The sequence below is a fragment of the Onychomys torridus genome, chromosome 11, assembly GCF_903995425.1.
Source record: "Onychomys torridus chromosome 11, mOncTor1.1, whole genome shotgun sequence".
In the NCBI taxonomy this organism is placed as follows: domain Eukaryota; kingdom Metazoa; phylum Chordata; class Mammalia; order Rodentia; family Cricetidae; genus Onychomys; species Onychomys torridus.
Window position 1 is genome coordinate 23,434,267 of NC_050453.1, and position 68,055 is coordinate 23,502,321.

Below are 68,055 nucleotides of genomic sequence, written 5' to 3' on the forward strand. Positions count from 1 at the left end.
ATTCTTCCCTGAATATTTACTGCAGAAAAAAAAGTTTGTTTGTTTGTTTTTTAAGAATCAGTGATGCTGAGCACAGCGGCACCTGACTCTATGCCCCGCACTGAAGAAGAGGGGGCAAACTATCAGGAGTTCAAGGTCATCCTCAGCCACAAGACTAAGACTAAAAAGCTAGAATAGTGGCTCACACCTGTCATCCCAGAACCGAAAAGAGGCCACGGCAGGAGGGTCACCCTGAGTTCCATACCCTCTTGGACTTAGTGATTTCCGGATCAGTCTCATAAACAAACAACCTCCTACAATATTCCGATCATAATAATGAGAGGTGAGGAGTCACTTGGTGATAGGGTGTCATGCCTAAAGTTCAACCCTAAGCACTGGAAATAAACAAGCACGGAGTTCCTAAGTTTGCCTATTTACTTTCACAAATCTGTGGGACACTTTTCCGTGTTATTAAACAATCCTTAAAAACAATACTTGGTTTTATTTTAGGTAAGTCTTACCTCACTAAAACTCACAGTCCTTCTGTCTCAGCCATCCCAATGCTGAGAGTTCGGTCATGTGCCACCCATGCCAGGCTCAAAAGATTTTCAATGGGCGTTTTAAACCCCCGTCCTTGCTGCACAGCAGGCAGGCAGGGCTCTGTCACTGAACTGTATCCCCAGCCTTTAAAGACAAGATGCTGTTTTCAGCTTTTTTGTTTCGTATGTATGTGATGGAGCTGAGAACGGAATCCATTCCCTCATGCATGCTAGACGCGTGTTCTACTGTGGGCTCTGCCACACTTTGGTTTTAATTTTTTTCCCTGTGTAAGCCTGGCTGGCCTGGCACTCGCTATGCAGACCAGATAGGCCTCAAATTCAATGATTTCCCCTGCCTCTGCCTCCCCCTACCAGTGCTGGAATTAAAAGCGCACACACGAAGCCAAAGTCCCACTTTGAAATTGGACCAGTCTGGACACTTGTAAGTCTGGCTTTCGCTCTGCCCCCTGGTGGTGGCCCAAAGCCTAGCGGCAACGGGGACAAATTCGAGGCACTTCCGGAAACCGAGGGCGGCCACACGGGGACATTTGCATACCCACAATGCACTGCACACAAGTAGGTACGTCATCTAAAATAGCAGTTGCTGTTTTATTATTTTTTATTCATTATAGCTTCTTAATTGACAGATGTCAAGAATTTATTTTAGACGTGTGAAACCGGCGCCGTCTTTACGGGAGAATAGTTACCATTGGTGTTCTAGGAGGTACAGTCGGCCGAAAACTGTATGCCTGGGACACCTTGACATACTCTGGTTTCTCTTCAGATCGTATAAATCTTTCGCCTTTTACTAAAGATTTCCGTGGAGAGGAACAATTCTGAGTCTTAAACCAATTTTTTGAGGCCTTGCATTAGCAAGGCTAATAACACTGTTAGAAAAGTAGAGTGATTATTGAGGTTTATCTGGGGTACTACATATTCTTCAAGAGGTCCTTATTGGTGGGGATATTTTATGTCTCAGTTTTTCAAAAGTTAACAGCTTTAACTAGACTTCACCAAGGGCAGTTCTTCAATATGAAGGTAAATTTGAAATCCAAGCGCCCCAGCAGCTAAGGAGCGCTTGTTCCCTGCAATTTCATAGCAGCCAACTTGGCACTATACAGGCGCCACCTTCTGGTTTCCACCGGCGGCACAGATGTGCACGCAAAACAAAAAAAGAAAAGGAAAGAAAGAAACCCAGGATACAATCCCCAGCGCGCGCAACATAAAGTGGCCAGAAGGTCTAGGGCAGGGACCCCAAAAGCCAGAAATGCCCATGGTCTGCTTGGAAGTTTTCTTTCCCATGGTATTACCAGAGCCCTCCCACATCGATCAGTAATCAAGAAACTGGCTTGTCTAAGGGCCAACCTTGTCGAAGAATTTTCTCAATTGGCGTTTCTCTTCCCAGGTTGACTCCATCGTGTGACGAGTTGACAAGAACATCACAGGACAACATGTACCACACAATGCCTTATTTTGGGGGATCCCCAGCTGGTCTGATGAATTTGTACGATCAATGCCTTCTCGTGACTGTAAACTACCACAGTACTGTCATCTGTTTCTAGATTGTTCTCCAGCAATAAAAACTTTAACGAGAGTCAAAATTCTGCAGTTCTTCCGTCATATAAAACGCTTCTAAAGCCTAAAGAAATAAGGACTGCATGATAAGCAACAAAAAAAGTTACTTCATGCATGTTTCCATTAAGCACATTTATTATTAACTATGCTTATTATTAATATCAATGCCACCTTGATTGGTTGCTATGTTATCTGTGACAAAAACTGGGGAATCCTAATTGTTCTAAATTATTAAATATGCCTTGAAAATTCAGGAAACAAAGCCCATTTCTTTGCTCCAAAACAAAAATTGCCATGAGAGTCCATTCACCTCCCGGTTCTGTATATTTCCCTTGCTGCCTGGTTGGCTTTGGAAGACAAATATTCACTTCTGCTTCAGGCTAAGTGTATGAGCTCTGAATGGTTACTCTGCCTCCCAGAGATCACTATTCTCTAAGGGCAAGTAGACAAGAGTGATTTGACAAGAACCAAAGGAAAATGCCAGGCTCACCTACAAGGATACACCAGGGAACCAGGAACTGGACAGCAGGAGTCCTTAGTCATCCCAGGAATGCTTGCCAGTCTTCCTGAAGACAATCTTAGTGCATCAGATAGATTCGTTTTCCATTTTTATACTAAGTTGAAAGAGAGTTTTCTTAGCCAAAGAACCTTAAAATCTGTTCTGTCCACAGAGCTCAGTGGAGCTTGTTAGTGCCTGGCCCTTATTAAGGACTAAAGCACTCAAGGGAAGCACCCACCCCTAGGGTAATAAGCAAAGGAAGAGCCATTAGGAGCGTCTGAGCAGGAATGCATGCATGGACTCAGAATAAGGCCAAGAAGCAACACCGAGTGAGTAACAGACAGTAACAGAGATGTGGTTAGGAAAGCAAACCTTTTCCTGTCCTTGGGGAAGCTCTGTATCCTGCATTGTAAAGTGGGCATAGTAACACGACCCACAGGCCTACGCTGAGGTTCAAACAGGGCAATTTGAGTAACACTTTGTAACATGGCACAAACTATCCTTACCACCAAATTCTTTGAAGTTGCTCCATGGTTAAGAGCACTTGCTGCTCTTGCAGAGGACTGGAGCTCAGTTCCCAGCGCCTACTTCAGGTCCCTGTTACTCCGGCTCCAAGGGAGTTTCTGGTCTCTAAGAGCATCCGCATACACGTTCACATAAAAAGACATGCACAAATTAAAATAAAACAAGTATTTTATAAATAATAAATAAACTAATCCGGCATCGTATTGACTCATCCTGAAATTCTTCTCTGATTTCCCTGAGTGGCAGTCCTGACAACAAGGACCCCTCAGGTGCCGGCAAGAGTTCAGGCACTGTCTCCTGCAGCTCACACCAGGGGACGCTGATGGCTGTAAGTTTTCATAATGATACATAACCCAAAAATGTTCCCACAACCATTTACTGTTTACAGCAGATAAAGTCTCACTTGAGAGGCGAGGATCCAGCTCAGTACTAGAATGCCAGCATAGTATGCACAAGTCCCTCAGTTCAACACCAGAAGAGGGGAAAAACAATATTTGAGTATTATTTGAAAGGATCCTTTTATATACCCTCTGTGTCCATTCTTGGCAAACGCCTTCAGGCATCACACTCACCCCAGAGGGTGGTATTTTATTGGCTGCACCAAGGAGCACCACTCCCAGAAATAGCAGGAAAAGATGAGCCTTGTCTGCGAGCTCCATGGTGCAAAGGTTTGAAAGCACCGGTCTAGCAGGACTTCAGAAAAGGCGGTATGAATGGACACAAATAAGAGTGTGTGAACGAACAGAAGAACAAAACCAGCGTGCCTGCTTTGCCTCTTAGTAATTACAATCGCCAGCCTAGGACTTGATTTTCAAGCTGTAAAGAAAGAGCAATGTTTGTCTTACCAGATTATGTGGATTAATAATTGATGACGAAGTGAAAGTTTAGTGTAAGATTACACAAATCGAATCACTGCCACCTTTGGCATAAAGAGTTCTGTGATCATCTATCTAGCTGACTGATCCCTCTCTCCTCAAATTCACCCCACACTTTGTTACATATTTACCATATACCCTGCTCTCATCGGCAAGCTAATTTTCAAATACCCCTTTCATTTCTTTCCAAATCACTCTTCACATTAAAACCCTGGGACAGGGTCAGACATAGTGGCACATGTCTTTAATCTCAGCACTTGGGAGGCAGAGGCAGGTGGATCTTTGTGAGTTCAAGGCCAGCTTGAATTTATACGTAATGAGACTCTGTCTTGAAAAAAAAAAAACCAAAATAATAATAATAATAATAAAATGAAAACTTTGAGACAGCTTCATTTTGCCTACTTAGCCACAAGAACCTTAAATTACCTGGTTAAAATGTTTCTCTATTCTCTATGCTTGGTCCTAGTGGAATCCGAAATCAACGCAGTAGGTGAACCAGGCTCTAAGCTTCTGGGACAAGACTGTTATAAGTTGAAGTTTCCATAAAGAAATCATACCTCAGTTAAGACTCTCCAAGGTTGATTGGCTTACTAGAACTTCCTGTTTATGGAGAGTTGGAATGCTGCAGATCCAGAGCCAAACCATCTTTGGCCCTGTCAACAGACCCTCATTGCCCACATTTGAGTGTAACCTACCATCTTTCAGCTATCAGAGACAGAAAAAAAAAAGAAAGAAAGAAAGAAAGAAAGCTTTAGAATATATGAATTTAGCAAACCAATAGATTCCACAAACCTAAAAACTAAGAACCAGATATCAACTAATAACTGAACTAGTAACTGAACTTTATAAACATACAAATAAAATCACATTTCAATACAAATAAAATATCACTATATTTCCCCTTTTCTATTTTAATAAAAAGGAAAAAAGTTATAACTAATATAAGAAAAACTATATACAAAAGTACAATAACTATATACCATATATACAAGCAATAAATACCTAAACAATGTCTAGTCCATTTGCATTTGACAAATTCAGAGAAAATAATTCCATTATCTATCCTATTTTGGTAAGTCCAAAATGTACCTGATTCATTTTCTATCCTAAATTATATTACTAACGGAACTGTCTTATAAGGTCTTTCAAATTTATACACTTACACCTCTAGGGAGTTTCTCTTTTGAAATTCTTAACAAGGAAAACTATAACTATAACTAACTGATCTTCAACTCCCTCAGAGACCCAAGAAGGAAATAATACTACCTAATAAAAAATAAAAACTCTAGTAACTAGAACAACCAGTAACTGAATCTCTTGCTGCCTGGGGTTCCCACCAACGTGTTTGAAAAGTGCCTTGATTCATGGCTTTCTTTTGTTTCTCGACTATAAAAATTTCATGAACCATAAAAACTTTATGAAACTACTTCCATGTTCGAACATGTTATTCAGGGCAACCTGAATCCACGTTCCTAGACCATGGTGCTTTGTATTTGGCTCAAGAAAACCTTTGAGGGGAAAGCTGTACTGTGTGCGCCGACACCAGATCAGGCCAGGAAGTTTACCCAGAGAAGACGGAAGCTGGGCACAGATGGGTAAAGTCAAAGAAAGAGGAAGCCAGACATCAGAGCAACGCCAGAGCCTGGGCTGCCGCGGGGAGGGGGGGGGGGGTGGGGGAGTGGAGGCGGGTAAGAACGGAAGCCACCTGTTGTAATAGGGATGGACTGTTAAATAGAGCTGCCCATACAAACTCAAAACCCCCAATGACTTAATACAACAGCGCTTTAATGCCTGCTAATGCAAAGCCACTGGAGGTGTGCCTGATTGACTCTGCAGGGCAACCGTCTCCCAAGGAGCAGCTTGGTAATTTCACTCTGAGGTCGTCGGGACTGCAAAAGAGATAGGCCTACAAAGGCCGTACAGATCCACAAGATAGTGCAGACCTCTCGTCGCTTCCATCTGGAAATGAAATACATCCATTTTGCTAGAAATCTATTATTCAAAACTAGTCAGTTATCAAGTGCCACCTCACCTTTGACCCCACTCTTGGAATTAGGGTTCACCTAATGTGGGAGTAGAATCCAAGGATGTCACCCACAATCTCTCCCCTCCTTCTGTGTAAGCCAGCACTCCTCTCATCAAGAAGTGGATGTACTGTCCCTCACCTTTAATCCCAGCACTCAGGCAGGCGAGCAGATCTCTAGTTCAAGGCCACCCTGGTTTATATAGTGAGTCAGGACAACCAAAGCTATATAGTGAGCCCTGTCTCAAAAACAAATGAAAACTTAGGTTCTAATCCCAGTACCCACAGAGTGGCTCACAACCACCAGTAAATCCAGTTCCAGGGGGATCAATGACCTCGTCTGACCTTCAAGGGCTCCTCCACGCATATGGTGCACATACATACTCCCAGGTATACACACACATATACACACATAAAATAAATGCATAAATATCTTTTTTAAAAGATGTAGTAAAGTGAAATGATGAGGAGCCATTGCTTTTGATTGAGTCCCTTGTGGGGCCCAAAAGAGGTCAGACCAGACCTGTTTCATCAGACTGAAAAGTTAAGGAAGCAGAATGAGCTCAAACACAGCCATTTTCCTTACAAACAAGAGATTCTGGTCTCCTGAGTCACCACAGTGAGGAAGTACCTTCTTCTTTAATCCTTACAGAAAAAAACAAAAACAAAAAAAAACAACAACAAAAAAAAAACCCCTGTAACCTCACATTACCAAGCACAAAATCCCCAAGCCTGTATTGTTCTGTCTCCTTGTCCCATCCAACAGGAGCTGTCATTCTGTCCTGTAAAACAATGATTACCACCATTCACTAGTTCCTAACAAAAACCAATTAGAGCCAGGTGGTGGTGTCACACACCTAGAATCCCAGCACTCGGGAGGCAGAGGCAGGCGAGTTCGAGGCCAGCCTGGTCTACAGAGCTAGTCCAGGACAGGCTCCAAAGCTAAAGAGAACCCTGTCTTGAAAAAACCAAAAAATTAAAAAACAAAAAACAAACAAACAAAAAAACAATGAGAGCTTTTCTGTCCCTTCCAGGATTATAGATCCCATTAGCGCTGGATAGCCCAGAGCTGTGCACCTGCTAAATGCACGTTTCTACCACTGAGCCACACTCCCAGCCTTGGAAATTGCTCTGTAAACAGGATAGACGCTACCCATTTAATAAAGGAGGTCACATCAAGAAGGAAATTTCCATCTACAAGTGTCTCCCGTCTGCACCAGGAAGAGGAGGGTAACTTCAGACTCTCATCCCCAGAGACTTAAATATGCAAAACAAACTTTACTGTTACTCACCTGGTTCTCTTGCCATCACCTCCTCTGTTTCTCCCAAAGGCAGTATTTTAAAAACCTGAACTCAAAGCCTCCTGTGTGAAACTTACTCATTTTTCCGGCTGTTTGCCATGTATACATCAAATATAAACTACAGCTCCCTCTTCCTCCATGGTTTTTGTCTTCTAAGGCTTTGGTTACCTGTGTTAAGCTGCAATCCAAAAATATGAAGTGAAAAACTTCTAGAAACTTAAAAGGAATTATATTTCAAGTACCATGCAGTTCTGAGTAGCATAATGAACCTCACACTGCCCTGCTGGTCTGTTCAAGGGCCTGGAGCATCATGTTGACTGTCAGGGCATCTGTGGTGTTGACATGGAGACACGACAATGTATAGACATGCATAGAATCCAATATTACTGTTTTCCAAAGCACAGACATCTGCTCATGTGGAAAGCCAATGCTTAGGAGGCAAGAGCTAGCAGGTAAATCAGGTTTATTCAAGGACTGACACACAGAGAAGATGGAGGAGACTAGCATCCCCCAAAAAAGACCATCTCAGGAAACCCAGGTATAGGAAAGGGATTTTGATATAGGGAAGGAAAGGAGATAAGTGGGGCATGGGCAGAAGACCCTATGCTAAGTAGTATCTTCAACCAGGTGCTGATAGCCACACATGCTTTGAGTCCCAGCACTCAGAGGTAGATCTCTGTGAGTTTGAGGCCAGCCTGGTCTACAGAGCAAGTTCCAGGACAGCCAGGGCTACACAGAGAAACCTTGTCTCAAAAAAAAAAAAAAAGCAAACAAACAAACAAAAAAGTAGTATCTTCAGTCATCTATGGTATCAATTTTTATTTTATTTTCTTCCATTTTTTTACTTCTATACGGAGCATCATAATTGACCTCAACTTCCTGGAACGTTTTTCTGTCCTATAACTCTTTTTGTTTTCTTTTTAGATTTATTTATGTGTGTGGGTGTTTTGCCTGAGTATGTGCACCATGGAGGCCAGAAGAGGATGTCAGATGCCCTGGAACTGGAGTTACAGACAGTTGTGAGCTGCCATGTGGGTGCTGGTAATCAAACTCTTGTCCTTTGGAAGAGTATCTGAGGCATGTCGCCAGCCCCTGGCCAGCTTCTACATCAACATATTCTCCCTGAGCTTAAGAGAGCATCCATGTGGGGGTCTCCACAGCCTTGGTCTCATTACTTAGCTGCTGAATGCACACAAAGAACTCAGGGTAGGGAGTGCATTTAAGCCTAAGTCTTTAAGAAGCTTGTGTTCTTCTAATGCTTCAGGCTGATGTGGAGCTCCATTATTCCCAGAAACTGTAGAGACCTATGCGGATCCCAGTGCAGGATTTCCCACACAACCTTGAACACATGTCAACAGAGAGTTGGCTGCTTGTGGGTGCTCAAGCTTCAACAACCAGAAAATAACTTAAAAAAAAAAAAGAAGTGTGTGTGTGTGTGTGTGTGTGTGTGTGTGTGTGTGTGTGTATGTATCTCTATAGTCCGAACTAGTCCCAGAACCCAGTCTAGCCTCCAAGTCATCTTTCTGCCACACCTTCTGAATGTTGGGATTATCAGCAGACACCACTATACTAGGCTTTCATTCTGCTGTTATTTAATAAGCGTCTACCCCAAAATCATGACTATTTTCATGTTTCTACATGTTCTCCATAATTATTATTCAATAACTGGATAAAAGTCCATCGGGCTGCGTGCTCTCCATTTAACAATCTGCTTATTGTGGAGAACTTGGTCTCCCTCCAGCTTGTTACATTTATGAATCGCGCTACAATGACTTTCTTTCACATGTATATGTATATGCTCCTCTGCTTTGTTTAATTGTTTCCTAAGGGCTTATTCCCATGAGAGCCATCACTGGATTTCAGGGTGTGAACAATTTTATGGCCATTAAAACATGCTGCTCTAATGGGTCCCAGAAAGGTTGTGACTACCAGCCCATTCACCCAGAGTCCCCAAAAGCTTACCACTTTCTTTCTTTCTTCCTTTCTTTCTTTCTTTCTTTTTTTTTTGTGGTTTTTCTAGACAGGGTTTCTCTGTAGCTTTGGAGGCTGTCCTGGAACTCGCTTTGTAGACCTCAAACTCACAGAGATCCACCTGCCTCTGCCTCCTGAGTGCTGGGATTACAGGCATGCGCCACCACCGCCCGGCAAGCTTACCACTTTCTACATGAGGATGTATCATTGTCTGGTTTTTTGTTTGAGTTGGGGTGGGTGGAGTTAGTGGTGTTGTTTTGCTGAACATTAACACTGGAAAAAATGGATCCTCGACTTAAATGCTCCTTGCAATTGTCTGTTTGCTTTCTTCCTGCATTTACTAAAGATACGCAAGGACTCTGGTACACCTAGAATGGAGTGATTCCAAAAGCTGAACTACCACGTAGGTTTCAACTGCTTCAGATCAACCCTACATAGTAAGAATTTAAAGGGCAGGAAAAAAACAAACAAACAAAAAGTCTGGGTACCATGGTCCATGCCTACAATCCAAGTACTCAGGAAGTGAAGCCAGGAGATTCAGGAGTTCAAGGCCAGCTAATATTGAGTTTGAGGCCAGCTTGGGGCATATGAAACCCTGTTTCAAACATAAAAAAAAATAAATAATTTTTTTTGTTTTGTTTTGTTTTGTTTCTCCATGTAGCTCTGGCTATCCTGTAACTCATTCTGTAGACAAGACTAGCCTCAAACTCACAAAGATCCACCTGCCTCTGCCTCCTGAGAGCTGGGATTAAAGATGAATGCCACCATCGCCCAGCATAAATAATTTCAAAACAACCGTTCAGTTATAAAGAACAGTGTTAACACATAGACACATATATGTAGGTAGTTAAAAATCAATTAAATATTTTAAATTTGTATTTATTATCATTTTATGTATGTGAGTGTTTTGCCTGCAAGTATGTATACAGATTGCGTGCTTGAGGTACCTGCAGAGCCCAGAAGAGGGCATGAGATCCCCAGGAGCGGCAATGAGAGATGGAGCCACCATGTGGGCGTTGAAAACTGAGGTTGGGTCCACTGCAAAAAGAGCGAGCGCTCTTAACCACTGAGCCACCTCTACAGCCCCCAAACTAAGCAGTTTAAATAGCAGATATTTAGGGGCTGGTTAGGTGGCTCAGTGGGTAAAGCTCAGAAAGCTTGATTACGTTAGTTCAATCGGCAGAGCCCACGTAAAGGTCGGGAGAACTCACTCTGCAAAGTTGTCCTCCGGTATCTGTAATTGTTCCCGAGTGTTTGAACACTTGCGCGCGCGCACACGCACACACACACACACACACTCGCACGCAATAATACATAATTTTTAAAAGAAAGTTCAAGGCCTGACTCACTTGAAATCCTTCCTCCTAACAAAAACAAGTCCAACACTCTAGAGGCTGAGATCCCTGTGAGTTCAAAGCTAGCCTGTCCTACATAGAGAGTCCTGGCCGGCCAGAGCGGCACAGAGGACCGTGTATCAAAAAAGAAAAAGAAGAAGGGAGGGGGAAGCACAAGATATCAAGAAAAGAAATTCCTCTTTACAGCAGCTTCCTGAAGTACGTTCCCTAATCTCAACATCATTTTTAAAAACTGTCTCGGCAGGTACGCGTGTGTGCGCATGCGTGTCCGCATCCCAGGCCAGCTTTGTGGAGTCAGCTCCCCCCTTCCACCTGAGCGTGGGTTCTGAGGATGAAACTCGGCGATCAGGACCTCCTGGGCCATCTCGCAGGCCCTAGGTCATGCTTTTCATAATCCCCTCTCTCTGTTTTTCTCCCCTCATCCACAGACAATTAGCCAGCACCCCGCCTAGCCGCCAGGGCTGCCTCCACCCTCCCATTCCCCGCCCCACACGCACACGCACACACATGGCCCTGCCTTGCCTGGATTGAGTAAACTTCCCTGTGAGGAGTGCCTTTCCGGTTCAGGCCTCTCTCTAGTTCTGTACCTCAGAACCGGTCTGGCAGGGATCTCCTGTCAGGTAGTGGAATGAAGCCGTCCGAAGCGCTGGTGAGGCTGGCAAAGACTGGGTGTGCTGAGTGACTGAAAGAATAACAGCTCTGCCCTTGCACACGTACACACATGCACACAAGCAAGCACACGTACCCTCACACAGTACCCCAGCGCACCCCCTGTGTGGCTCTTCCAGCTCAGCCTCGGTCTCCCTTCTTCCTGTTCTACCCAAGCTGACAGGTGAAGCCAACACTTAGCACTTCTTCACACACATGAGACATGCATACATTAGAATCTGCGCATGAACTGCGCATGAAAAAAACAAAAGCACACCCCTCAAGAGGTAGCCCCTGTGCTGTATTCAAATCCGTGCAGGGCTTGGCTGGACCCTAAAGTTTTGGTGTTCTTTAATCATCCAAGGCAATTCCCCACAGGTCCATTGGGCCACAGTGGAGTCAAATTAGGGAGATGCCTCAGGAAGCACTGTGAGAAGTAAGGCCAGAGAGACTCTCGAATTCACTTTCAGAGAAGTCACATCTGGATGCTTCCTCTGGGACAGCATGCTCCTACAGCATCTGCCCCTGCATCCCCGAGGGAGACGAGGGGTCAAAAATTGCTGTAGAGAAGAAATTGTATTTTAGCTCAAGGTCTACATCCTTTTGATAGAGGATGCTAAGCAGGAAGAGACTAAAAAGTCAATAGCCAGCTGCTTCCCAGGCAGACATCTGGCAGCTTCGTCTCCTACAATGGCATGAACCAGGACTGGCGATATCCTTTCTGAGGCTGACAGCAAGCAATCGCCTACCCTGTCTGTGACACCTGTTGAGACGTGCAAATACTCATGAGACATCTTTTGATAGAAATAGCATGGTTGGCCGGGCGGTGGTGGCGCACGCCTGTAATCCCAGCACTCAGGAGGCAGAGGCAGGCGATCTCTGTGAGTTCGAGGCCAGCCTGGTCTACAGAGCGAGTTCCAGGACAGCCAGGGCTACACAGAGAAACCCTGTCTGGGGAGCCTTCAGTACTATTCACTAGTACTGTGGAATTGCAAGTCTGGGGCCTATCTAAAGGACTTATGGCAGGAACTGGGGTAAAGTGTGGTGAGGTGGATAAGCTGGACAGGTGCCTGGGTCACTCACAGCCTTTATGCAGCTGTGCTCATTTAGGAGATAACCCAGCAACAAAAACCAGAGCTCTCTTTCTGCATTCTTGGCCTCCAGCAAGAACATTCTGGAAACTTCTTTGGGGGTCCCTCCCCTAATTAACCAGTTTCTACCTCCTGTTCTCATCAGAGGCCTGAGGATCACTGTCTCAAAAAAAGAAAACCAAAACAAAGACCAGGCATGGTGGTGCATGCCTATAATCCCAGCACTCAGGAGACAGAGGCAGGTGGATCTCTGTGAGTTCAAGGCCAGCCTGGTCTACAAAGTGAGTTCCAGGACAGCCAAAGACTGTTACACAGTCTCGAAAAGAAACAAACAAAAAAGAAAAAGAAAAACAAAGCAAAACAAGAACAAGCACTCTTAACCACTGAGCCAGCTTCCCAGCTCCTCATGTGATATTTAAAGTTTGCTTAATCTTTAAACCATGTAAATTGCATCCTTTGAGCAACATAACTCCGAAAAGCCATTGTGAAGACTTTCTCTTGAAAACCCACACCCACACTTGGGTGTGTACTGTCCTTTTCCTGTGTGACTCTCTTTAAACACCCACGCTTCAATCTGGAGTGTGTACCAGCTCTTATCTCTGCTTAATAAACTCCATGACTCTATTTCACTCTGACCTGCCTTGGAACTCTTGTCTGCAGTGTAGCCCGGGATCCGCCCTGACCTGAGTTAGGTCCCTAAGCGGTTAAACTCCTCAGGCTACTGACATCAGCGCTAGGCTATGTCTTCCCACCACAACTGGCAGTATTTCCTTAAGCATTTCCTAAGCATTCTGTTTCACACTGAGCCTCCTCCCAGCCCTGTTTCCCTGGATCTGGGTGGCCAGCAACTTCTATGGCTGCTTCCCAGAGGGGTTGGAGAGTGAGTTCAGTTGGTAGAGTGCTAACCTATGTCGAATGTGCAAAGCCCCAGGTTTGATCCCCAGCACCACACAAACCAGAAGTGGGTCGAAGTAGGCCTACAATCCCACTTGAGAGGTGGAGATAGGGGGATCAGAAATTCAGGATCATCCTCTGATAGATACATGGTGAATTTGAAATGAGCCTGAGCTATGTGAGTCCCTTCCTCAAAACAACACACACACACACACACACACACACACACACACACACACAAAAGAAACGGAAGAAGGAAGAAAAGAAAAAAGAAAATTCTTCCCAGGGCACCTAAAAACTGTGCATTTTTCAACTGTGTGGTACAAGTCACTCGTTTGCTCTAAGTCACTGAAGTAAAACTGCTTTACTGCTGAGAAATGCCAGATGCTAAAGACTCCTTGGGGTGAGCTCAATATGTGAAGTGCTTGGGGACACGAGACCAATCCCCAGCATTCAGGTTAAAAAAAAAAAAAAAGGACATGATTATGTGTGTTTATCATCCCAGCACTGAGGAAAAGAAGATATGTGAATCCCTGGGGCTCACTGGCCATCCAGCCTAATCTAATCAGTGTACCAAGTCCTAGGGAGAGACCCTATTTCAAAAAAACAACGTGAACAGTTCCTGAGGAACACCACCAGAGATTAACCTTCACAGACACATGCACACACAAAAGACTTATTGACCAGACTCTTGCATGGCTTCTAGCAAGTTAAGGCATGTCCCTGGGCTGGCCCTAGACAATGCCTTAAAATGCCTCCCTGCAAAGCTTCAATGATGCCAGGAAAATTGACTGTTTATTCCAGTCAAAGCCTGCTAATAAAGATAGGTCCTGGAGCGTCCTCATACGTCCCAGGGCAATTACTTGAGAAATGGGGATATGGCTCAGCACATCTGGTTTCCCAGGACTTTTGATCTCCAACAGACAGACAGACAGACAGACAGACAGACACACACACACACACACACACACACACACACACACACACTTTCTTTCTCTACTTCTTTTTTGGTTAAAATCTAACACTACAAGCTGTCTTCTCCAGAACCCAAACACTGCCTCAAACACAAACGTTCAAGTTCAAAGAGAATTGCTCTTACAGTAGCTCCAGGCCAGTGAGGCACCTAACTCCAACATGGGTATCTCCTAAACCTGATAGATAAACCAGGCATGGTGTCTCAGGCCTACAATCCCTGTTCTTAGGAAAGAGGTTAAAGCTGGATTGCCATGATTCTGAGGCCAGCCTAAGCTACAACATGAGTTCCAGGCCAGCCCGGGCTACAGTGTAAGGTACTGTCTCAAAACAAATAAAATAAAATAAAATCGGAGTGTTCATTTTTTATCTAGATAGGATCAGTTCACAAACCCAGATACCCAAGTCACAGGACCAATTCCCTTTAACAAGAGTCATAGTTTAACCCTGACCAATCCCATCTTATGACTGTTACTGAAGAGATACTAAAGAAACACTATTCACGGCAGACAGAGAAACAGGCAGAACAAAGAAAGGACTCCATCCAAGTCCAGTTTGGTGAACCAGTGAGTTTCTTAGGGCTACACATGGGAGCATGGGTGACTGGAGAGCAGCCACATCATCAGGCAGTAATGGCACACACCTTTAATCCCAGCACTCAGGAGGCAGAGCCAGGCGGATCTCTGTGAGTTTCAGGTCAGCCTGGTCTAAAGAGCAAGATCCAGGACAGGCACCAAAACTACATAGAAAAACCCTGTCTCAAAAAAAACAAAAAACAGGGCTGGAGAGATGGCTCAGAAGTTAAGAGCACCAACTGCTCTTCCAGAGGTCCTGAGTTCAATTCCCAGCAACCACATGGTGGTTCACAACCATCTGTAATCAGATCTGGCACCCTCTTCCGTTTACATAATAAATAAATAAATCTTAAAAAAACAAACAAACAAACAAACAAAAAGTCCTATTTCTAGCCTAAGAGACCACCCGAAAGTCTCAACTTCCAGTCACCTATCTCCTGTGTACCCTAGCACCTCATAAGACCAGGGCAGGGGGGAGGCAGACAGGAGCTCTAGTTAGAACCTCAGGTTGGGGTCTCTTTGAGGCAGTGTGGGTAGGAATGGAGGTCTGAAAGGCTTTATACAAAGGCTAGGATAGGAATTAGCATATGAACGAAACCCCAGTCTAAGGGAAAACTGAAACCTTAGCCCAACGCACCTTCCCATGCAGACTGAGCATGTGCCATATGCCGATGACCCAGAAGCCTCCTGCTTCACAAAGACCCCAGAGTCCCGGTCCTTTGTGTGCCGTGCCTTTACAGGCTGTCTCCTCTGGAAGGGATCTCTTGTTGAGGACTTGCATGGAGGCTCTAGCAAAGGAATATAGATAGTCGGATTCTCTCCCACCTCTGTGGAGAAGGTCGTCCTTGAGCTTCGAGAGGAACAAACAAAGAAGTGATGGAGGAAAGGGACACCGGCCATGACAGCCATATCAGCTGAGTCAACCCTGGGTGACAGATGTCACCCTTACATCTCAATTTCCTCCCTAATCAACTGCCTCTGCTGCTGTTATCTCTGTCTCTGCACAGTTCCTTATTTCAGAACAGAAGAACTTAGAATTCCCAGCAGGTGCCCACTGAACCCCAATGTCTGCTGCTATCTAGATGATCCTCCACCCCACCCCTCCCTCACTGTTAAGAGCGTCATCACTACAACCACAGACCTAATTAGCTACCGCTTTATCATTCCACTTATGTCAGCACCACAATTGTGAGACACAAGCTGTCCTCTAGGCGAACCTGGGTCCTTCGAAACAAGTGCTCTTAATCACTGAGCCAATTCTCTAGCTCTGATCCAACTGTTTTGTATGCCATTAGTAGTAGTAGTAGTAGTAGTAGTAGTAGTAGTAGTAGTATTCAGGCTCTCATGTTACCAAGGTTGGCCTTGAAACCCCTGGTCTTCCTGTCACCACCTCATATGCTACTATATGAGTGTCTTTTTTTTTTTTTTGAGCTGAGGACCGAACCCAGGGCCTTGCACTTGCTAGGCAAGCACTCTACCACTGAGCTAAATCCCCAACCCTCTTTTTTAAAAAAAATGATTTATTTATTTTTTTATTTTATGTGCATTGTGTTTTGCCTGCATGTATGTCTGTGTAAGGGAGTCGGATCCCCTAGAACTAGAGTTACAGACAGTTGCGAGCTGCCATGTGGGTGCCGGGAATTGAATCCAGGTCTTATGGAGGACTAGAGTCAGTGTTCTTTCTTTTGTTTTGTTTTTTATTTGTTTGTTTGTTTGTTTTTGTTGTTTTTCTTTTCTTTTTTCTGTTTTTGGTTTTTGCAAGACAGGGTTTCTTTGTTTCTTTATGTAGCCCTGGCTGTCCTAGAAATTACTGTGTAGACCAAGCAGGCCTTGAACTCCCCAAGATCCACCTGCTTCTGCCTCCCAAGTGCTGGGATTAAAGGCCTGGGCCACCACTGCCTGGCTGATTTGGAATTTTCTATAAGTAGGATTTCTATAAAAAGCTAGGGCTGGCCTTGAACTCTGATCTTCTTGAAATGGGGCCCCTTAAAACCTAAGATCTAAAGCTACTTCTTGAGATCCCTACAATAAATGGTCTCACGCTGAGAGCAAAAAACTGCCCTCCCAAAACTCCTGACTCCTGGAACCAGGAGTATGCAACAGCATCATGACCTATCAAAATCTCACTTTCACTCGGGGATGAGGTGGGGCAGGTAGCCCAGCTCGATCTGTATGTGAGCATTATCTGACTTTTGTTCTATCCATCTAAGAAATTGTAACTGCTGTGGGTGTGAGAAATGTTTTGTTTAGTTTTCCCAATCAAAGATAGCTAGGCTACCAACTGCTAATGGTATTTTGTTTTGTCTCATTTTGTTTTTGAGATAGGGTCTCACTGTGTAGCTCTGGCCGCCCAGAAATTCACTATACAGACCAACCTGCCCTCAAACTCACAGATATCTGCCTGACTCTGCCTTCTGAGCTCTGGGATTACAAGTGTGTGCCACATCTGGCAATGCAAATCTTTTAATTTCCCCCGGCATATAAGTCTGTGCACCATGGGCTTGCAGTGCCCAAGAAGACAGCATCAGATACTTGGAGACTGGAGTTAGAGACGGTTATGAGCCAGGCCCTCTGGAAGAGCAGCCAGTGTTCTTAACTGCTGAGCTGTCCATCTCTACCCAGGTACTCTTAGCAAAGCTTTGAAGCATCTCAGTAGGACCAAAGCCTCAGGCCATACCAGCTCCCCAAGCAGAAAAAGTCATTAACACATAGGTACTATGAGCTAATGCACTTTTTTTTTTTTTTTTTTTTTGAGCTGAGGATCGAACCCAGGGCCTTGCGCTTGCTAGGCAAGTGCTCTACCACTGAGCTAAATCCCCAACCGAATTCACTTTTTCTAAAAAGGGTATCATGTGTCTTGGGCTGGCTCCAAACTTGTGTAGAGGATGAGACTGAACTGGTCCTCCTGCCTCAGCCTCCCTAGCTCTAGCTTACAGGCATGGACCACCACACCGTCTTGGGCTGACTGTGAAGGGAGAGGACAATGCTATGACTCTTTTATCAGAAACTTCCAGCTAGAAGTAATCTTATGATTTTTTTTTTTTAAACAGTTTAGAATGTCCTGTCTCTGCCCAGGGCTATAGCTACAACTCAGATCCCATTCTTATGAGCAGTAACCAGATTCTTAGAGTTTCAGTTACTGGCTTTGTAAACTGTCGATTATGAGGAAGGCTCCATCTTAAATGACTTTCAAGTATGCTAATAGCTTAGCAGCAAACCGCAAATGAATCCATTTTTCCATTTTGTATCTTAATCCTATGATATGGAACCCATATCAAGTGATGGAATCCAGTCAAGACTCCATGGTTCATCAGGACCAATAATGCTCCCGAGCCAGCCTCTCAAGGGCTGCCGATGCTCTGAGTGAGCGGAGCCTGTCTCCACTCTGGTCTCTGGTCATTGTTCACAATGGATGGAGTGGACCAACCATTGAGGAATACATAATAAGGGTAACTTTATTTGCCACTAGAGAAAAGCAATTTAAATTGGAAAGTGAGAACTCTGCAGCCTTCGGTGGCAACAGATGCCAACCAAAGGAGATCGGTAGTATTCTAGGTCTAAGTCCTCGGGCAAGTGTGGGGGTGCCTTGCTGAGAGATGCCAACAGAAAAAGTTGCCAGTGTTCCCACTGGAAAGCTCTTGGAAGGTTCTTGGAGTGCCAGCCAACAGCAGTGCATGGGAGAGCAAGTCTGTGGGTCAGTGATGGAAGGAGCAGAAGGGAAGAGTCTCGTGTTTCCAGCAGGTCTTGAGGCCTCTGATGGCTGACGTGGGACTGAGTCACCATGCTTGTAGTCAGCTGAGTCCTGGAGGCTGACTCCCTCAGGACAGGATGTCCTAGGAGTCTATCTCTGAGGAGTCTTGAAGGAACAGCTTGGCGGAGCCAGCCCCCAGGCCTGGGCTACTGAGTGAAACACTGTCTCCAGAAAAAAAGTAAGATAAAAGGAAAGAAGTGGAGAGGGGCAGAAGGGAGAGGAAACATTTCCCATTTGTTTGTAGAGATTTTTCTCTGTCACTTTTTACAGTTGTGTTTCATTCATTGTGCTTTATTAAACCAATATTCTGTGTCTTAAATGTTTTAAAATAGTTTCTAGCGTGTGCAATTATGCTGCAATCAAATACTTCTGTGAAGACGTATATTCATATTGTTAGAGATATATCCTCAGGGTAAATGGCATGGGGTGCCAAGTCACAGGCCGAATGCATATGTAGATTTGCTAAGATATTGCCAAACTGCTCTCTACCAGAGTTATACATTTTTGTGTTCCTTCCAAAACTCTGTGCAAGTGCTTGTTTCTCATGACCGTGCCAATTGGGTCTGCTGTGGAGCTTCTGAGTCCCTGCCAATCAGATAGGCTAGGCTATTTTTAATTCTTCATGCAAACTTATCCCCAGCAAATCCTGCAGGTAACTAACATCAGTTTGGAAGTTCCATGCCAGGACGGTCTGGCGCCACCTGGCGGCAGCATATTCATTACCGGAATGGGCTCTGGGCCTTGGTCCTAGACTTTCACTTAAGTGCTCCATTTCTTACCCCTTCTTCCCTTCCCAAAAGATAAAAAGGATCCCCACATTAAAACTTAGCTTTCCCCTCGTGTTGTAGTGTGCACCCACCCCAAATCTGAAGAAATTGCAATAATAACTAGGCATTCCAAACAACAAACATCATTGGCATGAAAGTGATATCAAGGATGGGGATGTGACTCAGTACTTGGGTCCCTGGCATTTCGTCAATCCGGTGTGGTGGCACATTCCTGTAATCCCAGCACTCTCGGAAGGTGGAGTAAGGAGGAACAGCAGGTAGAAGCCAGCCTTGGTTACACAGAGAGTTGGAAACTAGCCTGCCATACACCAGACCCGTTCTGAACAAGCAAACAAGAGGTAATACCAGACATACGGAATCTTTTATCCCAACGACTAGAAATAAAAACGGAAACAGTATCAGCGTTCACACAAAGCTCTAATTGGAAGGGAGAAATCAAGGGAAAGAGGGTATGGGGCTGATAGCAAAAGATTCCGGCTGTGGTCAGAAATGAACAGTAATTTTATAGGTTATTGGAGTGGTCTGAGGTCTGGAAGTTTTTCTTAGTCATAAGGACGGTATTTTTAATAGTTAGCTGGGTGTGGTGGTGCATGCCTACTATCCCAGCAGTCCCAGGCAAGTGAGAGATACTGGCTCAAAAAAAAAACAAAAAATCTATTTATGAAGCACATCTTTAATGCCAGCACTCAGGAGGCAGGAACAGGCAGATCTCTGTGAGTTCGAAGTCAGCCTGGTTTACAGAGGGTGTTCGGGGCAGTCAGAAGTACACAGTGAGACCTTGTCTCAAAATAAATAAACAGTAAAAACAAGCAAAATCCCTATTTATGGTTTAATTTTATTTTTCCCATGTTAGATACAGACCTTTGCAAATGCCATGGAAACATCCTGCACTTGGGTTCTTTCCTCTGGAGATAAGGAACCAAGTGCATTCCACACATTGTTGGCAAGGAAGGAAAGACATACTTGCTGACTAACAGGCTGTGGATTAAGGCCAGGTGAACCAGTGTCTCTTGCCTCCTTGATGGTCCTCATTTCTATACTGGATCTTAGCCCAAAATGCCTAGGGTCTTTATTTCCACATCATGTGGCTCACCAAACAAGAGAAGCTCTTGCCAGGTGCAGTGGGCCACACCAGTAATCCCAGCTAGACTACATGGCAAGATAGCAAGTCTCTTTTGTTGTTTTGTTTTTCAAGACAGGGTTTCTCTGTGTAGCCCTGGCTGTCCTGGAATCACTCTGTAGACCAGGTTGGCTTCTAATTCAGATATCTGCTTGCCTTTGCCTCCTGAGTGCTGGAATTAAAGGCAGTAAGATTCTTTTTGTTTTGTTTTGTTTTTCGAGACAGGGTTTCTCTGTGTAGCTTTGTGCCTTTCCTGGAACTCACTTGGTAGCCCAGGCTGGCCTGGAACTCACAGAGATCCGCCTGCCTCTGCCTCCCAAGTGCTGGGATTAAAGGCATGCACCACCACTGCCCAGCTAGCAAGATTCTTTTTTAACAAGGGAAATTTAAAAAAAAAAAAAAAAAAAAAGACACAGTGAGTGTGTGTGTGTGTGTGTGTGTGTGTGTGTGTGTGTGTGTGTGTCTAAGTTCCTGGCAGAGAAAAGTAAGTGAACTGGCCTTTAGTATAGAAGCCGTTTGATTTATCCTTTTACCAACTCCATTTCAGACTCACCTGCTCTTTATACTTCTGCCCATGGAGCCTATGAAACATCAGGAGACATTGAAATTGCCCTGATTGAAGTAATTGATCTCTCTCTCTCTGTGTGTCTCTCTGTCTCTCTGTCTCTCTCTCTGTCTGTCTCTCTCTCTCTCTCTCTCTCTCTCTCTCTCTCTCTCACACACACACACACACACACACACACACACACACTAAGAGAGAGAGAGAGAGAGAGAAAGAAAAATAGAAGATGGAGGGACTATTTGGGACAAAGAAACAGACCTATGGGAGTGAGATCAGACAGAGCGAGGCTGATGGTCACTACCCATGCTATACACATATGAAAGTGTCAATAGCCCACTAGAACATGTCATTGGTATATGCAATAAAAACAACATAATATGAGAGGACAGCCTAGGGAGCACCTGGGATTTGACTCCATTCTTCTGCTGAGGGCTGCAGTTCTCAGCACCTGTTACCACCCCTGGCCAGGCTCTTCTCCTTCCACCACAACTTTTTCTCATATTTATTGAATATGGCAAAGGGCAAAATGATAATAATTACATCTTAAAACCTTAATTGATCATATATTTTCAAATCTAGAATAACAACATTTATTTCATAAAAACAAAAATGTATCCCAAAGGGCTGAGAAAAAAAAAAATTGTTACCAATATTTGCCCCCAAACTGTGGTCCCTTTTTCCTCTTGGGAGTCATGGAGTCAGTAAGACTGAATGCCAACTGAACTGTGAAGGAGACTTTTATTGGCCAAGATAAGGGATAATTCAAAAGTCAAGCTCTTAAAATTTAGGGACTAGGAAGATTTGGTAATGTTAGATTTTTTTAAATGATTTATTTTTCCAGGCAATGGTGATGCACACCTTTAATCCCAGCACTGGAGAGACAGAACTGGGCGGATCTCTGTGAGTTCGAGGCCAGCCTGGTCTACAGAGCAAGAGCCAGGACAGGCACCAAAACTACACAGAGAAACCCTGTCTTGAAAAACCAAAAAAATAATTCAAGATCATCTTTAGCTACAGTGAATTAAAAGCCAGCTTGGGATACATGAGAGACCAACTTTATCTACCCCTTCAAAAATGAAAGTGGGGGTTGGGGATTTAGCTCAGTGGTAGAGCACTTGCCTAGCAAGTGCAAAGCCCTGGGTTCAGTCCTCAGCTCTGGTAAAAAAAAATAATAATAATAAAATAATAAAATAATAAGTGGTGAGTATGGGCTAATAAAGGGGAATCATAATCATATGTCTTCGGGTAGTAGGTGAACCCCCCCTTTGCTTTGCTTTTATGGTTCTTTCTGCTGTTGTCAGGGCAACTGTCAGTTATCAGTGCTAGGGGGTTCATCATCTAGTCTGCAGATAGCAGCATCTTTTTTTTTTTTTTTTTTTAAGATTTATTTACTATATATACAATGTTTTGCGGGCATGTATGACTGCAGGCCAGAAGAGGGCACCAGATCTCATTACAGATTATTGTGAGCCACCATGTAGTTACTGGGAATTGAACTCAGGACCTCTGGAAGTACAGCCAGTGCTCTTAACCTCTGAGCCATCTCTCCAGCCCCAGATAGCAACGTCTTCAGGTTAGAGGCTCTCTGGCAGTCAGTCTGGCAGCCATCTTTGTTGTGGAATAATCTTTTTGTACACTGTGAAGATGTGTCTTTGCCAAGATGCCTTCTGATTGGCTTAATAAAGAGCTGAATGGTCAATAGCTAGGCAGGAAGAGGTTAGGCGGGACCTCCGTGCAGAGAGAGAGGAAGAGGAGATGAATCTAGACCTGAGAGAGACACCAGAGGACGTGGAGAGGAAACAAGAGGAACAAGATGGAGGAGAGGTAATAAGCCATGAAGCAAAATACAGATTAATATAAATGGGTTCATTTAAGTTATAAGAGCCAATTGGACAAGCCTAACCTATAGGCTGAGCTTTCATAATTAATAAGTTTCTGTGTCTTTTTTGTGAGCTGGCAGCCCAAAGAAAAACTGTCAACACATCCTAGATTAAACAAGTTTCTGCTAGCCACCTAAAGAGAAACCACTGACCTCTTCTGGCCTGCAGGGATGCAGGCAGAATACTGTATGCAAAATAAATAAATAAATAAATAAAATAAATAAATGAATGGAGGGAGGGAGGGAGGGAGGGAGAGAGAGAGAGAGAAAGAGAGAAAGAAAGCACCACACACAATAATTTATTTGAATGCTTAGTCATCAGGGAGTGGCACTATTTGAAAAGGATCTGGAGATGTGGCTTTCTTGGAGGAAGTGTGTCACTGGGGGTGGGCTTTGAGGTTTCAAAAGCCCATATCAGGCCCAGACTCTCTACCTACAGATCAGGATGTAAACTCTTAGCTACTGCTCCAGCGCCTGCCTGCATGCCTCCATGCTCCCTGCCATGATAATAATGGACCAAGTCTCTGAAATCGTAAGCAAGCCCCCAATTAAATGATGTCTTTCATAAGCATTCCTTGTTCACAGCAATAACAGTGAACAAGACAGACATGAAACAAAACAGGGGAAAAAACTGGGCATAATGGCTCATACCTGTAACCTCAGCACTTGGAAGGCTGATGGAGGAGGATTAGAGGGAGTTTGAGGCCAACCTGGACTAGAGTAGGACTTAAAAAAAAAAAAAAAACAAAGAGGACTGGTGAGCTGGCTTTTAATAAAGTGCCTGTCACATAATCACAAGGACCTGAGTTCTGATCCTCCAGCACCTACATGAAAGCTAGGCTCTGTGGCACACATCTGTAACTCCAGCACATGGGGGCAGAGATAGGCGGATCCCTGGAGCTTATTGGCCAGCCAGTCTAGCCAAATTGGTGAGCTCTAGGTTCAGTGAGAGAGGTGGAGAGGAAGACGTTGATCTCTGGCCTCCACATGCATGCACTCATACATGCACACACTGCATGAACATACATCACACAAAAGCATAAGATAAATACCTTGATACAGGATTTCGCTCTGGCTTCCGCTTTCCAGTGAATTAATTCACAAGAGACATTGAACACAAAAGATACTGTGTTTATTACAAACTTTCATCCATGAAAAACACTCATGGGTAGTAGACCATTATGCCAACCTTTCCTAGGCAGGCTTTACTTTTATTATTGTTATTATTGTGGTTATTGTTACTTTAGACACGGTCTCCTGTAGCCTAGGCTGATCTCAAACTCACTGCAGCTGAAAACAACCTTGAATTCCTAATCCTCCTGCCTCTGTACAGGGATTGGCCACAACTAGCTGTTCTCTTTTGTTCTTAAGGTACTAGGGATTGAACCCAAGATCTTGAGGTTGTCAGACAAGCGCTCTTCCAGCTGGTCTATATCCCCAGCCCTTTATTTTCTTAAAGTCTCTCCTAGTCTCCTGACTTATGGGCTCATTTATATTAATTCTTAGGGGAAGGAACAATGGGTATGTTTTTGATCTTTACCAAACAGGCGCCTTCTAGCTACTCACATTTCCACTCAGGGTTGTAGATACAAAGGAGTGTGAACTTGGGCATGTTCCTTGGCTATTCTGTGCCTGTTACATGGGGTTAGTAATAGCACCTTGTAACTCATGTTTGAAAAAAGGTTCTATTAGACATGGTGGTGGATGCCTTTAGTCCCAGCACTCAGGAGTTAAGAGGTGAGAGAGAATGCTGCAAGTTCAAGGCCAGATTGGTTTACAGGGAAAGTTCTAGGCCTTGTCAGGGCTATACAGGGAGATCGTGTGTGTGTGTGTGTGTGTGTGTGTGTGTGTGTGTGTGTGTGTGTGTGTGAGAGAGAGAGAGAGAGAGAGAGAGAGAGAGAGAGAGAGAGAGAGAGAGAGAGAAAGGTTGAGGGGAGGAAGTGGAGAGATGGCTCAGAAGAGCACTCCCTGCTCTTGCACTGGGTTTAATTCCCATAATGTGGCTCACAACCGTCTGTAACTTCAGTTCTGGAGGATGACACCCTGTTCTGGCTTTCATAGGCACTAGGCACAAATGCAGTGTACACACACATAGACATATGCAAAGCTCTTATCTACATAAACACAAATTAAGAAAGTTAATTTCCACTTCACACTGGATTTCCACAGCCAAAGCCAGAGAAGGGGTAATAAATATACTGGAGCTTAAGAACTTAAAGAGCTCTTTATAAAATACTGTGCTGGCTACATTTATGTCAACTTGACATAATAAACTATAGCAATCTGAGAGGAGGAAACCTCAATTGAGAAAATTCCTCCATTAGATCAGGCTGTGGATCAACCTGTCGAGCACTTTCTTATTTAGTGATGGATTGTGGGTGGTGCCACCCCTGAGCTGGTGACCCTGGGAACACAGCAACAGCAACAGCTCCACCCCATGTCATGTGGCTGTTTGGTGGGGTGGGGCAGGACTCAACTAGGTGTGAGTACAGGATGGCAATATGGGGGCGGAGTGGGGCAGAATGAGTCACGTGCACGGGAGACAAAGATTGGAAGAGGTGAGGAACAGGCTGATGCAGATGTCCTACTGCCCCCTGTGGCCAGATATCTGGGTCTAGCCTCCTGCCAAGGGCCAGGACTTGGTCAGTGACCCTGATGAAGGCAGAGAGGATAGGGCTTGTGCAGAGTTGGCCCCACCCCTGACCCGCTGAAGCACTCAGGAGAGAGGGCCCTATACCTCCCCTGGACAGCACAATAGAGCTGACCCTGTTCACCGAGGTATTGGCAAGCTGGCCCTGAGGGCGTGGGAACAGGAGAGCAGGGTGTGCCCCTCTCATCTGCCATGTGGTAGCATGGGTGAAGGAAAGATGCCCACCTCCCCTTACCCCTCACCCCCTGCAGCAGGTGGAGGACCTGACCCAAGCCCTCACCACCTGCAGCACCCAGGAGAATGAGTCCTCAGCCTTGCCTGAGCAGCACGGGAGAGTTGACCCTGATGGGTGAGCCAGCCCTGGGGGTGTGACAGAGGCTTAGCTGAAACCCCCAACCTCATCTCGCCCCTACTGCCTACAGCTGGCAAGGGAGCAGAACCCATTACCAACAGCAACACTTGGGAAAACAGGCCCTGTACCTCTCCTGGGCAGTACGATAGAGCCAACCCTGTTGGTGGAAGTGTGGATGAGGCAGCCCCTGTCCTGACTTCCTTCAATGATGAACAGTGATATGGAAGTCTAAGCCTAATAAACTCTTTGCTCCCCAACTTGCTTTTGGCCATGGTGCTTCACCAGTGCAACAGAAACTCTAAGTTGATTACATTTATTTATTTTGGTGTATACCTGTGTGCACACCAGTGCACGTGTGTAAGTCAGAGGACAACTTACAGGAGTTACCTCTCTCCTATCACCTAGAGCACCACACGCAGCTTATCAGGCTTTGTGGCAAGCGCCTCTGCCCACTGAGCCACCTCTCCAACCCTTAAAGAGAGAGCACTTCTGAAGATAAAAATTATGCTTTTCCCTCTTTTAACCATTTTGTTAAAAACTGTCACTCCATTCACAACAGACTCCTGTTTTCTTCCTCTTTCTCAACCATGGGCCTTAATCTACAGATCCTGTCAAAAACAGACACAGCCATGTCGGTCAAAGTTTGGGTTGTCTAAAGTGCAGTATGGTTAAGAGACACATTCACTCTTCCTTTCTCTCCGTAGAAGCTGAAATCCAGCCTCACACAAGGACTGCGTAGGCAAGGACTCAACTCTTGAACTACCCTTAGATAATGTCCAATCTTAAAGTGTGACAATCAGAACACAATATTGTGCATGGCAAACCATACCTTGACCAAAAAGGGGGGGGGGGGCAGACAAATGCATCCTTAACTTTTTTTTTCCAGAGCTTACTGAGGACCAACCCCAGGGCCTTAAGTGCTCTACCACTGAGCTAAATCCCCAACCCCTCTATTGTTTTATACCAGATCAGAGTTAAGTACCTATCTCATGGAAACAATATCCATGGGACTGGCCCATCTCCCATTCCCAAATCTTTAATATAGCAGCAGTTTCTAGGTCATTTTCTGATGAAAAGACTGATGGAAAGCTAAATTAAAATGTATCTGTTTTTTAAATGCAGCTAGTAGAGATGGCTCAGTAGCTAAGGGTACTTGCTGCTCCTTCTACAGGACCTCAGTCTAGTTCCCAGCACCCACAGTGCCTCTAACTCAAGGTCAAGGGGAATCCAATGCCCTCATTTGGTCTCCTAGGCACCTGTACATACCCACACACATATACATAATTTAAAATTAAAAACTAATGTTTCCAAGAGACAACAAACACCCCTAATTTCAAATAACAAGACTACCAGGAAAATTTTAGATATTCAAGTCACTTTTGGAGTCCCAATTATTTTTCTTAATTGCATGTCTTTCATTTTTATTATTATTATTTTTCTTTGTTTTGAAAAAAAGTCTCAAGTAGCCCAGACTGGCCTCAAACTTGCTGTTTAGCTGAGGATGACCTTGAACTTCTGATCCTCCTGCCTCTGCCTCTTAATAACCACATCTGGTTTTATGCAGTGTTGGGGATCCAACCCAGGGCTTCAGGCATGCTGGGCAAGCACTCACTAACTTAGCTCTATCTCCAGTCCAGGAGTCCCAATTCTCTTACTGCTGAGCTTCAGGATTTAAACAAAATCAATGCGGAAAAACAAACATTTATTACAAAAATTAGTTTTGACGTTGCAAAATGAAAGTAGATATGGAATTTCCAAGGGGATGCTGTAACCTGGAGAGGTGAACTCCAAAACTGTTAACTTGATTCATACTCATCAAAAGCCCCTGGGGGAGTTATCTATCTCAGAAAGTGAAGGGGCAATGAATCATCTTGAGTCCTTTAATCTACCCTTACCCTCCCCCTCATCCTATCCCCAACCATGACAACAAACTGAAACATACTTGAAAACGTCTTTTTGTTACTGAACTATTCACATTTTTCTTTTATTGTTCAATTGGATCTTATTTCCTCTGGAAAACTCTTTATTGGTGGAAGACCCTTAAGTGAGTGCTTAAGTTTCCAAAGGCTGAAAGGGGCTTGAATGGAAGAAAGCAATGACCACCAGACCTATCTTGCTAACTCCTGCTGCCTCAAACATTAAAGCAGTTCTTCAAGTGATCAGAGAACTCCCCTTAGAAGCCTTAGGGGTGTTCATTATGCACACTGGGCAGGACAGTGGATGGGCACTTTCTTCCTCCACTTGACCAAATGGCCAAGTAGAACCCACCCACTTCCTCCCAGAACAGCCCCAGCTTCACCCCAGCAGTGGGCGGCCATGGGACTCCATTCTGATGTCCTGAAGTGTTGTCTTGAGCTAAGAAAATAGTCCTGGCCAGCCACAGGTTGCAGAACTTTCAGGTATTTTCCTGTTTGTACACAGGAGCCCAGAGTCCTTTAAATATCTCATTCCCCTACTTCCAACAAAAACAAGTTTGACAAACCAAATTTTTATTTCCAGCAACATCTGTCTAATATAAACAAACAGAAACACAACCTTGCCAAAAAGCTAGGAAGCCCTTCCGTATAACAACCAATTTCAGTACACACACACACACACACACACACACACACACACACACACACACCCTCTCTCTCTCTCTCTCTCTCTCTCTCACACACACACACACACACACACACACACAGAGCCCAGCCCACCAATGAGCCAAGACTGTCATGCATGCCATCCCCACAGCCCACACGCATTTTACAAGGGTCTGTGCAGTTGTTCCAGCCAAGGGAAGAGTGAATGACAGCTACTAGTCCCGTAGTTTAAATCTTTCTTACTCCAAGTTTCTTGGGAGATTACTAAGCTCTCCCTCCTCGTACAGACATGGTGTCAGTTTGCTTGTATCCAGGAGAATCCCAGTGGCACATTTTGTGGGGATAGAAGGCTCCAGAGACCAAAAAGAGCTGAGGTCACCACCAAACACTTCAGTCCCTCCTTTCTCCAGTCCCTATTCTAGAGAGGCTGGTACCCATCCCCATCAGGAGAGGAGAAAGCTGGGGAATTAGGTTTTAAGTCCTTATTCAAAGGCCATTACAGCCAAGTACTGGTTTCAGGTTCCTGTCAGTCCAGTCGTTTTGGCTGTCTAGTCTAGGACTCTTGTCCGATCCCACCTAAGAATGGGGAATGAAACTTTGTAACTAGTCTCAGACCACCCAGTGGTGGTGGGCAGAAAAGAGGAAGGAGAAATAGCTGGCATTACTGAAATCATATCCTAGCTAAAATAAAAGCAAGGGGTCCTGTGGGACCTAGAAGACACTGAAGGCATCCTGTGTAGCTACAGCCAGCGGGGGGGCTGGAATCTGTAGCACCTGAGTAAGGCAAGAGGAGAACAGATGAGCTGCAGCAGGTCACACCAGGAATGATGAGGTCTGTTTGAATTCCCCCTGGGGGAAAAAAAAACAAACATCCAGTCGATTCCAGTCTCATTTTGCCCATCAACACACAAACAGGCTAGAAACTTCTACTTGATGGGGAAGGCCTCTCCTCCTCAGGGCAGGCACACTAACCTCACTTCGAGCACTCGGCTGGCTGTAAATCACCTTTTTACCTGGTGCAGTCCTGAGGGAAAATCAGAAATGGGGAGACACTCAGGCCCCAGCAATTAATGGATCCTTGCCAACATCGGGGGCCAGAAGGTAAAACTTTGTAGAAACACTGAGTGCAAGGTGTTGGCAGGAGACAGGAACAGAAGTCCTGAGGTCATTCCCTCCCAAACCGCTGCTTCCACCTTACCCCCCAGCTCCCCACTCCGGGGACTCAGCTCCAAACCACACACATCCATGCTTTTATGAGAGAACCCTGGGACAGCACCATGCTCACCCTTTCTTTGTTCCTGAAAAAGAAAAAAGAAAGACAGAGACAATGATTACTGTCAGAATAGAATGCAGTATGGCATGGGAATTAGGAGGAAGTAACATGAAATTTTTGATAGGCGTGAGATCAAGTTATCCATGCTCTCTGGGAAGATGGTACCAGCACATGGAGCATGGTTATCATGGTCCATAATCAGATGGCACCCACAAACCATGCAAGGACAAAGACCTTCTAGCTGGGGACAGTAACACTTGCTCCTGTGCTCAGCACTTAGAAGGCTGAGGCAGGAGGATCACTATGAGTAGGAGGGCAAAGTTTCAGGCCAGCCTGGGCTATCACAAACAAACAAGTTTCTGGGGGGTGAGGGTGGGGGAGAATACTTACTTTCAAAGTATCCTCGGCTATAAGCAAACCAGATGCCAAAAATCAAGGCTCCAAGGAGAATCAAAGTTACCAGGACAGCGGCCACGATGCCCCCCACATTCAGCTCCACTGTGAGACACAAACGAGAGACCTCAGGCGCCTTGATACACAGCTGTGGTGCTGACAATGCTGTCAATAACCACATCAGCCTCTGATCACATCCCAGCTCCAATCTCAGGCCGCAGCCACATTCTTACTCACCAGCATCCACGTGTACAGCCTCTGACTTCATGGCTGTCCCAAACCCATTCTGGGCTTGGCAGTAGTATTCACCACTATCAAAGGCTGTCACGGGATCAAAGACCTAGAGGGAAGAGAATGAATGGGCTTCTTGCTTGAATAAGTCAAGCACCTACCCTGTTAGTCCTCTGACCCTGTTAGCCCCAATGTTTCTTCCTTCCCACTCTCAGGGGTTCCACAACTGCCCCCCTATCCTTCACCTCCCCCCTTTCATACCAGGTCCCCTGACTTTGGATCAACGGTGTAGGAAGAATTGATGAAGGCACGGGTTTTCTTGGCATCTGTAAGCATGTCTATCCCATCCTTGAACCAGGAATACTCAGAAGGCGGGGAACCGTCTTGTTCCGAGCAGGTCAGCACTGCCCTGTTCCCAATGGTGAGAGAGGAGGGGATATTGACCGTCGGCTTGGATGGAGGCACTAGGGAGGGAGGAAAGAAAAAGGCTCTGAACACAAGGGCAGAAGGGTTACAATGAGCGTGGGTAACAAACTAAGATGACACTCTCAACCAATCAGCTAGAGGTACCACCTATATGCCCTTAGTTCCCATGGGGGGGGGAACCACACGCACACCCACCCCCTCTATATTCTCACCATCTGCAAACGAGGTCTCAAGCTTAGCAGTCTGCTATCAGGTTTAGGGAAGCAACTGGTTTTAAGCCGACATGAGGTTATATGACACCTACCCAGCACAGTGAGGTGGATGTTGACCTCCCCATAGTTCTGGCCACCTTCCTCAGAGACCATACAAGTATACTCTCCAGTGTCTTTCCGGGTCACCGAATTGAATGTGATGCCACTGGATGAGAAGGTAACACGGTCTGCATAGGAAGCTACCAGGGGATGGAAGTAGAAGAGACACAGTAAACCGGAGAGCAAAGAGAAGGCGAAGGTGGTATCCAAGGTACATCCTTTATCCTCCACTAAAGGGAAGAACTCAGAGCTTCGAGCTCCAGGCGCATCCCCCACCTCTGGAATCCAGGCTGGGCAGTGCCAATGGCTCCGCAATCTTAGCCACTGGGACAATTTACCTGTGATCTGGCTGTTATAGCAAACAAGCGTGGTGGTGCCCCCTTGGACAAACTTCCACTCCACACGGGGAGAGGAGAAGCCTGAGTAGGTGCAGGACAACTTGACGGCTGCAGAGAGGGTAAAAATGAGAGAGAGAGAGAAAGGAGGAGCCCCCAGTCACAAGCTATGTCCTCCCAACCCCCACCCTGCCGCCCTCCACAGCGCTGCCCCACTCACAATTATCCTCAGCAACTTGGACATCGGGTTGAGAAGTGTACACTGAACCCTTGCCTTGTACCAGAGAGCCTGAGAAGAGAAGAGAGGGACCCATCAGGGGGCAGAGTTGCCACAGGGTAGGAAGAACAGAGCTAGGAGATGAGGCTGAGAGCTCAGGGTGAGGGAGGGTCAAGCTGGCCGGTATCCTAAAGACGTTTAACGTGTTGTTACAATGGCAGGCAGGCCAGTGCTACTTCTATCAATGGAAATAAAACGTTTCTTTCAAATACAACTTCTTTTATTTTTAGTGGCTTCCTCTGTGGCTCCCAATACTCTAATTACAGTCCTACTGGTCCAAAGGGAGCTTGCAGAAATGACATTTCATGGTTCAGAGGAAGCCCCACAAAACACTGCAGCCACTTGTCCAAACAATCCTGGAAGGAAGCCAGCCAGCCAGCCAGCTGGAGGCAAGGCAGGTGGAGAAGCAAGGATGAGTAATGAGGATAAAACCACGACTGGACATCTGTAGAACATGAGCTGTTTTTAAAAGTGTTCTCGGAGATGTTACATTGTTTGATCCTTGAAACAAGCCTGCCGTATCAGCAGGACAAGAGCTATTAACCGAATTTTACACGAGGAACTGAGACCACAGGGAAAGACAGGGGCACAAGATCGCATCGCTGGCTGTGAGACCCGGCAAGGAAGGACGAGAAGGGAGCTCAGATCCCCGCATTTGAATCACACACTTGCCAAATGGAGAAAGAAAAGAAGAGGTAGTGTGGGCTGGGGGTGGAGCCAGGAGGAGCCAGGAGGCTAATTAAATAACATGGGAGTGGGGGAAATCATCAGCGTTCACTGTAAAGTCCCCACACTAGTGACAGAGGACTCTGTGGACACACACACAGACAGCCACAGACAGACAGACAGACAGATACACACACACACACACACACACACACACACACACACCTACCCTCCTTTGTTTTCAAAGTTCAAATTTACTAAGAATGTGTTTATTTCTTTACAGCTCTACGTCAAAGGCCTCTGATAAATGCAGACTGTACAGTGGAAGCATGTCTACTGCATTCCAGTACAATTTCCTTTATTTACCTACCCACAGAACTTGGCCTCTGAGATACCTTGAAATGTAAGAGTTTGAATGAGATGGTCTCCAAAGTCCTGTTTTTCTCCACACTCTCTGACATCACTGTTTAAAGAGTATCCTCTTTGTTTCTGTAGGGCTGGAGATCAAAGGCAAGGCCTTGTACATTACAGGCATGCGCTTTGCTACGGAGCCACACCCCCAGCCAGGCCTACAGAGTATCTTTACATGCACTGATTTCCATCAGACACAATTAGTCCAGATACTATTATTTCTTGTTGGGTTTTGTTGTTTTGTTTTTGAGAAAGGATCCCACTGTAAACCAGAGCAGCCTTGAACTCCTTGATCATCCTGTCCTTACGTCCCTAGCACTGGGATTATAGGTGTGTGATGCATCTTCTCAACTCCAAATCTGGGGAATCTCTGAAGAACCATTCCTGTTTCAGATCCCCCTGTACAGGAGGCAACTCTCCCTCTGCCAGATCTTGTACCTTTCTCCTTTCCACAAGTGTAGATCCCAAGAGCACTCCCTAATAAATGACACCTCAGATATATGAATGTTTTGCCTGCATGCATCTATATGTACTGTGCCAGGGGGTCAGAAGAAGGTACCAGATCTCCTGGAACTAGTTACAGACAGTTGTGAGCTGCCAAGTAGGTGCTGGAAATTGAACATGGGTCCTCTGCAAGAACAGCAAGTGCTCTCAGCCTCCAGGCCATCTCTCCAGTCCCTCAGTTGCTACTCTTAGAGTCAAGACTCACTGATCTACAAATTATTTCTAATACTATCACTTTGCATATTTTTCATTATAGAGTTGTTGGTTGGTGTTTTTGTTTGTTTGTTTGTTTGTTTGTTTTGAGACAGGCTTCCTTTGTGTGACAGCTCTGGCTGTCCTGGAACTCACTATGTAGACCAGGCTGGCCTTGAACTCACAGGGATCCACCTGCCTCTGCCTCCTAAGAGTAAAGACGTATGTCACCACCGCCCAGCTCATTGTAGTGGTTTTTTTGTTGTTGTTGTTGTTGTTGTTGTTTTGTTTTGTTTTGTTTTTTTTTAAGCTGAGGCTCATCATTGTAGTTTTAATACTGAATTCATACTCAAGTGTAACAACAGATCTGGAAATTAAATCAAATAGCCCTCATTAGACTGGAATATCTTCCTGGGGATAAGCTCAGTGGTTAAAGGCTCTTCCCACTAGATGATGCAAGCATAACCACCAGAGTTTGGTCCCTGGAACCTACATCAAGGTGGAAGGAGAGAGCCAACTCCACAAAGTTGTCCTTTGACCTACACACACACACACACACACACACACACACACAACTTTAAAAATTCTAATGTATCTGTAATCCTATCATTTGGGAGGCAAAAGCAAGAAAACTAATGCAAGCCTGGTCTACATGGTGAGTTCCAGGACAACAGCCCGGTCTACACAGTAAGTTCCAGGCAAGGGTCTGGTAGCTCACAAGTCATCCTTGCCTGAATGCTGGGAACCTTGTTCTACAAAGGCTCTGAAGTTCAGCAATTTGCCTTCTGTGATGCTTGAACCAGATATCTCAAAAGGAATGAAGAACTCACTGCCCCAGCAGCTGGCAGTGCTGCCAAATAAAGGCCCACAGGCTCATAGCTACAGAGCACCACCGCCTTGCCCCAGGACCGCCTTCCCACCAGGGCTAGCACCACCCAGAAACCATTATTTGACAATGACAGGAGGGGAGTGACAGCCCCCACTCTACTTCCCAACTCTCGGAAGCTCCCTGCATGTACTAGGCGGACATGTCAGTACACCTCAGCCCCTCCTCCTTCTGCCCAATCTTGTATCTGTCCCTTCCTTCCCACAGGTGTGAATCCCAAAAACACTCCCTAATAAAGTGTCTTGTATGATAACTGATATCTCGGAGTCAGCTTCGCAAGAACCCAACCTATGACACCACCCAAATTATGAGCAAACATCTAATTAAACTACTGAAAAGCAGTCTCTGAAATTCATGTGCACAACCCCACACACACCACAACGTACGAATGTTAGTTATTCTCCGTTTTCAATGTTGAATAAAGTTTCTAATTAACACACTAATTGATTAACTAGGAGTGTGTGTGTACATGCTGAGGCAGAGGTCAGCTGACAATTTTTTGTAAATCACTTCTCTCCTTCCACCTTGCAGACAACGTCTCTCATCTCTGCCACCATGCTGTCTTTTCCAGGCTAGTTGGCCAAATCTGGTTTTTACATGGGTTTTGGCCATTGAACTCAGGTCAGGCTTACCTGCTGGGCCATCTCCCCAGCCCCTAGCACTGTTTTCTGAGTCCTTTGAAACTACGAGATCAAAAAGACACTCAGGGACTATAACACATATATACATAAAAACCCCGGGCTACGGGCACACTCCCCTCTTGATAATCATCATGGACACAACCTGCTTCATGTTCTCACCTGTGAAAATACAGGAACCCACATCTCAGTGTCTACCCAACTCCCTCCACTGCAAATGCCTGTTGGCTATGACCCACCGGCACCGAGACTCAAAAGTCTACTGTGGGGAGGTGAGAAGGCTCAAGTGATTCAAGTCACTTGATACCAAGCCTGATGGCCCGAGTTCAATCCCCAGGTCCCACATGGTAAAAGCAGAGAACCAATTCCTCTTCCCTCCCTCCACACATGCACTATGACTTATGTACATGTACACACACGCGCGTGCGCGCGTACACACACACACACACACACACACACACACACTCTAAAGAAATGAAACTTTTTAAATTTAAAAATAAAAACTAGGGTTGGGGATTTAGCTCAGTGGTAGAGGCCCTGCATTCAATCCTCAGCTCAAAAAAATAAAATAAAAAATAATTAATTGATTAATATCTACTGTGCCTATGTCTCCCATGATTCAAATCCAGCCTCGGTACCATGCTCTTCCTCTTCATCCACCAAAGACACCACGGCCAATGCCGCCCATGTTCCCTTCTCATTCTTTTCCATGCCTTGGGAACCGGACCACCTATGTGCAAATCCCAGCTCTGTTTCCTACTTGACTTTGTGAGGCCTCTATAGCCAATCTGAAGATTCTGGGAGTCTGTAAAATGGGGACAACAACTGTTTCTACAAGTCAAGTTGAGAGGATTAAAGAGGGCAATACAAATAAAATGTGTGGCACACATCCTTAATCCCAGTCCTGGGGAGGCAGAGGCAGGTGGATCTTTGTGAGTTGAAGGCCAGCCTGGTCTACATAGTGAGTCTCAGGTCAGCTAGGGCTGCATAGGAGAGACCTTGTCTCAAAAACAAACAAACAAAACAAAAACACCAAAAAACAAAACAAACAACAAACAAAACCAAAATAAGTAATCAAGATTCTGGAGAAGCAAGCAAACTGTCCATAGACCAAATCATAGTGAGTGGTACAGAGTTTCAAACCAATCCAGCCCAATTGCAAGGCAGCGCTAACTCCCTCTCTACAGGCTCTACACTCTCCAGCCACCCGACCAAAGGCAAAGTCAATCCTGCCACCTGTTTTTGATGACTCCGTGCTGCCTGGGGGGCAAAATGCAAATTTCAGCAAGCTAAGAAAATTCCAGTACTATCTGAGCTGCAATAAGCTTCCCATCTTTCACTCACTCTCCTGTTGCAACTGGCCATCTGGCAACACAAACCACTTCCCAGCTGTTTGCCAATCCCTGCCGTGGCTCAAGCCGCTTCTGCTAGGCGAAATGCCCTTTCCCCTCTTTGCCTGGTTGGCACCGAGCCCTTCCGGGAAATGACCCACCACACCCTAGTTCTCTTGGAGCCTCTTTCCGGGGCTTTCACTAACCCCTGCAAAAACACCATTGAAGTGTTTCCTGAATTATGTGCTGTTATATATAAACACTCCCGTGTCTTTCCAGTAAATGCCCAGACAGCAGAGGCCATGTCTCATTTGTCACCCTCTTAACCACTGAACCATTTCTCCAGCCCTCTCTGTAATATTTTAAAACTAACACAATCCTTTTTTTTTTTCTTTTAAGTTCTAGTTGGGGGAGGGACTAAAATTATTTATTTACTGTTTTTGTTTTGTTTCGGACAGGGTCTCATGTAGCCCAGTCTGGCCAATTTCTGTTCCTCCTGCCTTCCCCTCCTGCATGATGGGGTTACCAGAGTACTCCATCATGCACGGTTTTATGCATCCCTGGAAACCAAATCCAAGGCTTCATGAATGTTAGGCAAGCAGTCTACCAACTGAACTACACTCCCAGCTCCTAAAACCTAGTTTTGCTTTTTGTTTGTAAGATTTTATTTGTGTGTGTGTTACACATGTGTGTGGGTGTCCATAGAGACCAGAAGAGGGCAGCAGATCCCCTGGAGCTGGAGTTACAAAGGAACCAAATTCAGCTCTTAACCCAAACCCTCTCAAGTCCTAAAACTTAGACAGAGATCAGAAGAGGGTGCTAGATCCCCTACAATTGGTGTTAGGGATGGTAATGAACGATCTGAAGGTACTGAGACCTGAACCCCAGTCTTCTGTGCCAACAAGTGCTTTTAATCCCTGAGCCACCTCTCCAACCGCCTTAGTTCTGTATTTTGAAAACAAAGGGGTTTTTTGCTTTATTTTGATGTTCTGGTTTTTTGAGATAGGATTTCCTTGAACTGGCTGTCTACAACAGGCTGGCTTTAAACTTATGGAAATCCTCTTGCCCCTGCCTTTGAGTAAATGCTAGAAATAGGAATGAATGCTTGAGATCACCACTCCAGGCTACAAAGGTGATTTTAAATTTAATTGTCTTGAAACAATGTTTAATTATCTACCCATAATCCCCACTTACTGTTTTGTAAAAAGGGACTGGTTTCTGCACCCAGGATACAGTGAGTCGGCAGGTGTTGCACACGCAAAGTGGCAAAAGGCTGCTTTCTACAACTATACTGTATACACTGGTACCTGCAGACCTCCAGGGCGAGGACAGAGAGCCAGAAAAACCTCTAATGCAAAATGTAAAGCAGCAAGAAGTGGGAGAAACCCCTGTGACTGGCTGTCTCCAGTCAAGGGAAACAGAAAAGGGAAGGGTGAGAGTTAGGAGCAGGCTGGGAAGTTCACCAAGGACTCAGAACAGAGTCAGATACTGCCATTTGGCCTTTCACGTAAAGCCAGTACCAGGAAAACACGTGATTACCCTCATCCTTTTGTGCCTCCAAATCAAGTGGAAGCTAGTCACAGTGGGCACACATCTGTAATCCCAGGATTTGGGACATAGTAGTGAAAGGATAAGGAGTTCAAAGCCAGCCTTAGTTACTTGGTAAATGTGAAGCCACCCTGCACTTCCAGGGACCCAGACTCAAAGTCAAGAAAACAACACATCAAACCACAAATGAGAACTTTTGCTTCCCTACTCCCAAAGCACGTCTTCACTACTTTTTTTTTTTTTTCGAGCTGAGGATCAAACACAGGGCCTTGCACTTGCTAGGCAAGTGCTCTACCACTGAGCTAAATCCCCAACCCATGTCTTCACTACTTAAAAAGTGGGTTCCATTTGGGAGGAAAAAAAAGGAGAAAGAGGTGAATCCATTCCCAACACCTTATTTTCATGACCACAAGAGTAGCAGCACCACCACCAATGAAAACGCTTACGTAAACTCAGTTCAGCAGAAAAAGAAGCTGTTGGCCAGTTCATTGCTTTTGAGGTCAGCTCCAAAAAGGTTTATGTTGTTATGGACTGTGTTGTTCTCCCCAAATTCTCATACTTATGTCCTAACTCCCAACATCTCAGGATGTATTTGGAGACAGGACCATTAAAGAGGCAACGATGTTAAAATGAGGTTACAATCCAACCCCGCTGGTCTCCTTACGATAGATAAAGGCCCAGAGAGGCACACCTGGAATTCATGGCATGTGAACGGACAGCAAGGAGAGCCATCTGCCAGCCAGTAATCCATCTTAGACTTCCAGTATCCAGAATTGTGAAAGAAGTGTTGACAAGCTATCCAACCTGTGGTGTCTGTTACAGTGGCCCTGGGAAACTAACACAATGGTCCCCTGGTTTCCCTGTGCACCCACATCTGCATACCACATGGATAAAAGAAGACATGAGCACATATCTGCACAAAGAGAGGATTGCTTGTTCTGCACAGTTAATTCATCACACCTGAACTGTAAATACTGAGTACGATCAAGAACGCCACTGACTAAAATAACAATGACCACTAACATTTTTTGAATATTCACTATGTGCCAGTTACTGCAGCCCTTTCGTAATTTAATTCACTTAATCTTGGACTAATGCTATGAGACAGATACAATGATAGCTCTCATCTTTAATGAGTAAGTGAGGCACAGAAATTAATCTGTTCGAGGTCACAAAACCAGTGGGCGGCAAAGCTAAAATTGTAACTCACATAATCTGGTTCTAGCACATAAAACGGAATCAATCGGCTGGGCGGCAGCACTCAGGACGCAGAGCCAGGAGGATCTCTGTGAGTTTGAGGCCAGCCTGGTCTACAGAGCGAGATCCAGGACAGCCACCAAAACTACACATAGAAACCCTGTCTCGAAAACAAAAATAAATAAAAACAAAAACAAAACAACAACAACAAAAAAAACCCTGAATCAATCAACTGCTGTAATACCATATCCCGCCTCCCCCATGTATTTTCACTTGTGTGTGTGCACAAATATGTACATGCCAATGTGCCCACATGGGGCTCAGAAGACATCTCGTGGGAGTCTTCTCTCCTTCCACTATGTGACCCCAGAACCAAATTTAAATGGACAGGCATAGTTGCAAGCATCTTTACCTACTAAGCCATCTTGCTGGCCCTTTGTTTTTGAGACAAAAACCTCATATAACCACAGCTGGCCTGAAACTCCATGACTCGTGTTTTGGCAAGATAACCCTTAACATTTGTTTCCCCTCCATCTGCAAATGAAAACAATAAATGAAGTGGCAGATGTGAAGAGACAAAAACATGCCAGGCATGATGGCACAGGCCTGTAACCCCAGCACTTGGGAGTAGAGGTAGGAGGAGCAGGCGTTCAAGGTCACCAGCCTTCAGCTACATAGTTATAAGCAAGGCTGGGCTACATAAACGCCTACCCTCAAGAAAAAAAAAACAAAAACAAAAACAAAAAACAAAACAAAACAAAAAAACACAGTGCCATCCCCAAAGCCAATTTAAATCAACCTGAACTGGCATAGAAATATCTCCAAAATACTAAATTCACATATAAAATGATGACACCCTTTCTGAGTCTTACTATGCCTCATCTGAACTTGCCATGTAGACCATGCTTGCCTTGAATTCAGAGGTCAGCCTTCCTGTGGCTTCTGAGTGCTATGATTAAAAGCATGCTTCGGCCGGGCGGTGGTGGCGCACGCCTGTAATCCCAGCACTCGGGAGGCAGAGGCATGTGGATCTCTGTGAGTTTGAGGCCAGCCTGATCTATAGAGCTAGTCCAGGACAGGCTCCAAAGCTACAGAGAAACCCTGTCTTGAAAAACAAAACAAAACAAAAAATGCTTCAATCTCTATAAATAATTTTAAAAGTAAATTTATACAAAAAATAAAAATAGCCCAAGCATATATATTTTAAAATCTCTTAAGAATGACTCCAGGCTGGGCTGCAGTGGCGCACACCTTTAATCCCAGCACTCGGGAGGCAGAGACAGGCGGATCTCTGAGTTTGAGGCCAGCCTGGTCTACAGAGCGGGATCCAGGACAGCCACCAAAACTACACAGAGGAACCCTGTTTGGAAAACAACAACAAAAGAATGACTCCACTTGCCAGTCTCCATTATCTCTCCCGCCCATGTTGTGTATTTCTGTAATAAACAGGTGTATCTAAAATATCACAATGTAGAGGAAAGAGGAACCAGGAAGCTGGGGACACACTTGTAGTGTCAGTACTTGGGAGGCCGGGGCAACAGCAGGTCTGAGTTGAGGCCAACCTGGACTACAGAGTGAAACCCTGTCTCAAAACACCAGGGAAGGGGGGTGGGGTGGGGAATCAGATAAACTACAAGCAGAAACACACAGCCAAATAAACAGGAGAGGCAAACACACAGGCAGAAGCGTGAGGGCATGGCACTGGGAATACAGCACTTGCCTAGCTGCCCGAGGTTCTGGGTTCCATGCCTAGCACCACAAAAGGAGAGAAGAGGGAAAACAAGAGAGGAGAGACGGGGAAGGAGAGACGGGGAAGTAGCATCCGATGTCAGTGAACAGTGGTAGTGAAGAATGTTTCAAATAAACGTTAAAGGTGAACTGAGGTAACCGATGAGGAAGAAATGTGAGCTGCTGGGAAGCCTATGAGGGAGGAAAAGGGCACAAGAACACAGCCATCCTGGAGACAGGCGAGAAAGCAGGAAGGCAGGACCACACACAGGAGGATGTGGAAGCGAAAACAAGAACAGGAAATGATTAAAATAATCGCAAAATATTAACAACTAAGTCAATCTCCACATATTTCCATAAGCAATATGATTTCTTTTACTCCCCCACCCCCCCCCCCCACCCCGGTACACTGGGTTTTTGGACACAGGGTCTCCGTATGTAGCCCCTGGCTTGTCTAAATCAGCAAGTGTATCATGCTGGTCTCAAATTCTGGCAATCCTGCTTTTGTTTCTAATGTACTGGTGTTATAGGCATGTGTCACCCTGCTGGGCCTAAGAGACTTTTTTCAAGAGACTTGGTGGTTGTACCTAGCTAGTGTGTTCTCCCCACCTCCACTCCTTATCCTCAGGGGATGAATTCCAACGTGTTCTGCCAACACAAGAAACCAAGGATAGCATACTAAACCCCAAACTTTTGATAAGTTTTTCTTACATGGGATAAAGCTTAGTTCATAAATAAGAAACAATGAAAGATTAATAACTAACCCATAGTATAAGATAATGGCAATACACCGTGATAAAAGTTATTAATAGCTAGGCGTGATAGCACATGCTTGTAATCCCAGCACTTGTGAGGTGGACGCAGGAGGAACAAGCCTCAGCCAGAGCTGAAGGCTATCCTGACCACACTATTTCAGAAACCACCACAACAAAATCCACCCTAAATTCATGTACTGCTTATTTCTGGAAGTTTACTTTTAGTAATTTCAAAACCAGATTGACCATCAGATGACCTAAAATGCAGAAGTAAAGACAAGAATCAGGGGCCTACTGTGTAACTACTGAAAATCACAGTGTATCTGGGTAATAAGAAAACTGTGGGAAATGGTTTTTCCAAAATGGCCACATTTGTCTAGTATTTCTCTCTCCCACACGCACGTTTTAGGACTAGGGTAGAGTCTACATTCCCTTTGGTCTGGACAGAGTCCTATGACTGGAAAGTAAAAGCCAAGAAAGACACCCAGAATCTTCGCATTAAAGCTACTGCTATTTTTTTTATTAAATTCTCCAAAAAAAAAAAAGAAAGAAAGAAAAGAAAAGAAAAGCCAGGAATGACAGCACATGCCTTAATCCCAGCACTAGAAAGACAGAGGCAGGTGGATCTCTGAGTTTGAGGCCAGCCTAGTCTACAGAGCAAGTTCCAGGACAGCCAGGGCTACAAGAAACCCTGTCTCAATACCCCTCCCCAACAACAACAACAACAAAAATCTCAAAACAAGTTATTGTTATTATACCATTGTGTGTGTGTGTGTGTGAGAGAGAGAGAGAGAGAGAGAGAGCAAGCGAGAGAGAGAGAGCACGAGAGTGCCTGACCATGCACACATGTGTAAATAAGAGTCCACTGCCAGTGTCTTCCCCTTTCACTTTCCATCCTGGCTTTTCAGACAGTCATCTCCCAGAACCTGGAGCTCAATGACAGACAGACTGTCTGGACAGCAAGCTCCCAGGACCCTCCTGTCTGCCTCCTGAGGGACTAAAGGTGCCCAGGGCCAGGCCTGGCTGGGCCCTACTTATGAAAGGGTTCTTCTGGGAATCAAATACAGGTCTGCATGCTTGTACAGCAAGTATTTTACCAACGCAGCCACCTCCCCAGACCCTCAGACCCTCGTCCCATTTTATAGATGAGGAAACTGAGACCTCAAACAGCTTCCTCATTAAAAAAAAAAAAAAAAAAAGTAAGAGTCTTAAGCTTCTCCAGTGCTTTTTGGGACTTTTTTCTTGTTTTGTTTTGTGTTTATTTTGGGCAGTACTGGGGACTGAACCTAAGAGAAGGGTTCTATCACTGAGCTACCATCCTGGTTTTTAATGTTTCTTTTTATTATTGTTATTATTAATTGATTTATTTATTTTTAGTTTTTCAAGACAGGGTTTCTCTGTATAACAGTCCTGGCTGTCCTGGAACTCACTTTGTAGACCAGGCTGGCCTCGAACTCACAGAGATCCACCTGCCTCTGCCTCCCAAGTGCTGGGATTAAAAGTGTGTGCTACCATGCCTGGCTTTAAGTTTTGTTTTTGTTTTTGTTTTTTTCTTTTGTTTTTTGTTTTTCGAGACAGGGTTTCTCTGTGTAGCTTTGGGCCTTTCCTGGAACTCATCTGGTAGCCCAGGCTGGCCTCGAACTCACAGAGATCCTCCTGGCTCTGCCTCCTGAGTGCTAGGATTAAAAGCGTGCGCCACTGCCGCCACCACCTGGCTAAGTTTTAATATATATGTATGCATCACATTAATTCGTAGAAGCCTAGGATGAAACAGTAATAAATGTTTCGCTATGGATTAAGAGTGCACATGAAAAAAAAGAGTGCACATAATTATGTTTCTCCATAATCCTATACTTTCCCATTTTTTGACATGGAGCAGGTATATGTTGTGGAATATTTGTACAATGTGTGAAGATGTATTGTTGATTGGTATAACAAAAAGCTGAATGGTCAATACCTAGGCAAGAGGTGTAGGCAGTACTTCTGGGCAGAGAGAGAACTCTGGGAAGAATGGCGGAGCTGCAGCTAGACATGGGGAGGAAATAGGAGGTACAAGATGGAAGAGAGGTAACGCCATGTAGCAAAATGTAGATTAATATCAATGGGTTGATTTAACTTATAAGAGCTAGTGGGGCAAGCCTAAGCTAAGGCCAAGCTTTCATAATTCATAATAAGACTTCATGCCGTTTTTTTGTGAGCAGGCAGCCCAAAGAAAAGTCCAACTACATATGGCATCCAAAGTGGGCCTGACAAGTGGTCTCTCAGGTAGGCTCAGTGTATAGATACACAACTTATTTTGCTTTGTTTTGTTTTTCGAGACAGGTTTCTCTGTGTAGCTTTGGAACCTGTCCTGGAACTCACTCTGCAGACCAGGCTGGCCTCAAACTCAGAGATCTGCCTGCCTCTGCCTCCCGAATACTGGGATTAAAGGTATGCGCCACCACTGTCCAGCAGAGGCAGGGCTCTTTTAAGAGGCCCTACTGTACAGCTGAACATTTGAGCAGCCAACATTAGGTACAAACTCCTGCTTCAGGCAGACACAACAGATACCAGAGCTAGGGCAGATAAATGCAGCTAGGCTCTCACAGAACTGAGGGGGGCACAGCCAGCCTCCAGCACCACTCTGTGGCAGTACCTTAGCAATTTAAGATTTGTCTCCAAGGTCACAGAACACCGTAAGCAAACAGCTGCAGACTCACAAAAAGCCAGGTCCAGACACACACACACACACACACACACACACACACACACACACTCACAAAAAACAAACAAACAAACAAACAAACCTATAAAAAGGTTCAATATGCTTTCAAAGGTGCTTAGGTGCTGGAAAAGAAAAATATGTATGGATAGTCATAAAAAAATAGTTTAGAGCTGGAGAGATGGCTCAGAGGTTAAGAACACTGCTCTTCCAGAGGTCCTGAGTTCAGTTCCCAGCAACAAACCACACGGTGGCTCACAACTATCTGTAATGAGATCTGGTGCCCTCTTCTGGCATGCAGAGACATGCAAGCAGAACATAGTATATATAATAAATAAATTTTTTAAAAAGTTTAAAGTCTTTCAAGAGAAAGTAAAGCAATATTAAAAAATGAGCTATTTAAGAATGGGAAATAAGGGCTGGAGAGATGGCTCAGCGGTTAAGAGCACTGACTGCTCTTCCAGAGGTCCTGAGTTCAATTCCCAGCAACCACATGGTGGCTCACAATCATCTGTAATGAGATCTGGTGCCCTCTTCTGGTCTGCATGTCATACATGCTGTATACATAATAAACAAACAAATAAATAAATAAATCTTAAAAAAAAAAAAAAAGAATGGGAAATAAGCCGGGTGGTGGTGGTGCATGCCTTTAATCCCAGCACTTGGGAGGCAGAGGCAGGCGGATCTCTGTGAGTTTGAGGCCAGCCTGGGCTACAGAGCAAGATCCAGGAAAGGCTCAAAGCTACACAGAGAAATCCTGTCTCGAAAAACAAAACAAACAAACAAAAAGAATGGGAAATATTATAACACAGGGAGTTTGGACTCTATATGATTCTTTGTTAATTCTGAATTTTTTAAATCCTAATGAACAGAGAATGACAGCTGCTGAGACACACTGGATTATGAAAGGGACTGCTGAATTAAACCAGCCTTTAGAAATGTCTTGGCTTCAGAATGGAAGTTGGAAAATGTGTTTAGTTGGGGGAAAGGTTTGCTTTTGTTTCCATAGGAAATGAAAAGCTATGGATTCCTTCAAAATTAATAAAGATCAGATTTGACTGGGGGGAGGCCTAAGGATCTTGGCTACAGACATGAGGAATATTGCCAAGAAAGACTACATGACAGGTGATGTATATGCTGATCTCTCAACATGGGAACAACTCTGAGACTGGATGAGACATGATAAATCTTGTTGGTTACAGGGTCCTCATGACTTGTAACATTACAGTTTGGAACTGCAGTCCAAACAGATTTATAAAGCTGACACATGCCTTTTCCCTACTCAAACATAAAACAAAAAATCTTCAGCTGACTTGTGTATACTGTACATCCCATACTTGTGTTAATACGGATATATGTTACCTTTAAAAGCTTATATGTATTCAGAAAAAAAGGGACCAGATGCCAATAAAGACAAACAGCCCAGGTGATCCAGCCTCTCAGAATGCCTGTTACAGTTTCCTGTAGAAACTGTAGATCCAAATACAAATGTCCTACATGATCCATTTATATATATATATATATATATATATATATATATATATATATATATATATATATATATATAAAGTTCTAGTTCTTGAAAGCTATTATTACAAACTGTTTAGGATAATTAAGAAATGCAGGTTAGCAGTTAAGTCATTTATAACAATCAAATTTGTAGTCATGTTAAGTATGTATTCAAGGTCAGTCAGAAATTCATTTTAAATAGACAGATGTTCTTTAAACACTTCAGAGACCTACACAATATGGTTTCAATAACATAAGACTTCATGACAGTGAGACATGTCTGCTCCTGACAATACCAATTTACTTTAGTGGGCATCGAAGACCTTCCATATGGAATTTGATTTCAAGGTGGCAGAGCTAGCCATCTGGGCAAGAAACTGCCCTTGCCTCAACTACTGACAGAAAATGCTGTCCAAATTGGGCAAGCAAGACACAAAAGAAGGTGATTGACAACATTTGCCAAGACAAGGCAATTTTGAAGGACTGTCCTTCAAAATTCCTGCTTCACAGAAAAGTCTGTCAGATATCTAGGCCTGTAGGCCAAAAATGGATGCCCTCTGTTGTTTCTTATAGTTTTGGAAGTTGTTTGCTCTACACTTTCTGTTTACTCAGGTAATAGTTATCCTCAGTTCTGTGTGGGGTTGAACACAGACAGTTATAGTTAGTTTTCTTATTACCAAATTCAGAAAAGAAACTCACACACACACACACACAAAAAAAAAAGAAAAAAAGAAAAGAAAAAGAAACTCACAAAAGAGATGTCAAGTGCCTAAGGGTGAAAGACAAAAAAGCTTAAATTGTTTATCTAAGAAAATGTTTTTAGATCCAAAAAGATATTTTTAGGTTGGTAATATAGCTATGATACAAAGTGGTTTAGGTATAAAACTTTGAAATAAGATAGGATAAATAATATAGTACTTTCTCTGAATTTGCCAAATGTAAATGGACTGTAATTCTTACCTGGTAATTGTCCTTATTATATACAGTTCTACTGTGTTAAGAGTTTAAACCTTTCCTTTTTTTTTTTTTTTTTTTCAAGACAGGGTTTCTCTGTGTAGCTTTGCGCCTTTCCTGGAACTCGCTTTGGTAGACCAGGCTGGCCTCAAACTCACAGAGATCCGCCTGCCTCTGCCTCCCGAGTGCTGGGATTAAAGGCATGTGCCACCACTGCCCAGCAAACCTTTCCTTTTTATTTAGACAAAAAAGGGAGAAATGTTGTGGAATATTTGTACACTGTGTTAAGATGTATTGCTGTGATAGGTGTAATAAAAAGCTGGATAGCCAATAGCTAGGCAGGAAGTATAGGTGGGACTTCTGGGCAGAGAGAACTCTGGGAAGAAGAAAGGCAGAGTCACCAGCCGGGCATGGGAAAGAAACAGGAGATGCAAGATGGAAGAGAGGCAATGCCATGTGGCAGAACATATATTAATAAAATTTGGGTTAATTTAAGTTGTAAGAGCTAGTGAGACAAACCTAAGCCAAGGCCAAGCTTTCATAATTAATAATAAGTCTCTATGTCATTATTTATGAGCTGGTGACTCAAAGAAAAATACGACTACAGGTATTACTGTGTTGTTTCTGTTTTGAAAGTGAGTCACTCTATAGTCTAGACAGGACTCCAACTCATCATCCTCCTGCCTCAGGCTCCCTAGTGCTGTGATTACAAATAGGTACCACCACAACCAATTGTACCTCTCTACCACTTTAGTAGGGTTTTTATTTTATTTATTTGTTTTTTCCTTTCTTTCTCTCCTATTTATTTGTTTTTTCCTTTCTTTCTCTCCTTGCTCATGTCCACCCCTGCAAGCTTAGGGCCTGGAGAGATGGCTTGTTAGGAGAAGTTACTGCTCCTGCAGAAGATCCAAGTTCAGTTCCCAGCACCCAGGTGGCTCACAACTGACTGTATCTCCAGCTCCAGAGGATCTGATGCTGTGTCCTCTGGCCACCTTGGGAACCCAAACATATTATGTTCATACACACATACATACATACATAAATAAATTTTAATTAAAAAAATTAAACAGAAGTATTCTGCAAAGATGGATAGTGCCCATCCCAAAAGCCATGGGTTATTAAATAGAAATTTCATTGGGTAGTGGTGGCCCATGCCTTTAATCCCGGAACTAGGGAGGCAGAGGCAGGTGGATCTCTGTGAGTTCAAGGTGAACCTGGTCTACAAAGCAAGTTCCATACAGCCAGGACTGTTACACAGAGAAACTCTGTTTCAAAAAAACCAAACCAAAACCAAACAAAAAAACCATCAGTGCCAGGTGTAGGAAGCCCCAGAGGCCCCAAAACAACAGAAGATATTCCCATTGCTCTTAGCTGCCCACCTATAACAGGATTTCTTTTGGGCCACCTACCAACTCCCAAATCATGACACGGAGACTTATTATTTGTTATGAATGCTCGGCCTTATCTTATGCTCGTTTCTTGCTAGCTTATATTATTAACCTGTTTCTCTTCATCTATGTTTTGCTTTGGAGCTTTTTACCTTTCATTCTGTAAGTCTTACTCCATGTCTGTCTAGCTGGCCCCATGTGGTGTAGAACAGAGAAAAACCAATACTTTTCTTTAAAGCAGGTTGATTATAAATGCAATCTCTTTCTAAAGAAGAAAAGGGGATATGATATAATATAGATAAAAGGGTAGATTAAGGAACTTACTTCTAAAGAGCAACAACTTGTTTAAAATGTTTTACATTGGTATGAACTTTAGTCTATTGATACAAACTTAAAGTTAATTTTGTTATACTATATGCATATTTCTACTCATGTTTAAGGTATTATGTTTGTATAGCTAATTTTAAATTGTAATGGATAATTTAAAATAGATTAATTAGTCATCTATGATCTATGATAATCATACTCATAGTCATGTTACTTAAATCTTCTACATATACATAGAGATATTTCAGATAGATAGGTAATCTTCAAATACTTCAAAGACCTACAAAATATAACATTTAAAATATTTTTAAAATTTAGACTTTATGGACAATGAGACATGTCTGCTCCTGGCAACACTGATTTACTTCAGAGAGGAGGATGGGCATTAAAGACACTTCATATGGAGTTTATCTTCACCTTGACAAAAATAGCCATTTGGGCAAGAAACTGTTCTTGCCTGGACTGCTTGATCGACTGGACATGCAGGACCCATAAAAAGATGACCACTAAACTTTGCTTGACAAAATGATCCTTCAGATTCCTGCTTCGCAGAGGAAACTGCCAGACATTCTACAGGACACTGAGAGAAATGACTGAGAGACTCTAGTCCTATGGGCTGAAAACAAATGCCCCAACTTTACAAAAAGAACATTAGATGACTGTCCAGGCTGCCAGCTGTCTCTGTCTACTCTTGCAAGACTCCTAAAAAATGCTGACATCCTTCTCCTGGTTCTCAGGTAATATTATATCCTTCTGAGGTCTTTGATATGGTTAAAGACTAGATAGTTATAATTCCTCAGTTATGATAAAAGATAAATTAGATATAAAACCTTAGACTCACAAAATAAGATAGATAGGACATCTTCTTTAATAATGTAACTATAATTCTTGCTTGATAATTGTTTTGTTATATGTAATTATACTATGTAAAAGTTAAAACCTCCCTTTAAAAAAAAAAGGGGGGGGAAGTGCTGTGGATATTGCTGTGTAAATAAAGTTCTGATTGGCCAGTGGCCAGGCAGGAAGTATAAGTGGGACAAGAGAGAAGAGAATTCTGGGAGGTGGAAGGCTGGGTGGGGAGACACCGCCAGCCGCCGCCATGAAAAGCAACATGTAAAGACACTGGTAAGCCACAAGCCATGTGGCAAAGTATAGACTAACAGAAATGGGTTAATTTAAGATAGAAGAAGTAGATAACAAGAAGCCTGCCTCGGCCATACAGTTTCTAAACAATGTAAGTTTCTGTATGCTTTCTTGGTTTGGTCTGAGCGACTGTGGGACTGGCGGGTGAGAGACTGTCTCCCTTTGTTTTCTCCCTTATTCTCTCCTCTTCTCTCCTACTTATCCTCTCTGCCTACCAGTACCAGCCCTGCCTATTCCTCTACTGCCTAACTATTGGCCATTCAACTTTTTCTTAGACCTATCAGGTGCCTTAGGCAGACAAGGTCAACACCTTTACTTAACTAAACAAATGCAGCATAAACAAGTGTAACACACCTTTACATAGTTAAAGCAGTATTCCGCAACACCCACCAGAACTAGATGATAAGATACAATTGTTAAAGATACAACATACTTTACATAGTTAAAGCAGTATTCCGCAACACCCACCAGAACTAGATGATAAGATACAATTGTTAAAGATACAACATACTTTAGTTGCAGGATACAGAGAAAGCAAGCTGGAGCTGAGCTAGCAGCTTCCTCCCTGGCTGACTTCCACAGTGCTAAAGGTGCCATCTAGGCAACTGAAAAGCAAAGAAATCAGTGGCGATACTCAGCTATGGATCTTACGTGCTATCATACCAACCTGCCAAGCAAACCGTGGCCACTGTGCAATAGTGGTGTGAGTTAGAGGGAAACTAACCGATACTGAGTAGATCAGAGGCCCACTCCACAAGAAGGAATAATGCCCGGTACCATGGACTTGGTCAAAAGCATGGGTTGGGGAGGTCAGAGGTCATAGGCCATGAGCCCTGCCGCTTTATTTTGCTAAGCAACTGCCTTCTGAACATTTAGGTGTCTGTTAGTCAAAGGAGCTTCTTTTTTGCAGATGGTGGTTAATAACCTACAACCAATGATGCTGAAAGTGACTGGTCACTGAACGTTCATTTCTCTGTGGGGTAGCTGTGACGTTCTCAGAGCCGTGGGACAACGAACGCCACAAGGGAAGAGTGGAGACAGTGTAGGAGTTGCCAGGCCAGCTCAGCCTATAAAGGCTGAGCCCAACAACCTGAATTCAAGCCCCAAGTCCCACAGGATAGAAAGTGAAAAGCAACTCCCAACAGTTGGTCTCTGACCTCCACACATCACCTCTCTCTCTCTCTCTCTCTCTCTCTCTCTCTCACACACACACACACACACACACACACACACACACACACTATAATAAATACATTTTACAAATTGTTTCTTAAAGACTGTAACAGCTGGAGGATGTGGAGGGGAGTTATGAAAGGCTGTCTTCTGGGCACGGCACAGCTGTTTCACTCATAACCTGAGCAGCTCCCGTTACCTGCACGAGACAGGGGCCCACTGAGATTCTGTCAGGGCTGGAAGAGGGGCTTCTGGGCCCCTCCCCCTCCCCCAGGAGCTACTGGCAATTGATAGTTACTGGGAAGGAGTCACTGTCTACAGTGGTGTAGCCACAGCGGAGTTACTCAAGGGCCAGTAGTTTACAGCACCACACCCAAGGCCTTGGTGAAACTCAGTGGACCACAAAACAAAAACAGAAACAAAGCAGAGGGCCAATGAGATGGCTCAGCAGGTAAAGATGCCTGCCGCCATGCCTAAGGTCCTGAGTTCAATCCCAGGGTAGGACTCCAATTCACACAAGGTCTTCCCTGACCTCTGCATACACATGCACACAAAAATTAAATTTGAAAAAAAAAAATTAGTCATTAAAAAAATAAAAGGAGCTGGGCGGTGGTGGCGCACACCTGTAATCCCAACACTCGGGAGGCAGAGGCAGGCGGGTCTCTGTGAGTTCGAGGCCAGCCTGGTCTACAAAGCAAGTTCCAGGACAGCCTCCAAAGCTACAGAGAGAAACCCTGTCTTGAAAAACCAAAAAGATATATAAAAAATTAAAAATAAAAGGAAAGGTGTGCGTGTGGGAAGGAAATTTCTTGAGCAGAAAGGAGGTCGGTAGGAGTGAAATGGGAATAAAGGAGGCTGTGTGTGTGTGTGTGTGTGTGTGTGTGTGTGTGTCAAGGTCCTCGGTGTGCTGGCACTACTGACACATGCCACCACACCCAGCACAAAAGTCACACTGCCTGCCTTCCGCTCCCAAAACATTCTGTGCTTGGTTGATGGCCCTCCCGAATATTCTAGTTGGAGATCATGCTTGTAGCTCTTGGAAACAAAGAAACCAGTCAGCTTCAATCCCTGATGTTCCCTGAACCTCCCTGAAGCTCCCTTAGGATAAGAAGTTGACACAGACGCTGGAGACTCCAGACACTGAGCAGAGCCCCACAACAACCTATGTTTCTGAACATGGGGGTCCAGCCCACAGCAGAACAGCTCCTTCCTTCCACTGTTCTAATAGGAAGCCCTTTGTTTCCTCTTTATACACATCCTGTTAACTCCTAGAATATTCTTCAAGATGCTTTTATGGCACTAGTTTGATTTTTAAAAAGGAAGGAAGGAAAAGGAGGGAGGGAAGGCAGCCGGCCGGTCTCTGCTTTCCTCTGAGAACACAGTACTTCACATCTGGGGATATGAACTTCAGAAGACGCTCTGGACATAATGAACAAAAGCTTGCTGGAGGCTGGAGTGATCCCATACAGAACGCCTGAGCAATAGGAAGGCTGTGTAAGTCCCACTACAGTAGAGCAGGCTCAAACCTCTGAAGATGGGAGACCTCGATACTGGCAGTGGGGGAGGGGGCTTTCGCTCCATGGCTCCCTCCTGCCCTCTTTGTGGACTTTCCAGTTTTACCTGTTCGGCCCCCTCCCCCATGGCAAAGGACAGTGACTCCTGTCAGGACAGAACTCACCCCAGGGACCTGGCATCCAACTTCCTGCCAGCCAGCTGCTTCCTCTAATCCTGCCCCAACCCTGGAAAACAAGTGACACACACTGGACTTTGGACAGAAACTCTGCTTATCAGGGAGTCCCAGGCAGACGAGCTCCAGGGTTTCAATGCCTGGAAAACCCCAATGTGCATGTGCTCATACTGCACCCCACAGCCTCCTTCCAATTCTGAGAACTTCTCACTTAACATTTGCTTTGGACACCTAGCCGAGCCTGTGAAGAGGAAACAGGTATGAATTCTGAGATTTCCTAGTCTTCTCAAAGCCAATAGACATGAAAACCAAGCCCCAGTACTTCCTAATTTACCACATAAAATGCGTGTAGCATTTCAATCCATCTTTGGAGGTTTGGGTGAGGGGCACATCAGTGCCCTCCCCCTTAAATTCCAGCTGTGTGTGAAAGTTGGGCAGATCCAAGCAGCCAAGCTATAGCCCCTATAATACCAACGGGGAGGGGGGGGGGACGGGACACAGTTGGAGCTCTGTGAGTTCAAGACTGGCCTGATCTACACAGCAAATTTCAGGCCAGCTAAGGCTATACTGTGAGACCCTGTCTCAAAACAAACAAAGAAACAAAGAAAAGAAAAAAGAAAACTCTCCAGGCTATATTAAGTAAAATAAACAAGATGTAATCTAATGCACACTGTAAGGCTCTTTTGTGTAAGAAAAGGGCGAGAAAGCAAATACACATTTGTACACATGTGTCTGCACAACAAAACACTAGAAAGATGTACATAAACTCTCCCAGGTTTCAGCAAGAGTAGAATGGGAGTGAACTACTCCACCTCTCTGATGTAGGTCGAATCCCCAATCCTGTCAACCAGTGCACTGTGAATAAACAATTTCTAGCATCACAGCAGCTCTGCCCAAAGGAGAACTAGGCTGGAGGCCCTGGACAAGCCTAGGTCAGAAGGAAGCAGAAGAGAAGTCTCACAGGTGAGACATTCCAGAGCCAAGCCTCGCCTGCTGGAGCCCTGCCACCACCCATTTCCTCCTAGCTGTGGCCACTCACTCACTAGCTTCTAGTTTCAAGAGAACAATTGTTTCCCGGGGAGGAAGCAGTAGGCATGACTAACCAATCCACAGTTTTGAGGGAAAGTCTGCCCCCTGAACAGCACATCGGGAATATTCAAAAGGGACCTCTTTAGAAACACTGTCAGGAAACATTGGGGCCCTGACCAAAAAGCCACAGCAGTAGTCCACTCCTCTTAGAAGAAAGGGAACTTCACACCCCGGTAAGAAGAGGCAGGGAAAAAAGTCAGCATTCCAACTCTGGCTTGCTTTCCTCCCTTCCGGATACAGTAAAATTTGGCCCATCCACTGGCCAGGGCTCACAGCTGAACTTTTTCCAAGTTCAGGTTCTCTAGGGAATGGAATGTAGCATTCTGGGTCACCAACTTCACACTCCCCAACCTCGGCTCTCCCAACATGTCTGTGTATCCCTGCCCACTGAGCACCTCAGGCTGGAGCAGTCTTCCACTCAGGGGCTCATACTTGACTCCCTTGCCCTTTCTTCTCCCTCCCTGACAGCCGAGCCATGAGGAGGAGTGACTCAGGAAAAAAGGGGCACAGTGGCAATCTGCTTATGCTCAGACAAGAAGCCCCACCCCAAAGAGCCCCTACTTTAAAAACTAATAATAAAATAAAGCCCCCCATTGGGGATCGCCCTGCTTCCTTTGACCTACTCTAGCAAGGACAGCATTCTTGCACCCTCACAAAATCCAAGGGGTAATAGCTGTGCATCAATAATCCCTTCATGTCTATGTGATGTAGCTATTATCTCCATTGATCCTCATGGCAAGTGCAGGTCCAGTATTATTATTCCTGTTTTATAGCTGAAGAAACTGAGCGACTAGCTTAAGGTCACAAGACACAGAAGAAAACAAAGCCAGGGTGCCTGGTGAGGTGGCTAGGCTACCATCTCCTTACTCATTTGCACTTATCAAATCACTCCCCTCCCCCAGGCCTGACTTGATTTAAAAGTTGCACGGTCCACTCCTCCACGCCCCCACTCCAGTCTACTACCCCACCATCCCCTATGGTCCACAGTCCACTCTCCAACCCCGACATTATTCCCTAGGATCCACTGCCCTGCCAAGCAAATGCAACAGCTCCTCAGGCTTCCTATGAACGGTGGCAGCTTGCTCAAAATGCTGTGGTCACAATCCTTCAGCAACAGGAAATTAGGGGAAGAGAAAGGAAGAAGGGAAGGAGTTAGCAGGAAGAAACTCCAGGAAGTTTATAAGCTGTCAACTGCTGTCACTGATCCAGAAGAAACAGCACACAAAACAGGAATATGGGTGTGGCTAACATTTCTAGGATACGAACACAAATGAAGTAAGTGATGGCTGGGCAAAGAAAGGAAGATGAGGAGAAGCAGAAATGGATGGATGAGTAGCGTTCGAAGGTGAAGTGAGAAAAGATGGATCCAGTGGAAGGTTCTTTTGTTTTGTTTTAAATAAAACAGCAAATGCTGAAGTAGCAGCTCAGATAGTTCTTGGGCCCTCATGCCTTAAATACTGGAACTCCAGGAATGGGGGACAGAGGACTCTGGTCCATCCCCAGCTTCTACTCCCCTTGTAAACTGGAAAAGTCATTTCCTCTCTCAAGACTCATTTCCTTATCTGCACAATGGAAAGAAGTAGGATCACCTATTGTCTAGTCCCACGCAAAGGGTTTACAGTTCTGTGACAGAGACAAAGGCGTAATCTAGCCACCTTGGGTAAGGAATCTATTTCTGCTCTCCAAAAGTTCATCAAAACGAACCTTTAGAAGACACCAATATCCACTGTTATGTTTCATTTCCTTTACCCTCCCTAAAACAAGAACCTTGAAAGGAAACAGATTCATGGAGAACACATTCCAACGGAAACTCCCCAATAGTGTACACACTCAAGAATCAGACATCGCACACTCAATTCCCTGGGTTTGGTCCTCCGCTCTGAAGGGTGGTGGCAGGGAAAATCAGACAGATAAATATACAGGTGCTGACACACATTGACCAAGGCATAAACCAGCCAACCTCACACTGAGCCTCATACAAACACACCTCGAGACAGTCATGCCCCAGCATGCGAGCCTGGTTTGTTTCTCAGGAAAGGGAGTCAGTCTACAAGGAAACAAAAAACTCTCATTCCCGGCAAGGGGGAGGGCAGAGGTCTGGCTCAGACGAGATCCAGCCAACCAATAGACCTAGTCTCCCCCAGGGAATCGTCACTCAGTCAACAACCTTAATTAAGGACTCCTTGCTAGTTAGTCAAGAAAAGAATTCTGAATGTTATGATCTGAGAAATTTTTAGAACTTTAGTTTCTTCTTCTGACGCTAAACCCCGGCATTAATTCCCAATTTAACAAGAGCGAGAGACCCCTTCTGCAAAAGCCAGGAAAGGAAACATTCCCTACCCCCACCTCCATTGCATTTCCTCCTAGGGCACTTGAGCCAAGGGAGTCCGGCTGAAAGGCTCAAAGTTCCTCTGAGTCGTCCGAGATATCGGAGGAGCAGGGCGGCCCTTCCCAGGTGCATATGAAGGGGAACGGGTAGCTGGATAGTTTAGTGTGGGAAGGGTCCTCGGGCCTGAAGAGGAGACCCAGAACCGTGGACCCTCCCAGTTATTTTTAATGCTCCAGGGCCACGGTGTAGGAGGTGGGGTCACAGATCACCCGCTTCGGGGAGGGTAGCCAGCCAGTCTCCAGGTGGGGGAGGGGAGAGTGACCAGACCCGGGCGGAAAAGTGGACTCTCAGGCGAGGCAGGCGGGCAGGCAGGTTTCTGGACTCCTCCCTTCCGGTGGGCAAGTGGGGTGCGCCTTCGTCCAACCTCTAACCGGACCCACCTACCCCTCCTAAAACTCCGGGAACTCACCCAGGATCACAGACGTGAAGAGAAACAACAGTTTCCTCCCTGCTTTCCCCTCGGTGCCCATTCCAGTTACAATCCCGGCGCGACGGGCGAGCCACTCGGCTGGGAAGAGCTTCGCGATCCACCGCGCTGGGACTGGACTCCAGCCGCCAGGTTGAGCCCGGCCCTCCTTTCTCTCCACGCCCGGTGGGCGGCGCCCGGCTGTCCCACGTTCCGATTGGTGAAGAGAGAGGGCGAGTGACTCACCGTACGCAGGTGCAGCCCCGAACTTTCCTCCCTCTTGAATCCGATTGGTGCCTTTCTTTCCTAGAGACCACTGGTTGGCCCAGGAGACAGTCGCTTAAGGAAGCCAAAGCCTCCTCCTGGACAGGTAAGGGCATCCCGATTGGCAGCAAGGTTCGCAGCTAGGGCCTTTCTGACTGGCCCGGCTCTTGATAGTTATCTCTAAAAGGTGGAGGTGGGGAAGGTCACAGGCCTCTAAGATGCAGGAATATCCTTGGTTGATTTTTTTTTTTCCCCATTACTTTTAAATACTGCAGAATCCGCCTCCCCCCACCTTGGTAAGTAAAACAAAACAAAACCATATTAACATGGGAAGATGTAGGGAGTGAGCTGGGAGAGAGGAGAAGAGATACATTGAGTACCCCAAACTGGGTTACTCTGTCCTCCTGGTTACATTGTCTCAAAAAGAAACCTAATACACAGGCATAGAAAACATCCAGATTATAAAAGCTGATCTACATTCAGTTCCCTGGGTGACTGGGGATATGACTTTTGTACGGATATGATCTGTCAGTAGCTCCTTTGCTGGACCTTACATTTGGATTTACTTGTTTTCTTAGACCAGGGCTGGCTATGTAGCTGAGGATGGCCCCAAACTGTAGATCTTCCGGTAGAAAAGGCTATCCCACACCGTAGCACATGGCAGTAATTCCAGCACCCAAGAGGTAAATATAGCAATATCAGAGGTTCAAGGCCAGTCTTAGTTACCTAGTGAGTCGTAGGCCAGCCTGGGCTTCATGAGACCCTGTCTCAAAATTAGAAGAGGAGGAGGAGAAGAACAGGAGGAGGCTGAAGTGGCAGAGGGAAGGAAATAAAACCAAAACCATAGTGTCTCTCTCTGCCTGTAATCTAGCCCTTTAAAGACAGAGGCGGGAGAATTAGGAATTTATGGCTAGGCTTGACAAAGTAGCAAATCTAACAATAGCCTGGGCCAAAAGAGAGCTCAATTCAAAAACAAAAAACAGGCTAGAGAGATGGCTTAGCAGTTACGAGTGCCCTCTACAGTGGGCATGGTGGCACACGCCTTTTTTCCTGGCTCTGGGAAGACAGAGGCAGGTGGATCTCTGTGAGTTAGAGGCCAGCCTGCTCTACATAGTGAATTAATTACAGGACAGCCAGAGCTACAAAGTGAGACATTGTCTCAAAAAGCCAGTAACAACAACAACACGTTTACCAAGCTTCTACTGAGTGAGATAAGGAAGAACAAATAAATAAAGACAGCAATTCTGCCCAAAAATAAACAAAGCAATTCTGACTTCAAGATCATAAGAGAGTAAATAGGGAAGTACATACGGAAGAATAAAACTTTGTACTACTAAATTGAAACAAATATCTGGGTACCTGCCAAATGCAAACTTGTTATTCACTCCCAAACAAATTTCAAGTCCTAAGGTGAGAGACTTACACACTTTGGACTTGTTTGGGATGGTCTCACGTTAGCCCAGGCTGGTCTGAAACTCACTATACAGCCCAAAGTGTCCTTTGGTGTCTCAGCCTCTCTAAATACCCAGATTATAGTGTGAACAACTATACCTAATGAATATGTGAAAATATATATTTTTTTAATTTCCAGCCACTGTGCTCTGACATTACATAAAATGTTTAATTATTCTTTTCCCCTGGTAGTCTTTCCTTTAAAGAAAAAATAAAAATAGGCTGGGCAGTGGTGGTACACTTAGAGTACTCACACAGAGAAACCCTGTCTTGGAAAAATAAAAATAAATAAATAAATAGACAAATAAATAAAAACCTGGTAATGGTGATGCACACCTTTGATCCCAGCACTCAGGAGGCAGTGGCAGGCAGATCTACAGAGCTAGCTCCAGACAGCCAGGGCTATTTCACAAAGAAACCCTGACTCAAAAAAACAAGGACAACACACCAATATGGCTAAAATTGTGTGTTCGAAGCCAACCTGGGTTACAGAGCTAGCTCTAGACAGCCAGAGCTACGCAGAGAAACCTTGTCTCGAAAAACCAAATAAATAAATACATAAATATTGAAAGCTGGAATGGTGGCTTAGTGGTGAAGAGTGTGCACTGCTCTTCCAGAGGACCCACTGAATTTTTAGACATATTGGTGTTTTGTCATTGTTTATGTTTTTGTTTTTTTGAGTCAGGGTTTCTTTGTGAAATAGCCCTGGATGTTCTAGAACTAGCTCTGTAGATCTGCCTGCCTCTGTCTCGAAAGTGCTGGGATTAATGGCATGTGCCACCACCCCTGGCAGACCCCCGTCTTTTTTTTTTTTTTAATTTTATTTAATTTTATTAAACTGTATTGTCCAGGCTTGTCCTGGCCTCTCATTATGTGGTCTAGCTTAGCCTTGAACTCTTGGCAATCCTTATTCTCCAGCCTCCCAATACAAGAAATAAACTATCACGCCTTGCTTCAATTTTTTAAAAATTAGAATATATACTAGTGTGCTGGCTAGTTTTATGTCAACTTGACACAAAATGGAGTCATTTGGGAAAAGAGGATCTCAATTGAGAAAATGCACCCACCAGACTGGTTCACAGGAGGTGGTGCCCCCCTGGACTGATGATCCTGGGTGATAGAAGAAGGCAAGCTGAACAGTCCAGTGAGCGGCACCCCTTCCAGACCTCTGCATCAGTTCCTGCCTCCAGCTTTCTGCTTGAGTTCTCACCCTGACCTCTATGGTATGGACTACAAACTGTGAGCCAAAGTAAACCCTTCCCTCCCCTACTCCCCACCATGTGTGATGTGTATGCTTGTATGTGTGCAGGTATGCATGCCCAATAACATGCAGAGTCAGAGGATGCCTGGTGTCCTGATCTGTCGCTCTCTATTGCATTCCCTCAAATAGAATCTCTCACTGAACTTACAGCTAGACTAGTAGCCAGTCAGCCCTAGGATCCCCTTTTCCACCCACCACAGCACTGGAGTTACAGATACATACAACAAATGCTGGCTTTTTAACGTGAGCTCTGGGAACTTGAATTCAGATCCTCATGGGTGGGCAGCACTTATGAGGCAAAGACAGGTGGCTCTCTGAGTTTGAGATCAGACTGACTAGTCTACAGAGCAAGTTCCAGATGAGCCAGAGCTACTTAGAGAATCCTTGGCTCAAAAAACAAAACAAAAATAAATAAAGACAGTTTCACTATTTCACCCTGGCTGGCCTTGAACTTACCCAGTAGAGAAGTCTGGCCTTGAACTCAGAGATTCGCCTGCCTCTGGATCTCAAGTTCTAAGATTAAAGGGCTACACCACTACCCCCTGCTCTAAAGGCCTGTAGAACCTTTCAGTCACCTACCCTGGTGACCAAGTCCAACACATGGCCTGTTAGGCGACACCCAAACCTTATACAAACTATAGCAGGATAATTTTCTTGTTCTTACACATTTGTAAGTATTCATTACCTATTAAATGGATTAGCCCTCCCATGTATGCTATTAGTTGAAAATTTCCCATTTGCATGTCTATGCACATGTTTACCAGTATAGCCATGTATCATGCAGAAGGCTTTGCTTGGTTGTGTAGATTTTACTTCATCAGATTTTTGGTTTTGTTTTTTTGGTTATTTGATTGGTTGATTTGATTGGCAGTTTGGTGGTTATTGTTCTTGTTTTTGAGGCAGGGTTTCTTTGTGTCAACCTGGTTGTCCTGGAACTCACTCTGTAGACCATGCTGGCCTCAATCTCAGAGATCCATCTCCTTCTTCACCCAAGTGCCAGATGCAAGACCTGTGCTACCACTGCATGGCATTTTGGTTTTGAGTGAATTTCGCTACACAGACTACTAGGCTGGCCTCAAACTCATTCTCCTGCCTCTGCTTACTGGGTGCTGGGATTAAAGGTGTGCCCCACCACTCCTGGCATCATCAGCTTCTTCTATGGCTTTTAGTGTTGAATGATACCTTTTTAAGATAATAAACTGTTGTTGGTAGTTTCCATATTTTTGACCTTTGATCCATAGACGTATATATCATCTATTATATGAAGTATGCAACTTCTCTGTTTATCTACTTACACTGTGCTCACAAGTGCATTACTTTTCCCATTGCTGTGACAAACGCCCAAGAAGAGCAACTTAAGGAAGGAAAGGTTTATTTTAGCTTGCAGTTTGAGTCGGTCTATTGTGGGCAAAAAGCATGGTAGAGAGAACAGCTCCAGCTGTGGAGCAGGTGTGTAAGCAGTTGCTCACATTGCCTCCACAGTCAAAAAGCAGAGAAAGATGAATGCTGGTCCTCAGCTTGCCTTCTCCTTTTTGTTCCGACCTGGACCCCTGGGGTCCACATTTAGGGACCTCAATTGAGCCTCTCAACTAAGTCTCATAGATGTACCCTGATGTGTCTCCTATATGATTCTAAGTCAACTCAAGTTGATGATCAAGATTAACTATCACTACCACTCCTCTTGAAATCGGAATTCTGTAGGTACCCCAGGCTAGCCTTGAACCCATTATCCTTCTGCCTCAGCCTTCCTACTCTAAAATTCAGGTGTGTGCCACTATACCTGACAATATGCCCTCTTTTAAGTAATCATGGACCATGAACAAAAATTAGCCACAAGGCAAACTTCAACATGTTTTTATTAAATCATATAGTGTATATTTTCTGTCCCACCCAGTACTGGTCAAATGAATTCATTCATTTATAAAACTTTATCATCTGCATGTGTATGATGCCTTTTGTTTTTCAAGATAAGGTTTTTCTGTGTAGCCCTGGCTATCCTGGACTCTGTAGACTAAGCCAGCCTGGAACTCAGAAATCCTCCTGCCTCTGCCTCCCAAATGGGATTAAAGGCATATGCCACCACTGCCTGGCTTCTGATGTTTATTATTTTTATTCGTATACATGTATACAAATCCATATGTTCTATCCTGTGGAATAATCCTTTTTGTACACTATGAAGATTTGTCATTATGATTGGATTAATACACAACAAGCTGACTGGCCAATAGCTGAACAGGATAAAGTTAGTCAGGAAAGCCAAATTGAGACTGCTGGGAAGGACAGAATCAGGAGTCAACAGCCAGGAGCAGAAGGAGCAGGAAATGAATGTGCCATGGTAATAGAGGTTAACTTGAAAACTAAGAGCTAGCTAGTAATAAGCCTGAGCTATTGGCCAAGCATTTGTAATTAATATAAGCTTCAGTGTGTTTATTTGAGAGTGGCTGTGGGACAGGAACTTCCACGTACAGTTCTATGTGACAGGTACTTCATGGGGATTAAATTCTCATAACAATCCACAGAGAAAATTTTGCTATAGTTGAGGCTGGCCTTGAACTCATGGCAATCTTTTGGCCTCAGCCTCCCAACTGCTGGGACTATAGACATGAGTCACCATACTCGATATGGCCATAAATCTTATAATTTCCATTTTACAAACAATAAAAGAAATGAAATAGTTAAAAGCGCCTTGTGGTAACTATTCAGTTATGGTTAGCCAGACCTAGAACCCAACATTCCCTTTCCACAATAAACTACTACCACTCATTACTATTTCCAACTTTCCCCTCGAAATTATTAAACTCACTTACTGAATGTTAGTCATGATTTGGTTTCATGGTTAGTTTATAAAAATAAAATAAAGATCCCACTTGGTAAAAAACTGAGCCTAGGTAGCTGGAGAGGTGACTCAGTGGTTAAGAGCACTGACTGCTCTTTGAGAAGACCTGAGTTCAATTCCCAGCACCCACATGGCAGCTCACACCTGTCTGTAGCTGCAAGAATCAACACCCTCACACAGACACTCATGCAGACAAAACACCAATGCAGATAGAATAAAAATTTTTTTAAATTAAATTATTTTTTCTTCTTAAAACTGAGCTAAGCCTGAAGAGAAAGACAGCAAGAGATTATACTGTGTGGTAAGGGTTACCAGAGAGGGCTACGCTTGAGGGCTACTGTTTTGCATCTGTGTCCTTTGGGGAATCCAGTTATACATATTCATCGGCTATTTTCATCATTCCCGAGTTCAAAAAACCCTCTTAAGGAGAACCACAACGCTCCTGCCAAATACATTCTCCTAATTCTTATGAAATCCAGAGGGTTTGAGGGTCTGGAAGCTTCCCAAGCAGAAGAAATGATGAGTGAAGGCCAGGGTCAAAAAGGGCTGTCTGGATCACTGAGGATACCAGGCTGGAAGGAGCAAGCACTGGCAGGCTATTGGTAAGGCAGCAAATCGGAACCACAGATTGCCCCGAGTCGGGATGAGACATGTTCCAGCCACTAGGCAGCAAAGACCTGCTGTAAATTATCAACTCTCGGGCTAATAAAAAATGTTATTTCAAGGTTAGACAGGCAGCCAATCTTCAGAAGATTCTGAAGGTCACTAGATTAGCAAGGCTCAACAAACACCCATTGAGAACTGATGGTCAAGGTGTTTGAGGTCAAGAAAGAGTACATGCCAGGCATGGTGGTGGACTCCTTTAATCCCAGCGCTCAGGAGCCAAAGGCAGGGGATCCTTGTGAGTTCCAGGCCTGCCTGGTCTACAGAGTGAGTTTCAGGACAGCTAGGGCTGACACAGAAGCCCTGTCTCAAAAAAACAAAAAACAAACAAACAAACAAACAAACAAACAAACAAAACACCAGGACGAAAGAGTTCATGCATTGAGCAAAAAAAGTGTGATGGATACAATGATTCAGACACTTAGTAAACGAAATGAAATCTGACATAAAACAGGATGAATGTGTGTTGGGAGGGCCCACTTTAGTATGAAAAGAGAAAGCCAAAAAAATGGCAAGAGGACTATGTATAGCTGGTAAGCCCTGGGGTCCTAATGAAATAGCTGAGAAAAAGGAAAAAAAAAAATTAAAGGCTGGGTAATGGAATTTTTAAAAACCTATCAAGGTTATGGACCAACTACTTAATAAGAGAGAAATGAATTTTCTCCCAATGAACAAACCAGAGAGAGGTCAACCATGTAAAGGGCCTTGTCACTTTACTTCTAGGAGTGTCTTGAATCCTCAGCTATGAAGCCACAGGAAACAAAAGAAAGATGCTGGCAGTCCAGGAGGGCAGCTAGAAATTAGTTAATTTATGCTGATAGAAGAAAGTTGTTTCCTAGAAACTAAGCATGCTAGCACATGCCAAGCAAATGTAGAAGGCGATGCGTTAAAGCCAGCCTGGGCTATGTAGTGAGGCTTTAACTTACAGAGAGGAAAAAAAACAAAAACAAAGCTGAGCTATAATCCCAGCATTTAGGAGCCTGAAACAGGAGGATTCCAAGTTTGAGGCCAAAAGGCGGGTATAGAGTATGAGTATAAATGGGATAAGTGGGGAGAGACACCCAGAAAAGGCATTAAGGTTTCAGTGTGTTAGTCCTTGTTTAGGGAAAGCGGCTACGAGGGGACACGCTCAAAGCGAAATGAACACAAAGCATAGGGCTCCATGTCTGTAACTGGAGCACTCTGGGAAGTCTGAGACAGGAGAATCACAGGTTCATGGCTAAAAATGTAGTTCTGTTGGTAGAGTGCTTGCCTAGCATGCAGGAAGTCCTGGGTTTAATCCTTAGCATCACACTAACAAAAAACAAAACAAACAAACAAAACATGCTGACTGACAATTGTAACCCTGCATTTGGTACAACACAGGAGGATTGCTGTGAGCTGGAGACTAGCCAGGATTACATAGCAAGACCCTGTCTCACCCACCTACAATGTTTTGTTTTGAAAAGAAAATTCATTTTATTTCAGTAAATTATTATTATTATTTTAGGTTTACTCTTTTTTTAATAATGTGTGTAGTAATATCCTTTTGTATGAATTTTTTTTTTTTTTAAGCTGAGGACCGAACCCAGGGCCTTGCGCTTGCTAGACAAGTGCTCTACCACTGAGCTAAATCCTCAACCTTGTATGAATGTTTATATTTGTATACCATGTATGTGCCTGATGCCTGGGGAGGTCAGAAGAGGGCATCAGATCCCCTGGAACTGGAGTTACCAACAGTTGTGATCAGCCATGTGGGTGCAGGGAAGTGAACCAGGTCCTCTGCAAGAAATGTTCTTGACTTGCAGCTGGCCATGGGGACACAGGCCTTTAATCCCAGCACTCAGGAGGCAGAGGCCGGTGGATCTCTGAGTTTTTTGAGGCCAGCCTAGTCCACAAAGTGAATTAGTTCCAGGATAACCAGGGTGGTTACACAGAGAAACCCTGTCTCAAAAAACAAAACAAAACAACAAAAACCTGAAAAAAAAGGAAGAAATGTTCTTGACCATTAAACTGTCTTGACACTCCCGGTAAACACTTTTTGAAATTACATTTATTCGAGTGTGGAGGTCAGAGGACACTCGCACAAATTGGTTCTCTTCTTCCATCCACCCTGTGGGTCTTGGGAATTGAACTCGGGTTGTCTTGGCAGCAAGTGCCTTTATCCACTGAAGCATTTTGCCAGCCTATAATGCTTTTTCAAACAATCTTCAGGGGCCAGGTGGTGGTGGCACCATGCAGGTGGATCTCTCTGAGTTCAAGGACAGCTTGGTCTACAGATCGAGTTCCAGGACAGCCAAAGCTGCACAGAGAAACCAGGCTTGCGGGGAGAGGGGTATCTTTGGGCTGGGTCCAAGCCCTGGTACCACACACAGTGTTCCAGCAGTCAGGAAGTGGAAACAGGAATATCTGAAGTTCAACTCAACTACATGAGACCCTGTCTCCAAAATCTAAATTAAATTAAAAAGTGGAAAGTATATGTGACCCTGTTTGGTTTGTGAAAATCACAACCAAAATCCTTCAATGAACTAAGCATTTACACAACTGTATTTTGTTGCAAGTAAATTATGTCTCAGTAATTATAATCATAAAGAAATACTATGATCCATAATAAAGATAATGGGAGGGGTGTGTAGACTCATGACAAGGAGAAAAATTAAACCCAGGAGAGATTTCCCAATCTATTTCTGAGTCAGAGATTCGGTTTTTGGGGGAAAACTGGCACCTGCCATTTATCCCAGACTCTGAGGTGAATACCACTCGTAACTCCAGACTTGTGAGCAAGGCTCAGGAGTGGAGCACCTGGTGAGCATGTGCAAACAAAAATGAAACTCAACAATGTCTGGCTAAACTCATGTAGCTCAGGAGAACATAGGCAGGGTCAGTGCCTGAAGCTGGAGAATCCATGTGGGAAGAAGAGTAGAGGAAATGGAAGGGAAAAACAAAAACAGGAAATGTCTGATAAATTGTTTTAAGCACTTGAAAAAAAATCAGAAAATTGGGTTCCCATCTGAGCCAGCCTGCTCTTGGTGGTGGTGGTGGTGGTGGTGGTGGTGGTGGTGGTTGTTTATCTACAAAACAGGATTTCTCTGTGTATCTCTGGCTGTCCTAGAATCACTACGTAGACAAGGCTGGTCTAGTGCTGGGATCAAAGGTGTGTGCCACCACTGCCCTGCAATTTAATTCTAATTTCATTCTGTGTGTGTGGGTGTTTTGTCTGTCCACCACTTGTGTGCCTGGTGACTGAGGAGGCCAGAGGAGAGCATCTGATCCCCTGGAACTGGAGTGGCAGATGGTCATGAGCTCCCATGTAGGTGCTGGGAATCATACCCAGGCATTCTGGAAGAAAAGCCAGTGCTCAGTGCTCATAATTGCTGAACGATTTCTCCAGCCCCAAGGAATACTTTATGTGGTTTATAAAAATGCATTGTATTTATTTGGGTGTTTGCACATGGGCACATGCTACACATGTGAGGTCAGAGGACAGCCTGCACCTTGAGTCTTTCCACCTTATGGGTCCTAAAGCTTGGCAGCAAGAGCCTTTAGTTGTTGGCCCCTCTCACTAGCCTATATGTGAGTCTTTGGTTCATCTTCTCATTGATTTTTCAGGTAGTGTCTCACTGTGTAGCCCTGGCTGACCTAGAACCCACCATGCAGACCAAGCTGGCCTCGAACTCAGCAGTTCCTCTTCCTCCCAGCGCTAGAATTAAAGGGGTCTGCTGCCACCACAACCAGCAGCTTTCTTTCTTTTCTTTCTTTTCTTTCTTTTCTTTCTTTTCTTTCTTTTCTTTTCTTTTCTTTCTTTTCTTTTCTTTTCTTTCTTTTCTTTTCCTTTCTTTCTTTTCTTTTCCTTTCTTTCTTTTCCTTCCTTTCTTTTCCTTCCTTCCTTTCTTTTCCTTCCTTCCTTTCTTTTCCTTCCTTCCTTTCTTTTCCTTCCTTCCTTTCTTTTCCTTCCTTCCTTTCTTTTCCTTCCTTCCTTTCTTTTCCTTCCTTCCTTTCTTTTCCTTCCTTCCTTTCTTTTCCTTCCTTCCTTTCTTTTCCTTCCTTCCTTTCTTTTCCTTCCTTCCTTTCTTTTCCTTCCTTCCTTTCTTTTCCTTCCTTCCTTTCTTTTCCTTCCTTCCTTTCTTTTCCTTCCTTCCTTTCTTTTCCTTCCTTCCTTTCTTTTCCTTCCTTCCTTCCTTCCTTCCTTCCTTCCTTCCTTCCTTCCTTCCTTCCTTCCTTCCTTTCTTTCTTTCTTTCTTTCTTTCTTTCTTTCTTTCTTTCTTTTGAGACAAGGTCTTGCTGTGTTGCCATGGCTGCATAAAACTCATCATGTAGCCAGGCTGGCCCAGAATCCAGTATAGCCCAGCCCAGACTAGCACCTAAAGAAATCCTGCTGCCACTGCCTGTCTCTGCTCAAGAGCACGGTTTACAGGTGTGTTCCACCACACCTGGCTAAAATATTTTTTCATTAGAACTGGGGAAAGGGCTTGTTGCAAAATTCTGAGGACCTGCATTCAAATCCCCAGATTCCATGTAAAAAGCCAGGGTTGGCCGGGCGGTGGTGGCGCACACCTGTAATCCCAGCACTCGGGAGGCAGAGGCAGGTGGATCTCTGTGAGTTTGAGGCCTGCCTGTGCTACCAAGTGAGTTCCAGGAAAGGTGCAACGCTACACAGAGAAACCCTGTCTCGAAACTGCCCCCCCCACAAAAAAAGCCAGGGTTGATGGCATGTGCCCGTAACTCTAGCCCTTGGTGGGACAAAGACAGGTGAAGCTCATTGGACAGCCAACATGCCTGCCAAATCCCTAAGTTTCTAGTTTAGTAAGAGGCTGTCTCAAAAACTAAAGATGGAAAGCAGTTAAGACAATTAACACACACACACACACACACACACACACACATTTACACTGACAAAAAATATCTCAAAAGAATATCCAAATGATTTACCAAACTAGGGGGAGGTTCTATATCTACTTTCCAGTGAGTCTAGTTTCAGTAAGCTTTTTTGTTTGTTTGTTTGTTTTTTTTTGGAGACAGGGTTTCTCTGTGTAGCTTTGCACCTTTCCTGGAACTCACTTGGTAGCCCAGGCTGGCCTCGAACTCACAGAGATCCACCTGCCTCTGCCTCCCGAATGCTGGGATTAAAGGCGTGCATCACCACCGACTGGCTTCTTCCCAAGGGCTGGGACTAAAGGTGTGTGCCACCATACCTGGCTGGTAAATCCTTTGTAACATCCACATTTA

At 44.5% G+C, this 68,055-nt stretch overlaps 1 protein-coding gene and 1 non-coding gene across 2 annotated transcripts; one reads left to right on the forward strand and one right to left on the reverse strand.

The window, feature by feature from the left end:
• The first annotated feature begins 1,282 nt into the window (after positions 1-1,282).
• On the forward strand, positions 1,283-1,398 carry LOC118593602. The gene has a single exon (XR_004946270.1). It is a non-coding gene; the product is annotated as a U5 spliceosomal RNA (small nuclear RNA).
• Positions 1,399-28,565: 27,167 nt separating this feature from the next.
• Positions 28,566-56,542, reverse strand: F11r (F11 receptor). The gene is made up of 10 exons (XM_036202425.1): positions 56,378-56,542; positions 31,696-31,764; positions 31,479-31,586; positions 31,134-31,280; positions 30,665-30,867; positions 30,410-30,512; positions 30,170-30,277; positions 29,792-29,804; positions 29,479-29,530; positions 28,566-29,355 (listed from the first exon to the last, which is right to left on the reverse strand). The coding sequence occupies exons 1-10, from the start codon at positions 56,436-56,438 to the stop codon at positions 29,320-29,322; spliced, it is 900 nt and encodes a 299-aa protein (XP_036058318.1). The 5' UTR covers positions 56,439-56,542; the 3' UTR covers positions 28,566-29,319.
• Between the last annotated feature and the right edge of the window lie 11,513 nt (positions 56,543-68,055).

Bases quoted from the DNA above. Each gene is read 5' to 3' on its own strand.
- F11r (XM_036202425.1), bottom strand. From the start codon at position 56,438: ATGGGCACCGAGGGGAAAGCAGGGAGGAAACTGTTGTTTCTCTTCACG. The intron at 31,765-56,377 runs GTGAGTTCCCGG...TTCTCTTCTCAG, and splicing joins CTTCACGTCTGTGATCCTGG to GCTCTCTGGTACAAGGCAAG. The intron at 30,278-30,409 runs GTGAGTAAGAAT...TGTGTCTCACAG, and splicing joins GGCTGTACACGTGGATGCTG to TGGAGCTGAATGTGGGGGGC.